The sequence below is a fragment of the Pelobates fuscus genome, chromosome 13 (assembly GCF_036172605.1).
Source record: "Pelobates fuscus isolate aPelFus1 chromosome 13, aPelFus1.pri, whole genome shotgun sequence".
NCBI classification, from domain to species: domain Eukaryota; kingdom Metazoa; phylum Chordata; class Amphibia; order Anura; family Pelobatidae; genus Pelobates; species Pelobates fuscus.
In genome coordinates, this window is record NC_086329.1 from 102,570,673 (window position 1) to 102,642,761 (window position 72,089).

At 41.8% G+C, this 72,089-nt stretch overlaps 2 protein-coding genes across 2 annotated transcripts in view; both read right to left on the minus strand.

Moving 5' to 3' along the window:
* Positions 1–21,068: 21,068 nt before the first annotated feature.
* LOC134583517 (SLAM family member 5-like) lies at positions 21,069–51,962 on the minus strand. Its single transcript, XM_063440453.1, has 6 exons — positions 51,911–51,962; positions 50,391–50,714; positions 26,093–26,416; positions 24,159–24,410; positions 23,205–23,326; positions 21,069–21,160 (listed from the first exon to the last, which is right to left on the minus strand). Exons 1-6 carry the CDS (start codon positions 51,957–51,959, stop codon positions 21,152–21,154), a joined length of 1,080 nt encoding a protein of 359 aa, XP_063296523.1. The 5' UTR covers positions 51,960–51,962; the 3' UTR covers positions 21,069–21,151.
* A 9,994-nt stretch (positions 51,963–61,956) lies between these two features.
* Positions 61,957–72,089, minus strand: part of LOC134582670 (SLAM family member 5-like) — a 16,495-nt gene continuing 6,362 nt past the window's right edge. Inside the window, exons 4-5 of the mRNA XM_063439322.1 lie at positions 70,872–71,011; positions 61,957–62,124 (exon numbers count right to left, since the gene is read on the minus strand). Coding sequence (XP_063295392.1) covers positions 61,957–62,124; positions 70,872–71,011 — 308 coding nt within the window. The remainder of the gene's footprint in view (positions 62,125–70,871; positions 71,012–72,089) is intronic.

Here is a 72,089-nt window from a genome sequence, read left to right on the forward strand (position 1 = left end):
TGTGTGATACAACTCCTGGTCGTTAATCTATGATATGCTGGGAGCCACTTGGAGTTGGGGGGGGCGGTTGGTTGGTATAATAGTATAATATAGCAAGCTTCCCGGGTCAGACCTTGTGTCTGTATTGGAAGCCCATGAGCAAACGAACAAAACTGAAACATGTTATAAAACAAAACAAAGATATAGTTAATTTTTTGTCCATATTATACTGGAGGTGCGCGAGGTTGTCTTCTCTGAAGCGCCCCCTGATCTGGGATAAACGGGATGACGTTGGCTGGGTCCCATGAAGTTGTAGATGGAGAGGGTGTAGTAAGGCCCAGTTTAGCAAGTACAGTGTCCATCTCTGCGATATCAGTCACTCGGTGTTCAGTGTCCTGGTGTTTTATCATGAGCGCATGGGCCGGTCCCCAGCGGTATGTCACCCCCTTGGCCGCCAGTGAAGTCGTCAGTGGGCGAAGGGATTTCCGCCATTGCAGGGTAGTGCGGGATAGGTCTGAATAAAATGCTATGTCCATGTCCTCAAATCTATAGGGATTCTTCCCTTTGATGGCACTCATAAGTGCTGCTTTGTCTTGCCAGTTTTGTAGCTTGACCAAGAGGTCCCCAGTAGTGGTGCCAGTAAGCTGCGGTGGTGTGGGTAGGCGAAACATGCCATCTAGCTGAATCCCCTTTGCTTGTCTATGTGGCAGCAACGATGCAAAAAGCCTGCGGAGGAGATGGGGCCACTTTGCAGAAGTCACCGTGTCAGGTATACCTCTGATTTTGATATGTTTCCATCTGCGTTTATCCTCCATGGCAGCCAGTTGGTGGGACAGTGCAGTGTGGGCTGTGGTGAGTTCCCTCATCTGTGTCTGGAGGTCTGTCACCTGGGTTGCCTGTACTTGGGTAAGTTGCTCCACGGAGGTTAAGCGGGCTGTAAACTCCCTGACATCATCCCTCACTTGGGAGATCTCCGTTGAGAGTGACTGGCGTAGGCCTGTTAGGAGAGTAGTGAGTATCTCCGTGGTCACCGGGTGACCCGTTGTTGGCTGTAGTTGCCTTGCCGGCACTTGAGATCCCAGAGTCTCCATGCAGTGCAGGTGGAAGTCGTTTGAGCTGTCTGAGTCTTCCTCGGTGTCGGCCGCCATCTTGGGCCCTGTTGCGCCATGTGGTCTCCTGAATAGATCGCCTATATCGGCGGATTGCCGTGGCCGATCCGAGCGTAGTTTTTTGGTTTTTTTCCCCATCGGTGTTGGGGTGTATTGGCGCTGTTACCGTGCAGTGGTTAGCCGGTTTTTATCCGTTTTCGCTGAGTTTTTGCTGTCGATCGACGGAGCGATGTAGGCATGCGACCGCTCGGGTTGAGTGCTGGCTCCGCCCCCCCCAAAAGGCATATTTTGAACCTTAGCGTGGGATCATTTTTCCGCTAGCTTGTACCAGGTGTAGTGGTAATGAGCGTTATTAAATGTATTTTTTTTTACTTTTTAAAACTTTTTTTTTTTTTATTTATTTTTTTTTAATTCTTTATTTTTGAGTGCAGGGTGAATGTTACATACATGCCGGTATTGTCACTTTAGTAGTAATCGGCCACTAAAGGTTAACAGATCTACGACATTGTTTAAGACTGCACCATTTTTTGTTGTTGGTATTCAAGCTTGACACATTATTAAGATAAAACATTATTAAGAAAAAATGCAAACATAAACACATGAGCCTCTGCCCAATAGAACTGCATTAAAGGTAAAGAGCAAGGTAATGAAAGTTACATGCTTGTATATCTATAGCCATTGCGTCTGCCGTAGAGCCTGTCGCTAAAGTATAAGAAATACTAATAAAATTAACAAAATATTAATAAAATTGCGCACTTTAAATGGTATAAGTCGAATGTTAAGAGGGTTATTGACAGCATTTCAAAATTACACTGTGTTATGCGGCTTGTTGGGCGACCTGTTGTTCAATGCTTAAATGTGGAGTTAAGTTACAGCTATCCCATAGTCGGAACGGGGAGGCTTAATGTCTACCTCCTTGCACATCGTGTGATTGCGCATAGGAGAGTTCTGAATACTAATTATGGTTTTAAGAGTAATATTTTACGCGGATGCGCACACATCATACCTGATATAACTGCTGAACTTCATTGGTAACTACATGCTGTGTTATCATCTCTAAAACAATATAGATCCTAAGCGTTCTAACATGAACATAAAGCTTGGTGAAAACACTCAATACGTAATACAATACTAATGCGATGGACCAGTGTGCTTAGGTAGGTCACTAATGTTGTGGTCTCTGGTTCGTCAGAGCTGTCGTGTTGTTAGTGATGTCCCTGTCACCCTGGGACAGGGGGGGGGGGGGTGGCGTGACATGGAGTCATCCTTCTCTCGGTAGGTACGGTGACCTATGCTAGTGCGGGGGGTCTTCTATTAATGGTGTCTGGGCCTTCACTCTCGTCATGGTAGGGTGTCTGTGGCCTCTAATGTCAGGGGAGCTGTACCTATCCGTACGGGATGGGATGAGAAATCCGTGTCCCAAAAGGTTGCAATATTAGTCCCAAGTTCAGTTCATGTTGAGCCTGTGGTTGAAGGCGTTCCAATTGGGCGTTGGGGTATAAATGCTGGAGCTTCTGCGTTGCCCCAGTGTGGGGGGTAGGTGGGATTCGTTAAGGGCTTTGGTGCGGTAAGTGAGTCCAGGGGGAGTTCCAGCAGACTCAGGGTTCTCTCGGCCTCCTGCATGTTGCGTATGCTGTGTGTGGTGTCGCCCTTAGTAACTTGCAGGGTATGGTTTGGGCCCCAGCGGTACCTGATGTGCTTCGATCTCAGGAGGGAGGTAAACTGTTGTAAAGTTTTCCTCCAGGCCATGGTAGTTCCCGAGAGGTCTGGATAGAATGTAAGGTGCATTCCTTCGAAGGTGTAAGTCGGATGGTCTCTGACTGCTGTGAGAACTGCAGCTCTATCCTTCAGGGTCTGGAACTGTGTGATGACATCTCTTGTGGCTGAAGACGGGGCCTTAGGGGGCTTGGGGATGCGGAATATGCCGTCTATAGCTACCGCTTTGGTTAGTTTCGGGGTGAGTAACGTTGTTAATAGCCTTCTAATTAGGTGAGGCAGCTCGGCGTCTGGCGTGTTTTCCGTTATGCCCCTGATCTTTAGGTGTTTCATGCGGCGTTTGTCTTCCAGTGAGGCGAGTTTCAGCTCATGGATCTGATGTTGCTTCTTGAGCTCTTGTACCTCTTGTTGCAGCTCCATGATTTGGCCTTTCTGGGTGTCTGTGGTTACTTCCATCGCTCCCAATTGGCCATTTAGGCCCTGCAGGGTTTCTCTGATTGAGGCTACATCGGCCGCGATTTTCTGGTGGTGGTCTGCCATTAATTCCCGTATAGCTTCCATGCTTACCGGTGTAGGGGAGGTAGCAGGTAGCTTTTGCTGCGTCCGGGCTGGCAGTGATTGTGGCTGGGCTTGAGTGGTGTCCCCCTCCGCTTCATCCGACGATTCTTCGTAGAAGTCGGAGCAGCCGCCGTGGAGGGATTCCATTCTAGAGTTTGAGGCTTCTGCGGCCTGCCGCCAAAGTTCGCCGATATGCATGCTTTGCCTCGGTTTTTCAGGCTTCAGCTTTTTAGTTTTCCGCCCCATGAGGTATTGGCGAGTATTTGGCTCCGTGTGTAGCTTCCACAGAAAAAGGCCTCTAGGCCCTGGAGCGTCGACGCGTAGTAGGCCGCAGTCCGGCGCCGTGGCTTATTGTGTTTCGCCGGGTATAAAAGCGGTATCAGTCGGTATGGTGTCACTCAGGTAGGTCCCCTGGGGTGTTTTTATGTTTGGATGGGGCTTTGTTGGGGGGATATTTGGTGGATTCAGGCTGTATTTGGAGGAGCTCTCATGAATGGCGTCCGTTCTAGTCGGTTGGCAAGCCCCGCCTCAACTTTTTTTACTTTTTAAAACTATTTTTTAAACTTTTGTTTTGCTTATTAATTTTTTTTAAGTTTCCTAAACTTTCGTAAAACTTTTTTTTACAGATTTAACATTTTTCTAAGCTTTTTTTTTACGTTAACCCCTAACTAGTAGTAAGCAGCACTAACAGTAAATTCCCCATTTTCCCATAACTCCCACCCACCCCAGCTAGCAAAATATTTAATTATACAATATTTAAATTAGTTAATTAAATAAATTTAACCCCTGAGGGTTAAAAATAAATAAAAGTTAATCGTCAAGGGTTAAAAAAAAAATTAGATCACAGTATAATACTGTGATCTGTATTTTGATTACTGTAGGCAGTGATCGACTGGCAGGGAAGGGGTTAATTTTTATTTGGACTGGGTAAAGGGTTTATTTTTTTAATTTTATACTTAAACGTTATTAAAACTTTTTTTGAACTTAATTTTTTAACTTTTTAAAGCTTATTTTTAAACTTTTTTTAATGTTAACCCCTAGTTAGCCTAATACTAAATCCCCCAATTCCCCACTAACTTCCACCCTCCCCAGCTAGCTAAATTTATAATTTTAAAATATTTAAATTAATTAATAAAATAAATTGAACCCCTGAGGGTTAAAAAAAAAAGAATTAACCCTCAGGGGTTAAAAAAAAAAATCAGATCATAGTAAAATGTAATCCCTGCCAATTGATCACTGCAGTCAGTGATCAATTGGCAGGGAAGGGGTTAATTTTTTATTAAAATGGGTAAAGGGGGGGTAAAGGGGGGTGGGATTTTAAATAAACTTTATTTTTTTTCCAGCAGGGGGCAGGATCAACACTGATCCGTCTCCCTGCACTTCACACTGAACCCGGAAGTGCAGGGAGGCGGAGGTGAGTATATAGAGCACATGTGCCCGCTCTGGCATGCTGTCAGAGCGGGCACATGTATTGGGGCAGTCGGATCCGGTGCTCCCGGTCTGCCTCTAATACAGAGGCAGACCGGAGCAGCATTAACCCCACGATCGCCGCGATTGCGGCGATCTGGGGTTAATTTTAACAGGTGACGGACGAGGTCCGTCACTCGTCATTAACGCATTCCCCTGAGTGACGGACCTCGTCCGTCACCCGTCGTTAAGGGGTTAAATGACATGTATGACTTTGAGACAGCAGTCTGATTTAAAAGCTGTAGGCTGAAAAGTAACTATGCTTTTTTTTTCATGTTACCTGCTATATAGACACAAAATTAATATATATTTGTGCTCAAAAGCTTGAATACCCTGGCAGAAATTGTAAAATGTTGGCATTAATTTTGAAAATATGACTGATCGTGCATAAAAATGTATTGTATTATAGGATAGTGATCATATGAAGCCATTTATTATCACAGTTGTTTGGGTCCTTTTAAAATCCTAATGATAACAGAAATCACTCAAATGTCCCTGATCAAAAGTTTACATACCCTTGAATGTTTGACCTTGATACAGACACACAAGGTGACACACAGGTTAAAATGGTGATTAAAGGCTATTTTCCCACAACTGTGGCTTTCTAAATTGCAATTAGTGTCTGTATATAAATAATCAATGAGTTTGTTAGCTCTCATGTGGATGCACTGAGCAGGGTAGATGCTTAGCCATGGGGAGCAGAAAAGAACTGTCAAAAGACCTGCGTAACAAGGTAATGGAACTTTATAAAGATGGAAAGCCTTGAAAATGCCAGTCAGTATTGTTCAATCACTTATTAAGAAGTGGAAAATTTGTAGATCTCTTGATACCAAGCTAAGGTCAAGTAGACCAAGAAAGATTTCAGCCACAACTGCCAGAAGAATTGTTTGGGATACAAATAAAAACCCACAGGTAACTTCAGGAGAAATACAGGTAGCTCTGGAAAAAGTTGGTGTGGTTGTTTCAAAGAGCACAATATGATGATACTTGAACAAAATGAGTTGCATGGTCGAGTTGCCAGAAAGAAGTCTTTACTGCGCCAATGCCACAAAAAAGCCTGGTTACAATATGCCCGGCAGCACCTTGACATGCCTCACAGCTTCTGGCACACTGTAATTTGGAGTGACGAGACCAAAAAAGAGCTTTATGGCCACCACAATAAGCACTATGTTTGGAGAGGGGTCAATAAGGCCTATAGTGAAAAGAATACCATCCCCACCGTGAAGCATGGTGGTGGCTCACTGATGTTTATGGGGGGTGAGCTCTAAAAGCATGGAGAATCTTGTGAAAATTGATGGCAAGATGAATGCAGCATGTTATCAGAATATACTGGCAGACAATTTATTGCAAGAAGGATGCACATGGGACACTCTTGAACTTTTCAGCATGACAATAACCCTAAGCACAAGGCCAAGTTGACCCTCCAGTGGTTACAGCAGAAAAAGGTGAAGGTTCTGGAGTGGCCATCACAGTCTCCTGACCTTTATATCATTAAACCAGTCTGGGGTGATCTCAAACGTGCAATTCATGCAAGATGACCACATTGTATTGTGTTTGGCTTCACCACAATCTTTTTCATACCTGGTTATAAACTCACAGAGAGACTTCCACTTCCAGACCAGAACAGACGCCATGCTGATGAGACCCACAAGGTCGAAACTGCAGTCTATGGCTAGCAATGATTAAAAAAAAAGCTGTGTCCATTACTAAAGGTATCTGCAGAAATAGAAAATTAATTTTGAAACATGGTGCCTTTCTATACTCATTTTCATGTACAGCTGGGAACTGTGTTATTTGTGGAAACGTGATTTTGTTTTCAAGTTTCTATGCCCAAGAAGAACCCATCAAAGATCTGTTTGAGAAATCCAGGTAATGCAGAACAGTATTTTTTTTTTTGTATAGCACAGTTTCATCAGTTTGTTGACTACTCGCTCGTTTGGAGATTTCCATAATACAAGCTCTAGTTATTTTTCACAGTTTAATATTGTCGGATAAACTTTTCAAAAAAGTGTGTGTTTTTCAGTAAACTTTTAAACTGATTTAATATTAGACATATTTTACTTATGTAATATTCTAATATGTTTTCATATATTGGCATATTTGTGTATGAATTCTATTTATTTTGATAAAAAAAATCATTGAAAAAGTTTCTTCAAAAAATATTAAATACTTTGAAATGTCTGTCTAACAATATTAAATTGAGGCCAAAGTATAAGCTTAAGTATGTATTGGATATAAAACATTCATGTTGTTATGGACCCAGGGATTCATATATCCATCAGATCTCCTATAAGATCAGAGTTGTAGCAAAGGGGTGGGGGCCGCAGCAGATGCATAGATAGAAACCACTAGACCCTGGTGCAAAAAAATCCCTTTGCCCCCCCATATGTGTCTCATCTCCCCAAGCCCATCCATGTGTCTCTTTCTCCCCTCAGCTCCTCCTTGTGTCTCATTTCCCCACAGCCCCTCCATGTGTCTCCTTCTCTCCCTCAGGCCCTCCATGTGTCTCATTCCCCCAAGCTCCTCCGTGTGTCTCATTCCCCCCATGTATCTCGTTCCTACCTAGCCCCTCCATGTATCTCCTTTTCTCCCTCAGGCCCTCCATGTGTTTTATTCCCCCCAGCTCCTCCATGTGTCTCATTCCCCCTGTGTATCTCATTCCTACCTAGCCCCTCCATGTGTCTCACTCCCCCCAGTCCCTCCATGTGTTTAATTCTCCCCCAGTCACTAAATGTGTCTCATTCACGCCCAGCCCCTCTGTGTGTTTCATTATTCCCCCAGCTCATCCATGTGTTTCAATCCCCATCCCAGCCCCTCCATGTGTCTCACCCCCCCAAGCCCCTCCATGTGCCTCATTCACCCCAGGATCTCCATGTGTCTTAATCCCCTAGCCCCTCCATGTGTTTCATTTCCCCCCAGTCCCTCCATGTGTCTCATTCCACTGTGACCCCTGTGACCATGGTAGTTCTGCCACTGGGCAGAAAAGGGCAGCTATCAGTGAGCACTGGGTCTGAGGGTGGCCAGCCGGGCACATTGGATTAGAACTGTTAGGGAGCTTTGCAGAGTCTGCATCGTTACGGTTCTTGACAATGCAGCTCACTTTATATTTATTCAGGCATGGGTGGAGGCCAGTGTCTGTGTGTGTCAGTTTATGTGTGTGTGGGTTTTTTTTTTTTTGCTTTGGTACATTACTTGCCAAATTTTTCTCAGGTGTATCATTTATTAGGATCTATTTTGTTCTTGTCATGCAAGTTGATGAGAGCCCAATCGTGTTATAGAGTATGTTTTAGATTTTTACTAACTGATTACATATTTTATTGCTACTGTAGCGGAATAAAGGGCCTAACTACACTTTTATTCCATTTGTTCAGTTGTCCATACCTCCCTTGTTCATTTACTGAACCAACTTTGTGTGGTTCTCTTGTTCGCAAATCATGTTTGGGCTTGATTAGAAGATTGTGCTTGTCCCATTCTAAATATAATACAAATGAGGCTTAATTATTAATCTGTTTTATTATTTATTTTTTTATTTTATTTTTTTTTCTCCCTGAGAATTCTAAGCACAGGAAATGAAAAACACAGTAGTGAATCGCTATATAGGCACTAATCTAATCTCTACTTGTCACAGTAAGAAAAATCCATAGATATGTTTGAGGAATAAAAGAATGAAGGTAAAGAAATATAGATTTAGAAGGATTAATTGAATTTAAAAAATACATTTATTTATTTATTTTTTCTTCTCCTCTTGGGAGGCCTTAACACAGGAATTGAAAAACACAATGGAAAATTAATATATAGGCACTAATGTAATTGATAAAAAATAAAAAGATCAAGTGTGCTTGTTATAACACACAAGGATGAGGGAGTCGGCCTTTTGGTGTGTCGCTCAAACTGGATAAAAATAGGGATTCCCCAAAAACCTATCCAAGGATAAAATGGGGGGTAACACCCAGAGTATGGTGTATATGTTCAAGGAGCTGACAAACCAAATGTCTTAAGTATTGAAGCAGTCAATAAAATCAGACTGTAAATATGGAGATGGTAAAACTGGAGATGATAAAAAAAAGCAATGATAAATAATAAAGTCACTATAATACAACAATATAAAACTGTATTCCAGTGTAACCGGTCTGTGTGGTGTGTATACCTTTAAATCTGCTATAGGCAGAATGAATGGAATATACACCAAGTTATATCCTTTTAAGTAAAATATATAAACCTTGCAAAGCAGGAGAAAAACAGTATTTAGAAAGAACTGATTTCTACAATGCAATACATACTAAGTATCGCTAAAAAAACACTTGAATAAAAGTGAAAACTGGATAGAAATAAAAGCCAGTTTATTAACAACATGAAAATATAAAAAAGTATATAAAAATATATAAAATACAAATCAGGAACATATTACAAGTCTATTACCAGCACAGTGGATGTCAGTGGTGGGAGTAAGCCTCAAGGATTGTCTCAGATGGATGCAGATGCTGTGTGGCACTTTCCTCCCTCAAGCTGCCGTCTGCCGGTGGGGATAGCGTGCGTTTCAGACCGGCAGCTGGAGGGAGGAAAGTGCCACACAACATCTGAATTAGTTAAACAAAATGGTTTGATGGATTATTGGAGGATATTCCATGTAAAAGAAAGAGATTTTTCATGCTTCTCTAAAACTTTTTGTTCATACTCCCGAATTGATTTAATTTTGGGGGATAGAAATTTAGTGAAACAGGTTAAAAAAATCTTTATAACAACCACAACGTGGTCCAATCATAACCCAATTATATTAGAATTAAAAGAACAGTTTGAGAGACCCAGAACAGAATGGAGAATGAAGGATTGGATAATGAGAAAGGAAAACAACCTTAATTATATTAAAGAGATGACAGATCTTTTTTTTCCTAGAGAACAGAAAGAATGGGTCTACCCAGCAATGACCTGGTGCGCATTTAAATCGGTAATAAGGGGCCACCTTATAAGCCTAACCATAACAGCCAAAGAATTTAAGCTGAATGAGAAAAGGGCTAACTTGGCGGAGCTGTATATAAAACTGGATGACTTACTTTATCAAAATAAAAGAAACCCCTCGAATAGTATTACCAATACAATAATAGAAGTAGAAAAATTAATAAATTACCAACTGATGGCAAAAGCTAATAAGGACTTAATAGGCATGAAATAAAAATGGTATTACATGGGAAACAGAGCAGAAGAACCGATGTCAAATAGACTAAAGAAAGAAAAAGTTAAAAAGGTTATTACTAAATCGTACACAATGGGGAAACCTTATTAAACCCAGAAAAAATAGGAGAAGCCTTTAAAAAATAGTATCATGATTTATACAACATTTCGAGTTAAATAAATAAATTAGACATCAGAGAGTTCTAAAAAGTTATTAAAATCCCGAAAATCACAGATCTACAACTACAAGAAGTAAATAAAGTATTCAAGGAGGATGAATTGATCTTCTGTATTAATAAACTTAAAAAAAATACATCACCAGGAGCTGACGGGTTTGATAACCTCTTCTATAAATTATTGAAAAACAATATCAAAACAGATTTGATCGAAGTTTTTAACTCTTTTGGAACAACTGAAAAGATTCCAGCAGAATTACTGCAAGCAAATATAGTCCCAATTCCTAAGTAAGAAAAAGGCACAGAAAAAATTAAAAACTACCACCCAATTTCCCTTTTAAATACCGATATAAAGCTCTATTCGGCTATGATAGCAGAACGTTTGAAAATAATTATACCAGACATGATAGATAGGTACCAGGCGGGGTTTGTCCCGGGTAGATCATCTACCCATAATATAAGAAGACTGATCGATGTTTTAAATCATGCGGGAAGAACGGGGGCTCCCATGTTGGCCCTGTCTTTAGATGCTGAAAAATCATTTGACAGGGTCAACTGGGAGTTCATGAGGCAAACCCTTCAGGCATTTGTATTAGAGGGAAGACTTTACCAGAATATCTCTGCTCTTTATACAGTACCTTTGTACTGTAGAGTTGTAGGAAATGGCTTCGGATCTGAATGGTTCTCATTGCTAAACAGAACAAGACAAGGGTGTCCCTTGTCTCCGGTACTCTATATCATGGCATTAGAACCTTTGGCTTTAGCCATAAGACAAGAGCAGAGGATAGTAGGTTTTGATTTTAATAGAGAAAATACAAAAATAAATTTATACGCTGATGACGTTATTTTAACAATACAAAAACCCCTACAATCTATAATACAACTTATGGAAATCATTGGAAGATTTTCCCAGGTATCTGGATATAAAATAAATATAGAAAAATCAACTATCTTGGCTGCAAATGTAAATAAAGAAGAAAAAAATGAGATTATGAAGAAATTTGACTTCGCATGGGTCGAAAAATCATTTAATTATTTAGGAATTAATATCTGTGCTGACCCACTGAAAATAGAAAAGATCAATTTTCTCCATTGCTTATTGAAATGAATAAACTCCTAAAGGGTTGGAAGAATCTAGAATTCTCGTGGTGGGGCCGTATAAATATTATTAAGTCTTACATCTTACCAAAATGGCTATATTTGTTTAGAATGATCCCCGATAGTTGGCTGTTATTAATACAACAGGCCTGGTCTAAGTTCATATGGCAAGCAAAAAAACAAGAATGGCAAGAAAACTCCTCTCGATTAATCAATCTAAGGGAGGGTAGGATTCCCAGTCATACAACAATACTATAAAGCGAGTATCCTTTTTCCATAGTATCATTTCACAATTGGCTGGGGCTAAACTAGAAAGGTGGTATGCGGTGGAAAAGGAACTTGCAGATGGTAGGGATCTAGGAACACTTTTCTGGTTTACTCAAGAAGGAGAAACAAATAAGAGCCAACCAAGTTCTAATAGTGTGGTAATAGAGTCCATTAGAGGAATGTGGACTAAGATAAAAAAAAAGTGCAGGATTTAAAAATCACATTATTAACACCCTGCCGATCTCAATACTAGAAAATAATATGCAAGACCTAAGACTAAATAATTGGAGAAGAGCAGGTATACAAACTCTAGAAGATATAACAACAGGACCCAGGGTTAATTCGTTTGAACAAATATGTATTAATTTCGGTCTCCCGGAAACTGAGAAATGTAACTATATGAGGATTAAAAGCTATTTGAATAAAACTCTAAATAAAGAGAAATGGGAATTCAATAATAAATTAGCAAACTTAAGGAAAGGACATGAAAAACCTATTAAATAAATGTAACTCTGTATTGAGACAACTAGAGGGTGACTTGACGTTTCCGGTGATAAAAAATTGGGAGAAAGATCTAAAAATAAAAAAAATTGATGGACAGGACTGGAATAGAGCATGTCTGACAGTTGATAGGCGCATTAAATGCCTAAATTTAGTGGAGCTACATTTTAAGATTATTAACAGACTCTATTGTGTTCCTAGCCGTCTAAACAAAATAGACCAGAGTAAAACAGATATATGCTGGAGATGCGAAGGGGGAGTGGGAGATTGTGTACATATTTGGTGGAGTTGCCCTCCACTTAAGGAATTTTGGAAAGTGTTCTTGTCCAAAATTGAAATGGTAACCGGATCTAACTTCCCCTTTGTCCCTGGAAATGCTTATATTAGATTTAAATATTTATCAGTATAATGTAGATTTGCAACACTTTTTGACCCATGCATTAATAGCAGCAAAGATTTCTATTGCTAGAAGGTGGAGAAAAGGAAGAGGGAGAAAGGAAGGGAAAAAGGAAAGAGAAAGAAAAAAAGGAGGGGGAAAGGTGAGGAGAAAAAAAAAGGAAGGAAAAAAAGAAAAAGAAGAAAAGAATGTTATCTCATATATCAGTATTATGAATAGCAATGCAGAGAGACTGGGGAAGAGGGTTTCATCATCGTGTGTGAATGTTGTGTTTGTCTGCTCTATGTCATAGTTTTTGTTTTTTTTGTTAATGAGTAATATTAATGTTTAATATAAATTAAAGTCATATAAATAGGAAAAAGAGGGGAGAGAAAACATTGATGATGACTAATATACCAATGCCTGTGATGCAGTAAGCTTGAAAGAATATAAGAGGCTGGCAACGTCTGAAATGAAGAGAAAAAATAAATACTTTTTTTTTTATTAATCTGTGGGTAAGTATTAATGTCTCATTTGTATATGATACTAAAACACAAGGGTTTTTCTTGAAAACTAATGACCATTCATTTAAAGGAACTCCTTATCTAAGAGGGAATCAACACATATGGCAAATGAGTAGTGATTGTGTAAGGGCTAAAATTTTGGTTTGATTTGGAAATTCGGGTAAGTAAAAAAATGTGTACTTCGGCAATTCGGACCAAACAGACCAATGGCATTCAGTTTGGCACTTTGGCAATTCAGAACTAACCCTAACCCCAACCCTAACCCTACACCTAACCCTAACCACTTGTTTTGACACTTTTCAGAAATCTAAAGCACTTTGGAACTTCGGCAATTCGGTTCGGTTCAGCACTTCGGAAATTTGTCACTTCAGCAATTCGAACTTCCGACATTCGTAAGCATCCAAATCTCTGAATTGCACGAAATTCAACCAAATGTTTACAAATGAGAGAGTTAATTTATACTGAGGCCAGACTTCCAGGCCACTTGTGTGTGACTTCTCACAATTTGCAGAGTGGCTCTGCTGGGGACCCAGCTTCAGAGAGGAATTTGGGTTGTGAACCTTCTGACCTCCAATGCAATCAAATTGACCCTTTTTGAAATTGACAATACCACCTCTCTCAGGCAGTCAGCTCATATATGCACTACACAAATTGCATTAAATGGGAATATTCTATAGTGCAAAAATTAATTATGTACCCTTGCCGTGACACCTACCCCAAATAAGAGATGCAATGGTAGAAGGCTCTCATGCCTCTACCATGCATATCAACACTTGTTCTTTTTTTGCCTTCACACGATACACTCATCTTCTTCATAACACTGTTTATGTACGAATGGGGTAGCCCCCATGTGTTCGCACACCTCCCCTAAAAAAGCTTGCGTCTAGTCTCTAAGCCATATCCTCAACAAACATGCCTGATTTGCCTTTTTCTATTGCCCAGTGTTCTCTGGTCACATCCCTTGGGCCCCACATCCCCACACCCACTGTGCTCATGTAGTAACTCTAAGGGAAAGAAACCAATGAAGGGATCTTAGATATATTTTGGTCAAGTGTGAGCTCAGATCCAAGCTATTCTGGGATATTACTTTTGTGGGGTTCCGAAGTTATTAAAATTTATTTTTGGGGTGTTTTAGAATATTGTATATTTTTCTGTAGAGGATGCTGGGAGGAAAAGCCTTGTATTATTGTATGGGAGACCCCATGCAGGGGTCTGTGCATAAAAGCCATGTGTGGCCAAAATAAAATCCGTTGACTCCCAGAACTATGTGTCGCCTAGTTGCTGGAGGGTGGGGGGGGGGGGGGGAAATGTCTTGGATTATTATACTGCTTATTTCAGCTACAAGGAAGGAATAGTGGAGATACCTATGCTCGGTATTGGAGCTCCGCTACAGCCACTGTTACTACACTGTATCTAATATATTACTACTATGTGAATATAGGAGCAATTCAGCTATAATATCTATATTACAGTAGGTTTTACCTAATGTGATTTATTTCCTTTTTGATTTTTTTAGACCATTGCATGCATTTTTTTGCCCATCGACTCTTTATATATTTTATTATGGATTCCAACAATTAGTCTCTCTCTCTGGGTTGCTGCCTATTTATTTTTATTAATTTGATTAATAATTACCCACAAATTTAGGGTTTTTTTTGTAGTAGGGCACTCTTGACACCCTAGCTATTCCCGTTGTGGATCATTCTTTTATTTCTCATTTCTCTGTATACTCATTGTCTCCATAATTCTCTACACAGAAATCTTTTTTAATCTTCTTTCACTACTTTTTTCCTTAATTTTACAGTATTTTTTTCCATTATTCCACGACAGTCTCTTTTTTATTATTTATCCAGTTGTCTTCTCCTATAGTTTAACAGATTTTTCATCACTCTGCAGTCTCATTCTCCTTTCACGAGCATGTTTACCTTTCTTTGTCCCTCACCTGGAGAACCTTTGTCTCTACACTATGTTTCATCATCTCATATTTTGTTCTGTCCAATTTTGCACCGAAAAATCTAAATTTCATTTCCCTCTTCTCCCTGTTCTCTCACGTCCCACTTGATAATGGGCCCCAGTCACTTATTTTGTACCCTGGTCTTGGCCCCCTGTCTAACTATGATATAATTGATTTCCCTAAACATTTCAGAAAGTTTCACCCAATCTATAAAGCCCTGTTCACTGCAGACAGATATCAAATTAGATCTTCTAATCTCTAAATGAGTCCATTGCCTTCACAATAAGTCATCTTGTTCTCATAATGTTTCATTACGGTATTACATGTTAACAAAAAGAAGGCAGAACAACCAACCTCTGTACTAATAGATGAGCTCAGAGAGGCCAGTGTACTAAAGGAAAATTTGTCGTATTACTGAAGTATAGGCCTGGATCTGCAGTACCACCATCCACATGTCAATATAGCCATAAAAACATGCTTGTCCAGGATGGACAGTTGTATGGTATTGAATTGAATGGGAAAGTCAACATGGCATAAAAATTATCCAGGTCTATTTGAATAAGATAGGGACAACAAAAGATGGAGTCAAGCGCAGGATGACATGACATGTGTTCACGCACATCGCCGCCAGATGTGAGATCACAGACAAAGCTGTGCTTGACCTGCAACGACGGGCTGACCATAATGATCAACGTTTTGCAGCGAAGGAAGACATGAGGTGCAGAAACAATTTGAAGGTCAGAGGCATCAGTGAGGACATCTTGCAGCAGAATTGCCTCATCTACTGAGGTGACTCTTGGTTGCCATCCTACCACAGAGGCAAAGGTAGGCGATACGGCTGTATGGGTTCTTCCGTGTGCCCAAATCATCCAAGGCCCCAAGGCTTAATGATGGGAGAAGAGTCTTTTATTCAGGGCCACACATGGCCTTTTATGCAAAAGCCCCAAAATGGAGTTTCCTATACAAGAATGCAGGGAAATCCCTACCATGATACTCGGTGTCTGAGAGATAATTATCAGAATAGACATTGATAATTACATTATCTCTCAGCGACAGAAAAATCTAACAATTCGTAACCACCCAAAAAGTACCCCTAAAATACATGGAAACCCCACAAATCATATCCTCGGATAGCTGGAATCTGGTTGAACAAAATATTAAAAAATCACCCAGATCAGGTAGTTTTAGATCACCATCGCGGGGAAGTTTTGATCGGTATGCCACGAGTTTGAAGCCCAAAATAGTTCCAGGAAACTTTCGGCAAGAGCCGGTCTCTGTTCGTGGTTTTTTTTACGAAAACCACATAAGTTATATGAAACTGGATCAGTGAAGAATGCTCCTCTTGTTCGGTAGTACGTATCTTCCGAATGTTGTTCGTGTAGGTGTAGAGGAACTTGAACGGGCAGTAGGACCATGGTGACCTGTGTTCACGGGAGTGCCTGGCCGAAATTAGTTCCAGGCACTCAAACTCTTTGATTCTTCACTGAGACATTTTACAGTTGTCTTCTAATCTACTAAATCAAACTTCAACCTTACAAAAAAAATCAGAAGGATATTGAGAATATCTCCCATAGCCCATGTGTTTTGTATATATTTTCTTTTTATTCCTTGTAGGAATTTTTTCTCCAAGATTTTTTTTTCTTACCCTTTTTGGAAAAGTTTATTTTTTGTTATTTTTATTTTTTGTCCATCCAATATAATTATATTTCTATTTCTTTTTTTTTTTATATTCTTTATTTTTGTAGTGCGCAGGTTAACAAACGGGCCCGTGGTGCCACAATAGCAATCCAGGGTTCAACATACATATACATGTACAAAGTGGCATAGAGAGATTCTGCACCTTTTTTTATTTGTATGAGTGTGAGTCGTGTGACTGTCGCTCTAAGAGATTATGCTTGCCCCACAGGGCGTGAGTTGGGTGTCTATGATGTCTAACAGACCTATTGTGTTCTAAGTGCCAGTCTTGACCGCAGGTTGCGTATCGCGGGTAAAGCCTATGTACCTATGCTCATGTTGCATGTCAAAGCCATGGTATCTGAGTGTGAGCCCTTTTGAGCTTCGGTGTGCGGTGAGTTTGGTCTGTCATTGGCACTAGAGGTGCAGCGCCTGGTGTGGTCAGCTGGAGGGTCAGTCGAGAACAAGTTGGGGGTCATATAACCTGACTATGGGAGTGAGTGTGCGCTGCTGGGTTGCTGAAACTAGAAAAACATCAACAAGGCTAATATAGTTTGTCAAGGAGGGGTAACTTAGGGTAGTTGCATATAAGTTTAAATAACATGGCAGTACTGAGAGTTCAAGTAGCCCCTTCTGGTCGTCGGGCCGCAGGGGACTGACGTGGGACGAACACGGTCACCTTCGCCGGATCCCAGTGTTACTTTGCGGTGCCTCCTCTGTGAGGTTCGCCTGACGGCAGTGATTCAATCGGTAGCCCCAGTGTGCGCATTACGGCCGTTGCTTCGGCGAGGTCGCGGACTGTATGTTGCGTTTCTTCATGGGAGATCAGCAGGGTTCTCGCGTGCCGCCAGCGGTATTGTACGCCGTTCAGCCGGAGAATGGTGGTGCAGGGTCTAAGGGTTCTCCGCCACGCCAAGGTACCCCCAGACAAATCTGGATAGAAGGTAAGCTGCATTCCTTCGAAGGTGTAGGGGTCTTTGTTCTTGAGGGCTACGAGCATTGCTGCTTTGTCCCTTTCGCTGCGTAAGCGGACTATTAAGTCTCTTGGGGCCGTTGTTGGAGCCTGGGGTGCCTTCGGGATGCGGAAGCAGTCTTCCACGAACAGGGATTTAGCCTGTCTCGGGGGTAGTAGCGTCGCTGCGAGGCGTCTCAGCATATGAGGCAACTCCTCAGATTGTACGGTTTCCGGGACCCCTCTAATTTTCAAGTTGCTTTTGCGTCTGGCATCCTCCATCGTGTCAAATCTGGCTTCATATAAGTCATTTTGCCTTTTGAGCCCCAGTATGGTTTGTTGCATGGCGGTTATTTGCTGTGTATGTGCACCTGCAGTAGTTTCCACCGCACCCAGCCGGCCTGTCAGGCCCCGGAGGTCCGCACGCAGGTTCGCCATATCTGCCAGTATGGTTTGTTGCAAGCCTGCCAGTAGGTCCTTTAGCACCGCTGTTGTCACCGGATCCTTGTCTGGGCTGAGCGGTGTTACGGCTGGCGGTGGTCTCGCCGGCGCCATGTCCACCTCTTCGTCCAGCGATAGTTCGTCGGACAGGTCTGAATAGGCCCCGGAGTAGTCGGCCATATTGGGCCTGCTGGCCTGGTGAGCCTGTCTGAGTAGTACGCCAATATCCTGGCTAAGATGAGGCTTGTCGGCTTTTATTTTTTTATTTTTCCGACCCATGATGTGGTGTGGATCTCACTCCCGCCTCTTCAGTTTTCTCGATCGGGTTTTGCTTCGGTAAAATATCGAAACCTCTAGCCGTGTCCCGGAGCTCGGATACCATGCGGCCATTCAGTTCAGTTGCTTAGCCACGCCCCCTATATTTCTATTTCTTAAATGCTTTTACAAATCCCATGTTTGTACTTTGCTAATTAATTAGCATAATACTGATTCCATATATAATGCGTTTCACATATATATTATACTATGGTTCTATGTTATGATATATTGGCTGATAATATTTGAAATGTTTTTGCTCTGATTTCAGATTTTTATGTTTTTTTTCTTGTGCGCTGTGCTTTAGTCACTCTCTTTATTCATATGTCATTTGATGTGGGTTTTCTTTTCTATGACATTTTGAAATGGAGTTAAAATTGATGTTATTTAATGTGAGGGGCCTGAACACCCCCCATAAAAGGAGATTGCTGTTTAAAGAGATCAAACCCCATACATTGGATATAGTATGCATTCATGAAATGCATTTCAAAGCTGATAAGATACCAAATTTAATGTGTAAGATTTTCCACTTCAGTACCATTCGCTATATAGAACTAAATCTAGGGGAGTATCAGTTGGTCCCCCCCTCCCCTTATTGTTATTTAGAGCCCCCACCCACCGCTCAGGCCTGGGGGCCGGGGGTGAGGACAGTAGGTCCCCCCCACACATTCTTGTTTAGGGCACCACCCGGCGCTCAGGGGTGGGGGCTAGGGGTGGAGGACAGTAATTCCCCCCCCCCACATTCTTATTTAAGGCCCCCTCCCGATGCGCAGGGGTGGGGGCCAAGGGGAAGGACAGTAGGTCCCCCTCCACATTCTTACTTATGGCCCAGACCTGCCACTCAAGGGTGAGGGCCGGGGGGGAGGACAGTAGGTCCCCCCCACATTCTTATTTATGGCCACCATCCCTTTGTCCCCTGTTCCCGCCACTTAGTGTCCCCTCCCAGGGCCCTCCCCTTTCTACAGGTCTCTTGACGGAAACAGAACTTCAGTCCCTTTGTCCACTGTTCCCGCCACCCATCCTTAGGGTTTCACACCTGGGGTCTTAACTTCATGAGCCTCTGTACCTGGGAGCCTCAGCGTCTCCTTGTCTCCCAGTCACAGAGAGCCCGCCAAACTGCCATTGTCCTCAAAGGGTGTCCCCACCAATCTCAGGGACCCCCAGAACGCTAACTGCCACAAACAGCCTCCGTTTGCGGGGTCACTGGGTGAAACTAGGCAAGGAAAGCATCTCCTTTCGGGACATGAATGCTCCCCCTGGCAGTCGCTTATCCATATGAATGGCAGCCACCCAGAGAAGCACTCATTAATTACTTTCCTTGTGGTTTCAAACTGATGTTGCAAGTAGCCAACGTTCTAATTGATTGGTGTGAACACTCCAAGGGCACTGGGGAGGTCCTCGTTCTGGAACCGAACGAGGTGGGAAGCAATCCACAGTGTTCGTATAACGAACAGGCCACCGCCCAGGGGAGGCACGCGCTGAGGCTTCCCTTGCGGTTTGTGGTTTTGACTCCTCATTATGAGGTGCGAACGTTCTAAACCAACATGCTAAATGAGTTGTCCTGGTTCGGGAGGGGAGTTCCTTACCTTCATGTAGGCCCTCCCGAACGGGGAGCAGGCACATTCTTACGAAACACATGGGGGAATACACAGATAATAAAACAGCAATTCACGAACAGGCAGCGGTCCCGCCACAGTGTCCCTGTAGTGGGTAACTCAGTGGGAGTAGGAAGGAAGGGAGTCTAAGCAGAGTACATTTGTACACATTTTTTTTGGAATGAATTAATCTACTTGGTACTGTCGAATGTATGCAGGAGTTTTATGGGATATGCTCAGTGCTCCCACTGAAAACAATGGGCATGCAATACACAGCCTCCTCCCTATCCCTGGAGAAGCTGCTGATTTAAAGCAAAGTAAAGTTAGAGTTTAGAGTATTTACAGTAGTTTTATATTTCAATAGTTTTTGATTGAACGTTTTGCAAAGGTGTACAGAAGAAGGTTCATTAGCCCAACTATGCGTTATAGAGAATGCAGAGTATCTACAGAACTTCAAAGCACACAGTACAGGAACATAAGTGATGTAGTTATTGTTCGGATCAAGTATGATTCAGGTGTTTCCTGCGACATGTAGATATACTGGAATGTAAAACACATTTCAAGGTAAATAGACAAACAAACTGACATCATGGTATTCTGACAAATGTGTGCTTATGGCGACATGGGAACCAAAAAGTTTTGAAAGGATGGGGAGAATTCAGTTCCCTGGGAAGAAAGTGTGACCATAAAGTCTTAGCTGAAGACCCAGTCCATCAAGTCTTAGCTGAAGACCCAGAAATAAAAGCTGAACGTTGTCCATGAAGGTCAAAGCTAGCCACTGTGCCCCAATATATTTTATTTAAATTCTTGCGTTTGTTAATGTTTTATCCAGTAACACACTTAAAAGGGAATAATGGAAGCTGGGGTACAGCCACAAAGATTATTTAATGGATTTAAAATTCCAACATACAACTATCTGCTCTAGAGGAGACTTAAAGGAACACTCCACGCGCCATAATCACTGCAGCTCACTTTAGTGGTTATGGGGCTTAAAGTGTTCCTCTAACCTTCTTCTTTTCAATACATCAGAATAACATTTATTTTAATCATGGGATGTGTAGCTAGTATAAAGTATAAATTACAGTAATTCTGTGAATAAATGACTTTTTAAGTCATTTTTTTTTTCTTTTGTTTGTTGTCTATTGGGATTCTTCACAGAGTTTATAAGTAAATAGAACTTTGTTTCCTTTACATATGTTTTTTTTTCTAGTTTCTTCTCAATGATGTCACAGGGTAGGACATGGCAGTAGTGTAGGAAGCAGCTTACTCTCCAGATTAAATCATGTCCCCTACAAAAAAAAAACAAAAAACAATGTGACACATTGTTTTCTAAAATACAAATATGAAGAAAGATGGTAAAAACACTCAAGAATAGCTTAACTAAATGAATACAAACTGATAAAACTTTAATTCTTGAAAAGATTCACGAGGACACTGGATATACTGTCAGCTGTGGAAGAATACACAATATAATACTATAAACACTAACATAAACATAGAACATTTATAGGAAAATGACCCAACTAGGAGACTGAATGCATAAATATAGGAGATACAAACTGATTAGTGCATGCAGTTAGCCAGACAGCCACTAGAGGGCATCTATTGCTTTCCTGAAAACTTGAATGTTACACGTTATTTTAATTTTATAAAATTAGCATTAACAATACAATTATTTAAGTTTATGCCAAAAATATAAATAAATGACTTGCTTACACATGATATAAGGTTATTAATTAAATCCTTATTTAAATCACAGCAGGCAATGTTTCTGCACAGGCAAGGTAAAAAATGCTGTGTCTCGATAAGTCTCTTCTGGATGTATTTGTATTTATGATATTTCTTTGATATTTTTTTAATTACTTTTGTTTGGAATAAAATTGCTCTTTGTAGTATATACACAGTGTTTTATATTGATTTCTGTAAGATGAGGACTTTCCAGCATTATACATCGTATATACTCGAGTATAAGTCGACCCGAATATAAGCCGAGGCCCCTAATTTTACCCCAAAAAACTGGGAAAACGTATTGACTCGAGTATAAGACTAGGGTGGGAAATGCACTAGCTACTGGTAAATTTCTAAATAAAATTAGATCCTAAAAAAATTATACTAATTGAATATTTATTTTCACTGTGTGTATATAATGAATGCAGTGTGTGTGTATGAGTGCAGTGTGTGTGTATGAGTGCAGCGTGTGTATAAGTGCAGCGTGTGCATGAGTGCAGCGTGTGCATGAGTGCAGCGTGTGTATGAATGCAGCGTGTGTGACCCCGCGGCTCTTGCAAGACTTACACTGGGAGCTGACCGAGGTGCTGAATGTCTGTAAATTGCCATAATACAGACATTAACTAGAGTATATGCCGAGTTGGGGTTTTTCAGCACAAAAAATGTGCTGAAAAACTCGGCTTATACTCAAGTATATACGGTAATTGAAGGTAATGACTGAGGTTTGAGGGAATCATACATCGCATAGTATGAGCCAACTTTATAGCCTCAAAAAGATGTGAGTTACCCATTATGTGGAAATTTTACATTATATATAAATGCATATTACACTATGAGAATTTTTCTTTCTGATTTTATCTCTATAGGATAAAGTTATAATTTAAAGAAATGTACAATATATTGGATGAGAACTATAACCACTGTGTCAGCTTTTACTTTGATATTCAAGGTTTTTATATGATGCAAAGTGTAAAGGTGACATCACTGAAGTTAAGTTATTTGAGATTTTCCGTAATAAATTATTACATTTTGTTTCTCGTAACTCCACCCCCTCATTTTAATTAGGCTATTGGTAGCTGGTTAGTTAGGGGTTACTGATATTAGTGTTTGCTGATCTTACAGCTATAATATTACATAATACTCTCTAAGACAGAGATCTCAAACGCTGCCTTCCCCAGACGTTGATGGCCTACAACTCCCAGAATTCTTTGAATACAATGGATTGCCAAAAAATTATGGGAATTTTAGTTTAACAACATGTTCGGAGGGAAGAGTTTGAGACGTTTGGTCTAAGAATTTCTCTTCTAGATCAAATCAACTGTCAGTGTAAGAGTCTGTTTACCTATGAATAATTTTATTAGGATGAATAGAGAGAAAGACCATCCGTTCTATTCAGCCTCTTTGAAAAGATGTGACATCCATTTAGATCCTGTTTGTCGTGTAACGAGTGATTTCAAACAGAATTCTGAATTAAGTGGATATGACTTACAATGATCACAGCACTCTGATTGGAGTACATGGATTTATATCACATTCTGCCTTTTAACTGAAAAGCTACACCTATCCAGAACACTTTAAGCATGGGAATACAGAGACAATACATACTTGTTTTCTGGTTAGGAGTAAATTGATGCAGAGGAAAAGTCCAACAATCAGAACTGCAAAACCCTTAGCAATAAAAACTCCATAAAGGAGAGAATTCCCGCGGGTAGACATCGTCTGTAGAGCTGAAACAAGAGTTTGAAGAATGTTATGTAGTCACATCATACGCAGTATTTATAGTAACTGTAAACATTCCATCTGAGCATGCTCAGTGCGCACCCAAAATATCTAGATATTTCCCATTGGTATTTCCATTCAGTAAGTGATCTGGATGCCTAGAATTTCATTTTACTGCAACAATGACATGTATCATTCAGCATAGTAACTGATTTTCAGTAGATCGATTTATCCCAATGGGTGCATTACCCAACCATCTAAGGATTGAGGGGACTAGCCACAAGTTCCAGTTAAGAAATGGAGAATTTCCTCTGATTAATCTAATATTCCATTACACATATAATGTATTAAAGAAACTATAGTGTCAGGAATACAAACATTACAAACTTGTTTTCCTGACACTATAGTGCCAGTGTGGCAGTTTAGATCCCCTCTGTCAGAGCAGTGAAAAAGGTGTTTAAACTCACCTTTTCTCGCCGTGGGTGGTCATGCCTGGCTCTGCTTCTGGCTGAGATCATCAGTCTTGATGATCTCAACCAATCCAACTCTTTCATACAGGAAAGCAGTGGGAGGTTATTGCACATGTCCAGCAAAACTCACTCACTATCTCCTGCAAGCCTATCAAGCCTATCAAGCTCTAGCGGTTCGGGTGTCTATAGTGTCTCTGTGAATATACTGTCCTCCTTAGCCCAGGAACCCAGCTATAGCTGTAGAGCACTCTGATATTGAAGAGATAGGTCTCAACGTTTGATAAAGCTTGCGATTTAGATGAATATTACATGAGTATTATCATGAGTGATACACATACTAAATAGGAGGGTAATTATTAAACACTTTTACCTTCCTGGCAGTAGCTCATTGGGATCACAGTTCTGGAGACGGTACTGACTGGGTTCTGTGCAGTACACGTGAAGATGTTATTTATATCTGTTACATGCAGTAATCCATTAATCACATTTATTTCAGTGCTGTCTGACCTGCTCCAGGTAATATTCACACCAGATCCATTTACCGTACAAAATAAAATGACTCCACAGGTTCCATTTCTGGTAACAGTGGGGAGAATCTCAATATCTTCAGACAGCAATTTTCCTGGAACAGATACATAGAATGTTGATATAATAATATTACGTGTTGTCAGTTAATCAGTCCACATTTAATGCTTTTCAATCTGTTTTGTTTTGGCTAACACCGGACAATTAAAGGGGCAGATGGGGCATCCGGCAGCATTTGTTACACTAAAAACAAAAAAATCTACTATTAATGGTAAAAACAAGTGATGTTATTTTCTGGGGAGGTGGTGTTTACCGCTCAAATTTTCATAAAAAGTTAATATAATGCTTGAGATAATTGTTGTAAAGAAATCTGTTTCATATTATAGTTCTGCTGTTTCCCTTCTCTCTGACTGATGACTGTCTAGTGCTGGGCTGCCCAAGAGGTAGATCCCCAGATGATAAAGCTTCCATGATTCTTTTGCCGTTCTAAAGGATTTCTTCAGGTATGCAAAGCATCTTGGGAGATGTTGTTCTGCCACATCTGGGGATCTATCTTTTAGGCACCCCTGGTCTAGAGAGTCTGTTAAGAGTAAATGGGCATGTGAAGATTTGAGGGCATTTGTGTAAATATCTCAAGTCTAACTATAGACCTCAGCTCTTCCACCTACAGTGATTTCCGACACCATCCATTAATAGACTTGGGCACAGGTGAGAAATTTGGTTAATCTACATTTTGCAAAAAAATTAAGCCAGAGCAAATTTTTAGGGATGAATCAACCCTGGAAACATGAATATACAGATGCTCTGTACACATAGAAGGGAACAGCACATTATGTGACAGTCTGCACGCAGTGAGATATTTTATTTAATGAAAATATTTATTAAAATAACCCATTTCCTCACACATACTGAAACACAGCTAAACATACATTAAGACACTAATGTAATAAATGTTCTAGATTTATTTACAGAGATACATTATAATGATAGTCTTATAACAAGTTATATCAAACTATTACATTAATGCAGTCAGGGACCTAGATGGGAATACATTGGATCATTGGGACCATTTTCCAGATTTCTTGCTGGACTATCAGTCCCATCATCATCATTATTATTATTATTATTATTATTATTATTATTATTATTATTATTATTATTATTGTTATTGGTATTTATATAGTGCCAACTAGTTCCGCAGCACTTTACAATATTCTGAAAGCGGATCACCTAAACACTCGAATTATGTGCTTTGTCGTTTAAATAATAGCTTTCCTTTCTCTTCTGATCACTTTGCCGACAGGTAATAAAGTTTTATGGTTATTTAAGTTTAGATGCCAGATACAATCTCTGAGACTCTGGCGCTACAATAATAAAACAGTTTTGGTGGGTAAAACCAGGGCACGCACTGCCTGCATTAACGCAAAGGATTCCATCTGCCAGGGTGATGCCAGGCATGGAATCACTCGTAATGGCAAAACATTAACAATGTCAAACACATGATACCAGCTGTCACTGTGTTTACCCACTATAAATAATGGTAATGAAGGCTAAAGGAACGCTGCAAACCATAAGGAACGCTGCAAACCAACTGATAAATGGTTTAGTGAAGTACCGGTAACAGCTTTATTTTACAGGAAAGGGGCGGCCAGTGATCTAAAAATACTTTACAACACTCCGCGTTTTATATAAATTTATTTATTGATAAAGCTGGTGTGTTCCTTTAATCTCACATTTACTTTGTGTAAACTCTATACATTTATAAATACGGACACTTACTGAACACTCGGAGATCGTACTGTTGTTCACACTGTTTGTTTCCTGGGTCTGTGAGTATATTCGCTATGTAATCTCCATGGTCTTCTCTGGTTAGTTTAGTAAAGCGCAAAGACCCATCAGCCGTTCCATACAGTCTGCCTTCATACCGGTTATCTCGAATTTGTATATCTCCACCTGGTTTTGTTGTCGCAAAATGGGTCCCACCATTAACATTCACCCAACTGACATCTTTAATCCTAGTCTGCTTCAAAGGTAGAATGACATCTCCTCCCACTGCGCCAATAACTGTCCTTTTATCTCCACATAGCTCTGCACACAATATACCTAGGGAACAAATTAACAGGATTAATAGCTGCTTGAATTAAATAGTTGAATATCTTACATATCTATCAGTTATATCTGCAAATACTAATCAATCCACACAGAGAAATTAAAGAAGGAAAAATTAAGATTTTTAGGTCTAAGTTTTTGCAATACTAAGAACAGTGTACAGGAATTAAAACATGGGGCTTGTCAATAGGGTCACAACATAAGGATATATTATGTGGTAAGACAATAGTAGTGTATACTTTATCACTATCCATGGTAATATACTCCAACTGGAATTTGTACACAGGTTCTGCAGCATTAGTAACCATTGATTCAGATTGTTGGAACCCTTATCAGCTTATTTAAGTAACATTAAAGATTGAGGAGGGTTTTCCCTGGCTAAATCCTAAACTGCATGGCTGGTAGTGTGGGCTTAGTCTTTATCTCAGCATGAAAATCAGGGAAAGCAGATACATGTATGTTAAAACCAGGCTACATGTCACAAGTGTTTTCTCTGTGTTCAAAATGTTATACCTGATGGACTAGTTTTTTTTAACCTAAATTACTTTGTAACTATGTGAGAATAGGGATGTGGGTTCAAAGCAGTTCTGAGACATTCGTTGGGTCACTTTGTGCATTACTGGTTTATTCTGCGGCTTCTAAGCTCAGTGAAATTATTAGTCAGAGTATTTATTGTTCCACAAATGTGATAAGTTCAGTTGTTAAAGACTCACACTTCCTGCCCAGAGTATTTCTCAGAGCCTCACTATAAATATTCCACTACTGTTAATTAAATAAACTGTGATAATGTCCTGTGACCTAATGGAGAGACACTATGGAACAATATCCAACATTCTGCTTCCATCACTTTGTCACCCAAACGAGTGGCACTCACCTTTATAGGGGACAATAATCTGCTCACACTTCACATCTAATACAACCATCAGCAGTGTTACAGTGATATTGTTTCTTTCAAAATTTAAGCCAAAAGGGCTGAGTTTTAAGACAATCGTTTTTCAGGCTGTCATTGATCTACCTGTTATAATGGTATAAATATTGCAATGCATCTCTGTTTAATAAATATGAGATTAATAGCTGTAATATCATACAGAATGTGAACTTACTTTTTGGAAGGAAGATGAATATTAAGATCCAGATGTGAATACGGATCATTTCTTCTCTCTCGTTGAGCTGTCAGTCTATAAAGGGAGCAGAACTCTGTCCCTTCCTGTTTCTATATAAGAACGTCCCCTTTACAAACACAAATACAGTGACTGTGTAGGAAATTGGAAAATTAAAATAAACCTTTTGAATATAATATGTCCACTGCTTCCACCCATTCACTACTAAATCCTTTTTGTTTTTTATAATTCTTTATTTAGCATTGACATAGTGAACTGACATGCTCAAGTATTTAACAATGTAGTTAGGAACAATGTTAGTATGAACCATTGGTGGGTATTTTTAACATCATATTTAAATAACATCACTGTCACCTCTTGGTAATACTTATAGAATCTTAGGATTTCAGATAATCTTGTCTAGCTCTCTGGTTTTCGAAACTCTAGTCAATGTTGTTTTTTCATTTTTTGACAACACAAAGAAAAATAAGTAAAAGAGTACAAATATCTTGCACTTCCGTCTCCCTGCAATCTTTAAATACCTAATGTAAACCTTGGTTTCCTTTTCCCTGTCACGCCCCAGTATCCTTAGACAATAAAGGTGGAAGACCTCCCATTGGGGGGATGGGAGAGAGGGGGGACATTCTTTATGTTCCTAGGGGGCAGCTTTCCCATGGTTCACATATTCTTTGGAAGGTCTTTTGGGTACCCCTCACCCTGGCCGTTAGATCGTCCATTAGGTGTACTTCTTTGATTCTGTTGATTACCCCTGCTACTGAGGGAGTACTCTGCTTGAGCCAATCTGATGCCACTGCTCTCCTTGCTGCTAGGGTGATTTTGTGTATGAGTTTTTGCTCACTCCTAGTCCACCCGTCTATGGATCTGCTTAGTAAGTACAGCCATAGGTCCGGGGCCCTGGAGAAAACTTGGTCATTATGTCCCTTATTTGTGTCCAGAATCTGCTAATTATAGGGCATTCCCACCAAATATGTATATACCGTATATACTCGAGTATAAGACGAGTTTTTCAGCACATTTTTTTATACTCGAGTCAATAGTCTGTATTATGGCAACTTACATTGCCATAATACAGACAAGGACCGGGGGCTGGCAGGAAGCTGTTACTTACCTTTCCTGCAGCTCCTGTCAGCTCCCTTCTCTCTCCTCTGGTCCGTGCAGCTCCCAGGTCAGCTCCCTGTGCAAGTCTTGCGAGAGCCGCGGGGTCAGAGCATTGCCACGGGTTACCGTGGCAACGCTCCGCGCGGCCGCAAGACTTGCAGAGGGAGCTGACCTGGGAGCTGCACGGACTGGAGGAGAGAGAAGGGAGCTGACAGGAGCTGCAGGAAAGGTAAGTAACAGCTTCCTGCCAGCCCCCGGTCCTTGTCTGTATTATGGCAATGTAAGTTGCCATAATACAGACTATTGACTCGAGTATAAAAAAATGTGCTGAAAAACTCGTCTTATACTCGAGTATGTGCTGAAAAACTCGTCTTATACTCGAGTACACACACTGTAAATAAATATTCAATGAATATAATTTTTTTAGGATCTAATTTTATTTAGAAATTTACCAGTAGCTGCTGCATTTCCCACCCTAGTCTTATACTCGAGTCAATACGTTTTCCCAGTTTTTTGGGGGTAAAATTAGGGGCCTCGGCTTATATTCGGGTCGGCTTATACTCGAGTTTATACGGTATGTCCTTTTCATCCCTCAGCCCCTCCAGCACAAATCGGTAGGAGTCTTCCTCATGTGATACAATTTAACAGGAGTGGTATACCAGCAGAGCATTGTTTTTACTGATTGCTCCTGTAATGTGACACAGACGGAAGAGGTATTATTAGCTTCCCATATGTGACAGAACCGTCTCTCTTTGGATTATGTTTCTCCTCCCTCCATTCGTCTGTTTATTCGGTTATTTCTTTGCCCGTACAGTCCCCCTGTTTCCCCGTATTGTTTCCTGAAAGACTACCGAATATGAGACCACCGGGAAGCTGGCATGTGTAGTCAATTGGTGGATGCCACTACACATAGCCTCCACATGGTGGTGGTGTTATGGAAGCTCCCCCAGACAGCCAGCGGTGCTCTGCCCAGCCTCAGTACACCAAAAGCGGACACTTTTTTACTCCCAAGCACCGCTGAACTACCAGCCTACGGGTCTTCAGCTCCGTTCGTGAACCGAACAGCGGATCATTCGGGACTTTATGTCTTATATTGTATTACATGTGAGAGTACCCAGATAGCATGCCATGGAGCCTGTTCGTGGAATTAAAGACTTTAGATCCATGGCAATTAAACTGTATTCATGTGGTCTGAGCGCCATTCACCTAATAATGTGCCCTCAGACCTGAGCTATCTGGGGGTATGTTATACGTCGTATTTATTGTGACATTTGTGACACTGTATATTTTAACAGTACCGTATTTTTCGCTCCATAAGACGCACTTTTTTCCCCTAAAAAGTGAGGGGAAATGTCTGTGCATCTTATGGAGCGAATATGAAGCTTTACTTACCTGTCTTGTAGCGTTTCTCAGCAGCACAGGGCGCACCGCGGTACTGGAACTTGAAATTTCATGTTCCGGTTTCCGGCTGGACTGAAAGGAAGTGCGCACTCAGCTCAGTGTGCGCACTTCCTTTCAGTCCCGCCGGAAACCGGAACTTGAAATTAAAGTTCCAGTACCGCGGTGCGCCCTGTGCTGCCGAGAAACGCTACAAGACAGGTAAGTAATTATGGGACAAGGGGAGGGGGACAGTATGGGAGAGGAGAATATGGGAGAGAAGAGAAGACTATGGGGAGGGGAGGGGAGGGAGGATGAAGACTATGGGGAGGGGAGATGAAGACTATGGGGAGGGGAGGGGAGATGAAGACTATGGGGAGGGGAGGGGAGATGAAGACTATGGGGAGGGGAGGGGAGATGAAGACTATGGGGAGGGGAGGGAGGATGAAGACTATGGGGAGGGGAGGGGGGATGAAGACTATGGGGAGGGGAGGGGGGATGAAGACTATGGGGAGGGGAGGGGGATGAAGACTATGGGGAGGGGAGGGGGGATGAAGACTATGGGGAGGGGAGGGGGGATGAAGACTATGGGGAGGGGAGATGGGATGAAGACTATGGGGAGGGGAGGGGGGATGAAGACTATGGGGAGGGGAGGGGGGATGAAGACTATGGGGAGGGGAGGGGGGATGAAGACTATGAGGAGGGGGGGATGAAGACTATGGGGAGAGGAGGGGGGATGAAGAATATGGGGAGGGGGTGGATGAAGACTATGGGGAGGGGGTGGATGAAGACTATGGGGAGGGGGGATGAAGACTATGGGGAGAGGGATGGATGAAGACTATGGGGAGGGGGATGGATGAAGACTATGGGGAGGGGGGTGAAGACTATGGGGAGCGGGGGATGAAGACTATGGGAGGGGGGGAGAAGACTATGGGAGGGGGGAGACGACTATGGGATGGGGGACACTATGGGTCAGGGGAGAAAAAAATATTCTGAACAAACTGTACCATAGTAAGAAACACTATGGGACAGTTTGTTCAGAATATATTGTTTTCTGGGTTTCTTCCTCTAAAAACTAGGTGCGTCTTATGGTGAGGTGCGTCTTATGGAGCGAAAAATATGGTAATTTCTATTCTGGTGTCCCCACGTGTATAATGGCGATTTGACTTTGTCCTGGGAGATAATTGAATTACTTCTCAATTATCTCCAGGGCAGAGAGGAGGAAGCCAGGGCGCATTGTGGGGATGTATTGTGACTGTGTGTCCTGATTCGATACCTGTCTGTCCTTTGTTACAGTCTCCCATTTGGTCCCCTAGGGGAGTGTCCACCAAGTGGGAGACCTGCATAAAAACGGGCAGGTAGCCCTCATTAAAGCCAGTTCTTGTTTTACCCTTAATACGTAGCTTGGTCTTGTGATTGGGGGGATATACTATACACGGATAGAGACTGACTGCTGGGAATGTAAGCCACTTGGATGCTGTGTCTGTTCGTCTGTTAGCAGCGATTCGTGAGATTACCGTTCGGGAGTTTGGAGTATTATAAGTATGCTGTTCGGGAATTAGGAGCATTCCCCTGGTTCCAATTCGGGAGTTTGGGGCTCTAAAGTAGTTGTGCCTGTATCCCTGAAAGGAGAAGCTCTACTAAGCGGCGGTTTCACTCCTTTATGCCGGGAGTGTCTTAACAACTACATTCACTAAACACACTCTGCACACACACTACATTCACTAAACACACTCTGCACTACACACACACTGCATTCACTAAACACACACACTACATTCACTATACACACATTGCACTCACTACAAACACACTACATGCACTAAACACACTGCACTCACTACAATCACACTACATTCACTAAACACACTCTGCATTACACACACACACACACTACATTCACTACACACACACTACATTCACTAAACACAATCTGCACTACACACACACTTTGTATATTTTAAAGTATTATACTGTCTTTGTGTCCCCCACGTGTATAATGGCGATTTGCCTCTGTCCTGTGAGATGATTGGATTACTTCTCAATTATCCCCAGGATAGAGGGAGGGAAATGAGGATGCATTGTGGGGATGTTTTACTTCTGTGTGTCTGAATTTGATACATGTCTGTCTGTGTTACAGTCTCCCATCTGGTCCCCTAGGGGAGTGTCCACCAGGTGGGAGACCTGCATAAATACTGGGCAGGTAGCCCTGAATAAACCAGACCACTGCTTGACTCTCAACACGGAGCTTTGTCTCGTTCTTGGGGGGATTTAATGTATGCTGAGAGAGACTGATTGCTAGGATTGTAAGCCGCTTGGGTGCTTTTCCTATTCGTCTGCTAGCAGCTATTCGTGAGGTTCCAGTTCGGGAGTTTGGAGTGCTATTTTGTATGCAGTTCGGGAGTTTGGAGCATTCCCTTGTATTCCGTTCGGGAGTTTGGTGTTCTGCAGTAGCTGTGCCTGTATCTCTGGAAGGGGAAGACCTACTAAACGGCGGTTTCACTCCTTTATGTCAGGAGGGCCGTTACACACTACATTCACTAAACACACTCTGCACTACACACACACTACATTCACTAAACACACTCTGCACTACACAAACACACACTGCATTCACTATACACGCTCTGCACTACGCAAACACACACTACATTCACTATACACGCGCTGCACTGTGCACACACACTACATTCACTAAACACACTCTGCACTATGCACACACATACTACATTCACTATACACACTCTACACTATGCACACACACACTACATTAAATAAACACACTCTGCATTACACACACACACACACTCCATTCACTAAACACACTCTGCCTTACACACATACACTACATTCACTAAACACACCCTGCCTTACACACACACACACACACTACATTCACAAAACACAGTCTGCACTACACACACTCACACTACATTCACTAAACACACTCTGCATTACACACACACTACATTCACTAAACACACTATGCACTACACACACACTACATTCACTAAAACACTCTGCCTTACACACACACACACACACTACATTCACAAAACACAGTCTGCACTAAACACACTCTGCCTTACACACACACTACATTCACTAAACACACTCTGGCTTACACACACGCACACACACTACATTCACTAAACACTCTCTTCACTACACACAGTACATTCACTAAACACACTCTGCCTTACACACACACACACACTACATTCACTAAACACTCTCTTCACTACACACATTACATTCACTAAACACACTCAGCACTACACACACGCACACTACATTCACTAAACACACTTTGCATTACACACTCACACTACATTCACTAAACACACTCTGCCTTACACACACACACACACTACATTCACTAAACACTCTCTTCACTACACACAGTACATTCACTAAACACACTCTGCCTTACACACACACTACATTCACTAAACACACTCTGCACCAGACAAACACACACACTACAATCACTAAATACACTCTGCACTAAACACACACACACAAACTACATTCACTAAACACACTCTGCACCGGACACACACACACTGCATCCTTACAAGCATACACTCTGCACTAAACACACACACACACTAAATTCACTAAACACACTCTGCATTACACACACACACACACTACATTCACTAAACACACTCTGCATTACACACACACTCTGCACTACACACACACACACACTATATTCACTAAACACACTTTGCATTACACACACACACTACATTAACTAAACACACTCTGCATTACACACACACACACTGCATCTGTAACGGCACCCCAGACATAAAAGGGTTAAACCGGCGTTTAGTAGATCTTCACTTCCAGAGACACAGGCACAGCTACTGTAGACACCAATACACCAAACCAGAGAAGCATATGAATGCTCTCAAACATACGAATGCTGTAAACAGCCGAATAGGAAAAAACCATACGAATAGATTTACACTCCTAGCAGTCGAACTGGAACAGCATACAATAAATCCCCCCAAGAACGAGACAAGGCTCCGTTTTGAGGGTCAAGCAGGAACAGACAGAGCTGTGGGTTTATTGTTCTTATATACACATTAGTACCACCCACAGGGTTTTGGAAAACAACCAATAAACACGTCCAATACACTCAGACACTCCCACACAAAATCATCCCCTCTGCCTGTGATACAATTACCTTACACAATGGGTAATTTAATTATCACAGGCAGAGAAATACAGTTTTTCCACATTATTCATAACCTTAAAAGTATGCATCACATAAAACTTACATTTTCAAAACCAGCATTCTCCAAATACAAACATATGTCAAATTCATACAAATTGGTCCAGTGGTTCAAAAGATAGATCGTAGTCCTTTGTGACCAAATGAAGCATGGCTTTTCTGCCCAAAACCAGTTCCACAGAGTCTTCTATCCTGGAGATAATTGGGAAGTAATCCAATTATCTCCAAGGACAGAGGCAAAACTCCATTGAACACATGGCAGCAAAAGACAATAAAATACATACAAATATATAACTGTGCAGCCATTGCATAAAACTGGTACATTCAACATATCCCCAGATAGCTCAGATCTGAGCGCACATTATTACTGAATGGCGCTCAGATCACACACATACAGTTCAATTGCCATGGAGCCAAAGTCTTTCCCATAGTCTTTCATTATACGAATGGGCTCCATGGCATAGCTATCTGGGGTATCACCGCTCAAACAGGGCAAGCACCGAATGACCCGGCTTTCGTGTCTTTGCAGGGGAAAATCAAGCGTTTCAACATGGGGCCATAGTCTAAAGGCAGCAGGCGGGCAACCAGGGGTCTCCAATGCACAGTGGCGAGATTGGTCTCGTCACAGCATCCTTACAAGCACACACTCTGCACTATACACACACACACTACTTTCACTAAACACACTCTGCATTACACACAGCACTCTCACATACATCATACACAGCACCCACACACACAAATCACCCACAGCACCCACACACACACACAAATCACCCACAGCACCCTCACACACATCACACACAGCACCCTCAAACACAGCACCCTCACACTCATCACACACAGCACCCACACACACAAATCACACACAGCACCCACACACACAAATCACACACAGCACACCTCACACACAGCATCCATCACACACACATACTGCACCCCTCACATAAACACTACACCCCTCACACACACCCACTGCACCCTTCACATACACACAGAACCCCCACCAACACACCGAACCACACACATACACAATACTTCCAAACATATTTATATACAGTCAGGTCCATAACTATTGGGACATTGACACAATTCTAATCTTTTTGGCTCTGTACACCACCACAATGGATTTGAAATTAAATGAACAAGATGTGCTTTAACTGCAGACATTCAGCTTTAATTTGAGGGTATTTACATCCAAGCCAGATGAACGGTGTAGGAATTACAACAGTTTGTATATGTGCCTCCCACTTTTCAAGGGACCAAAAGTAATGGGACAATTGGCTGCTCAGCTGTTCCATGGCCAGGTGTGTGTTATTCCCTCATTATCCCATTTAGAAGGAGCAGATACAAGGTCCAGAGTTCATTCCAAGTGTGCTATTTGCATTTGGAATCTGTTGCTGTCAACTCTCAATATGAGATCCAAAGAGCTGTCACTATCAGTGAAGCAAGCCATCATTAGGCTGAAAAAACAAAACAAACCCATCAGAGAGGCAGCAAAAACATTAGGTGTGGCCAAATCAACTGTTTGGAACATCCTTAAAAAGAAAGAACGCACCGGTGAGCTCAGCAACACCAAAAGACCCGGAAGACCACGGAAAACAACTGTGGTGGATGACCGAAGAATTCTTTCCCTGGTGAAGAAAACACCCTTCACAACAGTTGGCCAGATCAAGAATACTCTCCAGGAGGTAGGTGTATGTGTGTCAAAGTCAACAATCAAGAAAGAATGCAAAACACATTTCAAGGTAAATAGACTGAAGAACTTACATCATGGTTTTCTAACAGACATGTTAGACAACAAGGCAACAAGGGAACCAAAAAGGCCTGAAAGGACGGGGAGAATTCAGTTCCCTGGGGGGACGGTGTGACTATAATCTGTCCGTCAAGTCTTTACTGAAGGCCAAGAAATAAAAGCCGAAAATTGTCCATGAAGGCCGAAGCTAGACACTGTGCCCAAATATTTGTATTTCAATTATTGCGTTTGTTAATCTTTTATCTAGAAACGCTCTTAAAACGAAATAATGGAAACTGGGGTACAGTTACAGAGATCATTTATTGGATTCAGAAAACTCCAACATACACCTATCTGCTCTCGAGAAGAGCGAACGTAACACTCCAAGCACCATAACCACTGAAGCGTGCTGTACAGGCTCAGGGTGATCCTTTAAACTTTTCACTTTTTCATTTAAAAAATATAATGCTAACATTTATTTTAAATGGGATATATAGCTAGTATAAAGTATGAATTGCAGTATTTCTGTGAATAGATTGCTTTTTTTAGATTATTTTTGTTTTCATTTGTCTGTTGTTTATTGGGATCCTTCACAGAGACTATAAATAAATAGAATTTAATTTTCTTTATATATTGTGCTTTATTTCCTTTTTTCTAGTTTCTTCTTGATGATGTCACAGGGTCAGACACGGCAGTAGTGAAGGAAGCAGCTTACCATCCAGATTGAATCATGCGCCCTACAAAAACACAAATATTGTGACACTAAAAGATGATACAAACACTCACAAATAGATTAATAAATGGAAACAAACTGATAAAACTTTCATTCTTAAAAAGCTTCTTGAGGACACTGGATGTACTGGAAAATGTGTTAGAATATACAATATAATACTATAAACACTAACATAAACAATTACACGTTATAGGAAAATGACCCATCTAGCAGCCTCAATACATAAATATACAAGATAAAAACTGATCAGTGCATGCAGCTAGTCAGACAGCCACTAGAGGGCACCCCTTGCTTTAATAGAAAACACATACATGTGTCATTTTAATATTATAAAAAGAGCAATACAATTATTTATGTGTATGTCAAAAATATCAATAAATTACTTGCTTACACGTGATATAGTGTTATTTCTCTCATTGTAAAATCCTGACTTAAATCACAGCAGGCGGTGTTTCTGCACACGCAAGGTAAAAGGTGCCGTACTTTGTGGAATATTTCTCCTTGTGATGGTTGTGTCGCACATTACAGACATAAACAATGTGAGACAGAAAAACATCACAGACAAATCATTAATGGCTGCTAATAGCCTGAAATAGCAGCAGCCAAACACCCCCTATAGTAAATACAAATGTTTTGGGGCCCCCAGATCCCCAAGGTAGGGGAACCACAACTGGTCCCATTATAAAGGAACACTCCAACACCATAACCACTACAGCTCACAGTAAAGATTAAGGTGTCAGAAATGCCCTGCGCCCCGTTCCCTTCCCCCCATTCCAAGAAGACATTTTAGAATGATTTGACTTCTTACCCGGGATCCGCTTTAACCCACTACTTGACACCATTTTGTACTGATATATTTCAATTTCATGGGGAATTTCACAGACCATATGTCTCTATAATGAGACTGGCTCCCAGTGCAATCAGACCGGCCTGGGGGCCATTCACTGAATGCTGAGCCAGCCTAGTAATAGGCCAGCAACATCTTTACTACGTGATGTTACATGTTTAATATGATTGTTGTTATCCTGCACAATCTCACAATGTTTTATTCCAGGGGAATAAATCACGGAGCTTTGTATTGAAATAGAGTTGGGATTTCCATATAGTTTCCTCTATACATTTATATAGGTGTGTAAGTGTTTGTGTATATATTGTTTGTATATTGTATTTGTGTAATATTGTATCCTATTGTAACAATGCAATGCTTTGTGGACCCAGGACATACTTGAAAATGAGATGAATCTCAATGTATCCATCCTGTTAAAATATTTTATAAATAAATAAATCTCCCAGAATTCTTTGAATAAAACTGATTGCCAGAGAACCAGAGAATCTCTTCTAGATCAAATCAACTGGCAGTGTAAGAGTGTCGATTTACTTATTGCATTTATTTATATTTACTAAAATTTTATTGGGATGAATTGAGAAAGACCAACCGCTCTGTTCTGCCTGTTTTGGATAGACGTAAAATATTAATTTAGTTCATGTTTGTTGTTTGTTGTGTAACCAGTGATTTTAAACAGAATTATGAATTAAGTCGACATTACTTACAATTAACTAAAAAGATAGAATAACCAAGAACACTTTAGACATGGAAATACAGAGATAATACATACTTGTTTTCTGGTTAGGAGTAAATTGATGCAGAGGAAAAGTCCAACAATCAGAACTGCAAAACCCTTAGCAATAAAAACTCCATAAAGGAGAGAATTCCCGCTGGTAGACATCGTCTGTAGAGCTGAAACAAGAGTTTGAAGAATGTTGTGTAGTCACATCATATGCAGGATCTATAGTAACTGTAAACATTCCATCTGAGCATGCTCAGTGCGCACCCAAAATATCTAGATATTTCTAATTGGTATTTTCCTTCAGTAAGTGATCTGGATGCCTAGAATTTCATTTTACTGCAACAACAACATGCATCATTCAGAATAGCAACTGATTTTTATTTAAACAATTTGTCACAATGAGCATCTTACCCAACCCTCTAATAGCCCCGTGTGGAGGAAATCAGGTCAATAATAAATATATTGAGTGCACTAGCCGTATGTTCTCATCACTAATATGTGTAAAAATGTCTTAATCTAACATTACGTTATCCATTACACGTATTATATATTAATTGTAACATTCTAATTAGCTCAGGAACCTAGCTATTGCTGTAATGTACTCTGATATAGAAGCAACATATCTCACAGATTGACAAAGTTTGCAAACCAAAGATAATGTCACATGTTTGAAACACACGTGTATAAAGAATATGGTGAGTAGTGATGTACCGAACGGTTCGCTGGCGAATAGTTCCTGGCAAACATAGCGTGTTCGCATTCGCCACGGCGGGCAAACAGATGCGCGGTTCGATCCGCCCCCTATTCATCATCATTGAGTAAACTTTGACCCTGTACCTCACAGTCAGCAGACACATTCCAGCCAATCAGCAGCAGACCCTCCCTTCCAGACCCTCCCACCTCCTGTACAGCATCCATTTTAGATTCATTATGAAGCTGCATTCTTAGTAAGAGGAGGGACAGTGTAGCTGCTGCTGATTTGATAGGGAAATGGATAGCTAGGCTAGTGTATTCAGTGTCCACTACAGTCCTGAAGGACTCATCTGATCTCTGCTGTAAGGACAGCACCCCAAAAAGCCCTTTTTAGGGCTAGAACATCAGTCTTTTTTTTCCTGTGTAATCTAATTGCAGTTGCCTGCCTGCCAGTTGCCACTCATATCTGGTGTCACAACAGCTTGCATTTAAAAAACAAAACATTTTTTTCACTGTAATAGATTGAATAGCAGTTAGTTGTCTGCAAGCGTCTGTCTGTCAGGCCTACAGCGTCTACTCTGCCAACCTCTGCCAGTGCACATTGCCACTCATATCTGGTGTCACAATAGCGTGCATTTAAAAACAAAAAAAGTTTTTGACTGTAATCTAGTAGCAGTCAGTGTCCTTCAAGCGGGTGTCAGGCCTTCAGCGTGTACTCTGCCAATCTCTGCCAGTGCACATTGCCACTCATATCTGGTGTCACAATAGCATGCATTTAAAAACAAAATATTTTTTTTCACTGTTATAGATTGAATAGCAGTTAGTTATCTTCAAGCGGGTGTGTCAGGCCTACAGCGTCTACTCTGCCAACCTCTGCCAGTGCACATTGCCACTCATATCTGGTGTCACAATAGCTTGCCTTTAAAAACAAAAAAAGTTTTTGACTGTAATCTAGTAGCATCAGTGTCCTTCAAGCGGGTGTCAGGCCTTCAGCGTGTACTCTGCCAATCTCTACCACTGCACATTGCCACTCATATCTGGTGTCACAATAGTGTGCATTTAAAAACAAAATATTTTTTTCACTGTTATAGATTGAATAGCAGTTAGTTGTCTTCAAGCGGGTGTGTCAGGCCTACAGCGTCTACTCTGCCAACCTCTGCCAGTGCACATTGCCACTCATATCTGGTGTCACAATAGCGTGCATTTAAAAACAAAATATTTTTTTCACTGTTATAGATTGAATAGCAGTTAGTTGTCTTCAAGCGGGTGTGTCAGGCCTACAGCGTCTACTCTGCCAACCTCTGCCAGTGCACATTGCCACTCATATCTGGTGTCACAATAGCGTGCATTTAAAAACAAAAAAAGTTTTTGACTGTAATCTAATAGCAGTCAGTGTCCTTCAAGCGGGTGTCAGGCCTCCAGCGTGTACTCTGCCAACCTCTGCCAGTGCACATTGCCACTCATAGCTAGTATCACAATAGCGTGCATTTAAAAACAAAATATTTTTTTCACTGTTATAGATTGAATAGCAGTTAGTTGTCTTCAAGTGGGTGTGTCAGGCCTACAGCGTCTACTCTGCCAACCTCTGCCAGTGCACATTGCCACTCATATCTGGTGTCACAATAGCGTGCATTTAAAAACAAAATATTTGTTTCACTGTTATAGATTGAATAGCAGTTAGTTGTCTTCAAGCGGGTGTGTCAGGCCTACAGCGTCTACTCTGCCAACCTCTGCCAGTGCACATTGCCACTCATATCTGGTGTCACAATAGCTTGCATTTAAAAACAAAAAAAAGTTTTTGACTGTAATCTAGTAGCAATCAGGGTCCTTCAAGCGGGTGTCAGGCCTTCAGCGTGTACTCTGCCAATCTCTGCCAGTGCACATTGCCACTCATATCTGGTGTCACAATAGCATGCATTTAAAAACAAAATATTTTTTTCACTGTTATAGATTGAATAGCAGTTAGTTGTCTTCAAGTGGGTGTGTCAGGCCTACAGCGTCTACTCTGCCAACCTCTGCCAGTGCACATTGCCACTCATATCTGGTGTCACAATAGCGTGCATTTAAAAACAAAATATTTGTTTCACTGTTATAGATTGAATAGCAGTTAGTTGTCTTCAAGCGGGTGTGTCAGGCCTACAGCGTCTACTCTGCCAACCTCTGCCAGTGCACATTGCCACTCATATCTGGTGTCACAATAGCTTGCATTTAAAAACAAAAAAAAGTTTTTGACTGTAATCTAGTAGCAGTCAGGGTCCTTCAAGCGGGTGTCAGGCCTTCAGCGTGTACTCTGCCAATCTCTGCCAGTGCACATTGCCACTCATATCTGGTGTCACAATAGCGTGCATTTAAAAACAAAATATTTTTTTCACTGTTATAGATTGAATAGCAGTTAGTTGTCTTCAAGCGGGTGTGTCAGGCCTACAGCGTCTACTCTGCCAACCTCTGCCAGTGCACATTGCCACTCATATCTGGTGTCACAATAGCGTGCATTTAAAAACAAAAAAAAGTTTTTGACTGTAATCTAGTAGCAGTCAGTGTCCTTCAAGCGGGTGTCAGGCCTCCAGCGTGTAATCTGCCAACCTCTGCCAGTGCACATTGCCACTCATATCTGGTGTCACAATAGCGTGCATTTAAAAACCCAAAAACTTTTTTCACTGTTATACATTGAATAGCCGTTAGTTGTCTGCAAGCGTCAGAAAGTCAACCCCTTGCCCGGCGTCTGACAGCTGGCTTGTCTGAACTATTAGCCCGCCAGCTTTTACCATACAAGCTGGTGGAGTCTGAGGCGTTCAAAAAATTTGTAGCTATTGGGACACCGCAATGGAAGGTACCTGGCCGAAATTTCTTTGCACAAAAGGCAATCCCCAACCTGTACTCGATTGTGCAAAAGGAAGTAATGGCATGTCTGGCACACAGTGTTAGGGCAAGGGTCCATCTGACCACTGATACCTGGTCTGCAAAGCATGGTCAGGGCAGGTATATCACCTACACTGCGCATTGGGTAAACCTGCTGACGGCTGCCAAGCATGGAATGTGTGGCTCTGCAGAGGAGTTTGTGACACCGCCACGACTTGCAGGCAGGCCTGCTGCCACCTCCTCTACTCCTCCTACTCCATCCTCTTCCATTACCTCCTCGGCTGAGTCCTCTACTGCTGCTGCATCTTGCTCCACATCAACGGCACCCCCCCAGCTCCCCAGGTACTATTCCACATCCCAGATACGGCAGGTGAACGCACAGGTGGATCAGTGGCTGACTCCTCAGCAACTGGAGATCGGCAAAGTGGTTTGTGACAACGGAAGAAATTTGTTGGCGGCATTGAATTTGGGCAAGTTGACACATGTGTGTAATCTGATCGTACAACACTTTGTGCATAAGTACCCAGACTTACAGGACGTCCTGAAGCAGGCCAGGATCGGCTTGGGGATGTCCAGAGGAGTACTCACAGATCACTGTTCAAGGTCTGTTTGTCTGGATAATCCGTCAGCATTGCCATTTTGCTTCCCAGGGCGATAGTGAATTGTAAAGTCAAAAGGATGTAGCGCCAAACTCCAGGGCAACAGCCTGGCATTGTCTCCTGACACCCTGTTAAGCCACACCAATGGGTTGTGATCTGTGAGTAAGGTAAACGGTTGTCCATACAAGTAAGGTTGCAGCTTTTTGAGGGCCCACACCACCGCCAGGCACTCCTTTTCAATGGCAGTGTATCTACTTCCCTGGGTAAAAGTTTCCGGCTTAGATAACCCCCGGGTTGCTCGCCGCCATCTGCTCCGACTTGGCTCAGTACTGCTCCCAATCCAAACATAGAAGCATCTGTGTGGACGAAAAAGCGTTTAGTTGGATCAGGAGCAGAAAGTACAGGTGATTTAATGAGCGCCGTCTTGAGCTGTTGGAAGGTCTGTTCACACTCTGGGGCCCATACTACTATCTTGGGGAGGTTTTTACGTGTTAGATCCGTGAGAGGTTTAGCTAGGGTGCTGTAATTAACTACGAATTTCCTGTAGTACCCTGCGGTACCCAGGAATGTGAGGACCTGGGTTTTAGTGCGGGGGCTTGGCCACTTGGCGACTGCCTCTATTTTAGTGGGTTCTGGTTTCTGTAGCAGGCTCCCGACTCTGTGCCCTAAGTATTGAACTTCTGCCATTCCTATATGGCACTTACTGGGCTTTAGGGTCAGTCCGGCCTCCCTAATCCGGTCTAGTCCGGCTCCTATGTGGGTCAGGTGTTCGGGCCAGGAGCAGCTAAAAATGACTATATCATCCAAGTAGGCGAAGGCATACTCCTGAAACCCATCCAGTAGCCGATCTACCATCCTCTGAAAGTTAGCCGAGGCATTCTTCATCCCGAATGGCATCACCTTAAACTGATACAGGCCAAACGGGGTGACAAATGCCGACTTGGGGATGGCGTCCTCGGCTAATGGAATTTGCCAGTACCCCTTGCACAGATCTATTGTGGTGAGGTACTGGCCTCTGGCCATTTTGTCTAGGATCTCGTCTATCCGGGGCATAGGGTAGGCGTCTGAAGTTGTTTTATCGTTTAGCCTCCGGTAGTCCACACAGAAACGGGTCGTGCTGTCCCGTTTCGGTACTAGTACTATCGGGACGGCCCAGGGGCTGTCAGAGTGTTCTATCACCCCGAACTGCAGCATTTCCTCAATTTCTTTCCGCATATTTTCTTTAACTGCTTCGGGTATGCGATAGGCGGTTTGGCGAAGGGGGGTCTGGTCTAGGGTTTCAACTTTGTGAGTGGTTAACGGAGTGTACCCAGGTAGGTTGGGAAACGTGGCCCCCTTGTCCCAGTGGTGTATTTAGGTTTTGTGCTGCCCTAGGCAGGATGGTGCTCGGGCACCCTCTCCCCACCCCCACCCCAAGTTAAATTTTTCCCACCCCTTCCTGTGAAGGCCACACTTTGCCTGACAGACGCACACTCTTACATTCACTGACAAACAATGACATACACACTTACTGATTTGACACACTGATAGACATACACTTACTCGGACACACACTCACTGACAGACGCACAGCCTCACTGACAGACCGACAAATACACACATTCACTGACAGACACATACAAATATTCACTGACAGACACACACACACACTCACATTCACTGACACACACATTCACTGAAACACACACACTCACTGACAGACACACATTCACTCAAATTCACTGAAATAGACACACTCACTGCCAGACACACACACTCACTCACTCACTCACATTCAATGAAATACACACACACACATACTTACATTCACTAGCACACACTCACTGACACAAACATTTCCCCACTCTCCCACACACAATTATTATTATTATTATTTTTAAACTTAAATCCACCCAGCCTCCCTACATTTGGGATAGCTGGGTGGATTTCTCACCTGGTGTCTAGTGGGGCTGCTGGGCAGGAAGGTGGCCGGACTTACAGGTGGGTGGGCGGTGATGGAGCACTTTCCCCTGAGTGCTCTGCTCAGCTCCCTCGCGCGCCGCCCGCAGAGTGATGCCGGGAGCCAGAATATGACATCATATTCCGGCTCCCGGCATTACTCCGCGGCGCGCGATGCGCCTTGTTTGCCTCGCGGTACATACACCCCTGCCTTGTCCTGGATTAGTCTTTGGACCTGGGCTCGCTCCTGGGGGTCTAACCGTTCTCCTAACTGTACTTCTCCCAGGTCTCCGCTCTGGCCCTCTTGGTCTAGGAGATCTGGGAGTGGCAAATTATCATAATCTTCAGTGGCAGGTGCACAGATCGCGGTTACCTCTTCCGTGCGCTCGTGGTATGGCTTGAGCATGTTCACATGGAGCATGTGCTTGCCTCCCGTGCCTGTGACCGGACCGATCACAAAGGTGGTATCACAAACCTGCTCTACCACCTTGTATGGGCCCTGCCAGGAAGCCTGCAGCTTGTCCTTGTGAACGGGTCGCCAAATTAACACCTTTTGCCCCACCTTAAAGCTGCAGTCCCTGGCTCCCTTATCGTACCATCTGTGCTTCCTGTGTTGGTCAGCATCTCCAGGCGGTCCCTAAACTCTAGCACATAGGGTACGATGGGGGTGCCGCTAACAGTCTTGTCTCCCTCCCAATGTTCCCTAATTAAATCTAGGGGGTCCCTCACTCTCCTCCCAAATAATAGTTCGAAAGGAGAGAAACCGGTGGATTCCTGAGGTACTTCCCTATAGGCAAACATCAAGTGGGGTAGGAACCTTTCCAAGTCTGAGTGTCTATGAACGTACGGATCATCTGTTTAAGTGTTCCATTAAACCGTTCACAGAGCCCCTTGGACTGGGGGTGATAAGTTCAGTATTTGCTGAACCCCACATATCTTGCAGAGTTGTTGTGCGACTTCGGCGGTAAACTGGGTGCCCCTATCCAAAATAATTTCCTTGTGAAATCCCACCCGGGAAAATATTCACATCAAGGCATCCGCTACCGTCTCTCTGTGCACATTAGTCAAAGCTATTGCTTCTGGGTACCTGGTGGCATAGTCCACCACGGTCACTACATATTTCTTGCCGGAGAGGCTGGGCTTGGATAGGGGTCCTATAATATCTACTGCTACCCTACTGAACGGTTCCTCAATTATGGGAAGAGAACGGAGCCGGGCTTTGTATCAGTCTCCCCTCTTCCCTACCCTCTGGCAGGTATCACAGGTCTGGCAGTATCGCCTTACGTCCTGTGAGATACCTAGCCAGAAGAACTTCTGGGTCAGCCGTGCTTAGTACGGCTGATCCTTAAGTGCCCAGAAAGGGGAATGTCGTGGGCGATGCGTAATAACTCGAGACTATATTTTCTTGGCACTATGAATTGCTTTATGGGTAAGGGAATGGATCCGGACACTATTTTTTCTGCGTGCCGGTACAGCAGCCCCTTGTCCCAGGTGTACCTTTCCCCTTCTAATCCTGCCTGGTCTTTATTAATACGATCTTTGTAGATCTGCAGGGAGGGATCTAGGGCCACTTCAGAACCGAATTCTTGGGGGGATGTCCAGGCAGGGACGTTTTAGCCGCGAGGCAAACAAGGCATTTGCCTTGGGCGGCACTTTCCAGGGGCCGGCAAAAAAAGCCGCCCCCAAATGCCCAGGGCAAATGCCTTGTTAGCCTGGCGGCTACCTGACAAGCTGGCCGGGCGTGTGGGCTGCAGGGGGCTGGCGAGGGAGCACTTCCCCTGAGCTGTCTGCTCATCTCCCTCACGCGCCACAGAGTGAGGCTGGGAGCCGGAATATGACGTCATCTTCCAGCTCCCAGCCTCACTCTGCGGCGCGCAAGGGAGCTGAGCAGAGCGCTCAGAGGAAGTGCTCCCTTGCCAGCCGCCCGCCAGTGCCGCCCTCCCAGCAGCCACTGGACCCCCAGGGAGAAAGAGAACCCCCCTAGCATTCCCAAAGATAAGGAGGCTGGGGGGGATTTAAAAAAAATAAAAAATGTGTTAATTTGAGCATGTGTGTGTGTCTGTTAGTGAGTGTGTGTGTCTGTTAGTGTGTGTCTGTTAGTAAGTGTGTGTGTGTGTGTTAGTGTGTGTCTGTTAGTGAGTATATGTTAGTGTGTGTATCTGTTTGTGTGTGTGTCTGTTGGTGTGTGTGTGTGTGTCTGTTAGTGTGTGTGTCTGACTGTGTGTATAAAAAATAAAGAAATGTGTTAATGTGAGTGTGTGTGTCTGACTGTGTGTGCGTGTGTGTTAGTGTGAGTGTGATTGCCTGTTAGTGTGTGTTTGTCTGTTAGTGAGTGTGAGTGTGTCTGTTAGTGTGTGTGTGTTTCTGTTAGCGAGTGTGTGTTTCTGTTAGCTAATGTATGTGTATCTGTCATGTGAATGTGTTTGTGTATATTTAGAAGGCGGGGCGGGGGGAAAGGTTGGGTGGGGGTGGGGGGCGCCTGAGTTTTGACCTGCCCAGGGCAGCACAAAATCAGGATACACCACTGTGTCCAGGGCGTGACATTGGGCATGGGGGGTACATTGCTTACCTGAGCCTCAGAGTGGTTAGGTGGAGCTGTGGTGCGGACCTGCTGCCGGGTCACAACCGGATACGTCTCTTGTACTGCGGTTTGAGGAACAAAAAGCTGAAGTCAGCTCCCCCAGGTCGTTGCCCAAAATAACGTCAGCGGGTAGGTCCTGCCTGCATCATTCCCACCTCCACGTTTCTGTGCCCCGCTCCACAATTCAAATGTACCTTGGCAGTGGGTACTTTATAAATGGCTCCCCCTGCCACCCGTACAGCAACACAGTCTCCAGTTAGGAGGACCGACCAAGCTCCTTTTTCATCTCCCGGTTCCTAAAATCGATGCCATATACACGTCCCCTGATAGGGGACGTAACAGGGATTAAACTGATAGGAATAGTACTACTTAACACACCTTATAATAACGCAGAGAGAGGCAATGCAGAGAGAGGAGTTTGAAGAAGAGGAGTCAGAGGAGGAAGGTGGCTTTGAGGAGGTGGAAGACCAAACACAGCAGGCGTCCCAGGGGGCTTGTTGTCACCTTTCGGGGACCCTTGGGCTTGTACGTGGCTGGGTGGAGGAAGAGACCTTCAATGACATCAGTGAGGACAAGGAACGGGACATGGCAAGCTTGGTATCCAACCTTGTGCAAATGGGGAGTTTGTGGTTGTGGAAATGGACTGTTTGCGGTTGTTTGCAGGCATAACCCTTACACTACCTGATCGATACAACATCATACAGTCGGTCCCCCCCCCTCATTATTTTTATGGCCCCCACCCACCGCTCTCGGGTGGGGGCGGGGGGGGGGAGGACAGTAGGTCCCCCCATTGTGATTTATGGCCCCCACCCACCCCACAGGGGTGGGGGCTGGGGGGGAGGACAGTAGGTCCCCCCCCCTTATCCTTATTTACTGAATATTCCCCTGTATAACAATGTTTGGCATTTAGTGAATATTCCCTATTCTGCTCTGTGTCAGTGTGTATCAGGGTCCCCGAGGACAGGTGTCAATCCATACCTGCCAAGTGACCCTATGTAGAAGGAACAGTCCCTATTCTGCTCTGTGTCAGTGTGTATCAAGGTCTCTGAGGACAGGTGTCAATCCATATCTGCCAAGTGACCAACCAATCTTATTTATTGTTTTAAAAGTATCTGTCTGCAGTTTAAATCTGTATAATTCTGCACATAGCAAAATCCAAAATTGCACTAAGACAAAAGCAAAAATACATAAAAAAAACAAACATAGAAAATGTACAGATATATAAATTACACTATACAATACACAGACATCAGTCCAAAGTCCTATTGTTATGTGACCATGTCACACTGGTACATGCTGAGCAAAGCCTTGGTAAAAAGTCCAAAGCCAGTGTCCATAAAGTGTCCTCTGCAGAAATCTCCATTACAAATATTACAATGTATATACCTAGCCCACAAACTTCAGACTGCAGATAGAAAACCGACAAGTCACTAAAATGACACAAGACATAATAGCATAGATAAACCAATCACCCTCAGAGTGTTTTTTTTCCTAACTGGACTTTATTGAAACTGCTGCTCCACGACCTTGGCTGGAAATCCAAGACTCCAAATAGTATGCTGTTATAATTCCTGATTTTTAATTAACAGCAAATGTAACTCACAATATGGAAATTATCTCTGTTTTACAAAACGTTTCATATATAGTGCATATTACAATCCAGAAGGCAGTGATGCAATAATAAAAATCTTGTCTGTCTGTTGCATTTGGGGTGATAAACCCTGATGGGGCATGAGTTTTTTAATTAAGTCATATTGCAATTTCTTTGCATTCTTGGAATTAGACTTCAAAATCTACTAGCGAGTGTTGCTTTTATCACTTATCTTATGAAAACAATATCTAGCATTGATCTGGCGTCCTAAAGTCTGAACACCATATTCACTAAATACACTCGATGTGGGTAAGAGGTCATTTATTATGTATTTATAAAATATTATACCAGGAAAGATACAATGAGATTTCTCTCGTTTTCAAGTATGCCCTGGGTCCACAAATTATTGTATTGTTACATTAGGGTACAATAAAATACAAAAACAATATTAATACAAAATTGAACATAGAAGAGGTACGAAATATATAATCAACCATGACAGGTGCATTCTGTTTTGAGGTATGTAGAGAGGGATCTCTGAAAGAACTTTAGGCTTGGGGAAGATTTTAAAGTGTGCGGGAGGTCGTTCCATAATTGCGGCGCTCTGTAGGAGAAGGAAGATCGGGCTGCTTTCGTTTTGTATTGAGGTAGACTAAGTAAAGTGTTGGTACTGGATCGGAGGTTATAGGAAGTGGGAACAGCCGGGGAAAGCATTTTGTTCTGGTAGGGTGGGAGTTTCCCAGAAAAGCTCTTAAACACATGGCTGGAAAGATGAAGGGTGCGTCTGGATTCCAGCGACAGCCAGTTTAGTTCTCTTAGCATGTCACAATGGTGGGTCCTGTGATTACATTGTAGCACAAATCGGCAGAACGAGTTATACAATGTGTTGAGTTTATTAATGTGGGATTGCGATGCAGATGCATATACTACATCCCCATAATCAATGATTGGCATCAGCATATGCTGTACAATGTTTTCCTTTACTGTAGGGCTTAGGCAGGATTTGTTTCTGTACAGGGCACCTAGTTTTGGATAAAGTTTAGATGCAAGTTTTTCTATGTGGAGGCCAAAAGATAGATTGGGGTCTAACATCATACCCAAGTATTTGAAAGAGTGGACTGCGGTCAGTGTGCCATTTGAATTTGTTTTGATGGGTAGGTGGGAATTGTGTAATTTGTGTAATTTAGGTACTGTTCCAAAGATCATTGTAACAGTTTTGTCAGTGTTTAGGAAGAGTTTGTTTTTTGCGATTCACTTTTCTACCTCTGTAAACTGGTCTTGGAGCACAGCCTCAAGCTGCGGTAGATTGGATTAAGCAAACATTATATTAAAACAATATGTTCCATTTCTAACAACGTGTCAGTTTGCATAATCTCTCAAAAAAGACACAGTACACAGTTTAAGAAATACTTTTCATTCTAAAAACGTGTAATATTTGCATATGCCAAAACATTATCATAATAGAATGTTTTTTGACGAGGTCTTTGCGTGACTGTTATAACTTGGATATCTTCTTATTACTTCCAAATTATCTGTTAGGACATAATCCTCCCTCTGTTTCTAAACTGTCACTGTGTTTACCCACTATAAATAATGGTAATGAGGGCTAAAGGAACCCTGCAAACCCCTAAAGCACTTCAGCTGATAAATGGTTTAGTGAAGTACCGGTAACAGCTTTATTTTACAGGAAAGGGGCGGCCAGTAATCTAAAAATACTTTACAACACTCCGCGTTTTATATAAATGTATTTATTGATAAAGCTGGCGTGTTCCTTTAATCTCACTGATACTTTGTGTAAACTCTATACATTGATAAATACGGACACTTACTGAACACTCGGAGATCGTACTGTTGTTCACACTGTTTGTTTCCTGGGTCTGTGCGTATATTCGCTCTGTAATCTCCCTGGTCTTCTCTGGTTAGTTTAGTAAAGCGCAAAGACCCATCAGCCGTTCCATCCAGTCTGCCTTCATACCGGTTATCTCGAACATCTATATCTCCACCTGGTTTTGTTGTAGCAAAATGGGTCCCACCATTAACATTCACCCAACTGACGTCTTTAATCCTAGTCTGCTTCAAAGGTAGAATTACATCTCCCCCCACTGCTCCAATAACTGTCCTTTTATCTCCACATAGCTCTGCACACAATATACCTAGGGAACAATTTAACAGGATTAATAGCTTAAAAGTTGAATATCTCTGCAATATATCAATATATATCTTTAAATTCTAATCAACCCACGTGGAGATATTAAAGAATGAATGACAAAGAAAGTTCTTTGTTGTAGTTTTAGAAATAGTGAGCAAAATGTGTACAGGAGTTAAAACATGGGGCGTGTTGCAATAGGGTGGAAGCAGTGTCACAAAGTACATATGAGGTTAGACTGCAGCTATATATAATTTATCACTACCCATTGTAATATACTCCACCTGGAAATTGTACACAGGTTTGGCAGCATTAGTAACCATTGATTCGGATTACAGAAACCCTTATCAGCTCACAGTGAGTTTGAGTAAAACATTAAAGATTGAAGAGGGTCATCCCTGGCTAAATCCTAAACTGCATGGCTGCTAGCGTGGGCTTAGTCTTTATCCCAGCATGACAATCAGGGAGAGCAGACACATGTATGTAAGTCCAGGTTGCATGTCACAAGTGATTTCTCCGTGCTCTAAAGGTTGAGCTTGATGGACTTTAGTTTTTTTCAACCTCAATTACTATGTAGCTTTTTAACAATAGGGGACGTGGGTTCAAAGCAATTCTGAGACATTAGTTGGATGTTGGTTTAGTCTGTGGCTTCTAATCTTAGTGAAATTATTACTCAGAGTATGTATTGTTCCCCAAATGTGATACGTTCAGTTATTAAAGTCTCAAAGAGTTTTTCTCAGGGTCTTACAGGAAATACCACTAATGTTAATTAAATAAACAGTGATAATGTCCTGTGACCTAAAGGAGAGACATCTATGGAACAATATCCAACATTCTGCTTCCATCACTTTGTCACCTAAACGAGTGGCACTCACCTTTATAGGCGACAATAATCTGCTCACACTTCACATCTAATACAACCATCGGCAGTGTTACAGTGATATTGCATTCTTTCAAAATGTAACCCCTTAAGGACCAAACTTCTGGAATAAAAGGGAATCATGACATGTCACACATGTCATGTGTCCTTAAGGGGTTAAACAAAAATGGCCGAGTATTTAGACAATCTCCACTTAGTCAGGCTGATATTTCTCCACCTGATATATTGATATACCTGATATATAAACTTTTCAATCCAACTGCTAACTCTGTTTAATAAATATGAGATTTTATATCATATACAGTGATACAGTGAGAACTTACTTGTTGGAAGGAAGATGAATATTAAGATCCAGATGTGAATATAGATCATTTTGTCTCTCGTTGAGCTGTCAGTCTATAAATGGAGCAGAGCTCTGTCCCTTCCTGTTTCTATATAAGATCGTCCCCTTTACAAACACCAATACAGTGACTGTGTGACATCTTTGTAGGAAATTAGAGCAACATTAATAATATTATAATACATGTTTGAATCAAACTTGTCTCTCTTCAATAATATAAATATACAGAATTTTGATTAATAATGTGTATAAAGCTGCCCCCACTTTTTGTATGGGCCTGTAAGAGAAGATTGCAGAGAGATTTGAGTGCTAACCTCTCACAGCAGGAGTGTTTATTATTATTATTATTATTATTATTATTGGTATATATGTACATAGAGCCAACTAATCCCGCAGCAATATTACAATATTATTAAACATTTACACGGATATTACAATACGTGAGACATTTACACAGTGACACAGGAACAATAGGTAGATGAGGACCCTGCTCAAACGAACTTACAGTCTAGATCAAGGATAGGTAACCTTCGGCACTCCAGATGTTGTGGACTACATCCCCCATAATGCTCTTACACACATAATGCTGGCAAAGCATCATGGGAGGTGTTGTCCAAAACATCTGCAGTGCCGAAGGTTGCCTATGCCTGGTCTAGATCATGGGTCGTCAACCTGGCCCCTACCGCCCACTAGTGGGCGTTTCAGGATTCCAGGTGGGCGGTAGGGATTTCCTAATTTTGCGGGCGGGCAGGTGCGAGCCCGCGGTACCCCTGCGACCGGGTACCACCATCACCACTTGCGGCCCCGGCCCGCGCGGCAAACCGCCGGGACCGCATATGGAGGGGTCCATCGGGTGGCCCATGCTGTCAGGGCCACCCAATGGATGGATTGTAAGGGGGCCCGGTCAGCGCTGGGCACTTTAACAGCGCGACCGGGCCCCTGTGATTACATCACAGAGCTGGGAGGAAGTGATTCCCTGGCTAACACACAGACCGCGCGGGAGGAAGGTGGAGGAGGGCGTCAGAGTGGGAGAGCAGACACATGTATGTAAGTCCAGGTTGCATGTCACAAGTGATTTCTCCGTGTTCTAAAGGTTGAGCTTGATGGACTTTAGTTTTTTTGAACCTAAATTACTATGTAGCTTTATAACAATAGGGGACGTGGGTTCAGAGCAGTTCTGAGACATTAGTTGGATATTGGTTTAGTCTGTGGCTTCTAATCTTAGTGAAATTATTACTCAGAGTATGTATTGTTCCCCAAATGTGATACGTTCAGTTATTAAAGTCCCAAAGAGTTTTTCTCAGGGTCTTACTGGAAATATCACTAATGTTAATTAAATAAACAGTGATAATGTCCTGTGACCTAAAGGAGAGACATCTATGGAACAATAACCAACATTCTGCTTCCATCACTTTGTCACCCAAACGAGTGGCACTCACCTTTATAGGGGACAATAATCTATGTGTGTATGTGTGTCATATATATGTGTGTCTTGTGTCTGTATGTATGTGTGTATGTGTCTTTGTATGTATGTGTGTGTCTTTGTATGTGTCTTGTGTGTGTGTGTCTGTTTGTATATATGTGTGTATGTATGTGTGTCCTGTCTTTGTATGTATGTGGTGTGTGTATGTGTCTTTGTATGTATGTGTGGCGTATGTATGTGTGTCTTGTGTCTGTCTGTATGTGTGTATGTGTCTTTGTATGTATGTCTTATGTGTGTGTCTGTATGTATGTGTGCCTGCCTCTATGTATGTGTCTTGTGTGTGTCTGTATGTATGTGTGCCTGTCTGTATGTATGTATGTGCCTGTCTGTCTGTCTGTGTGTCTTGTGTGTGTGTGTGTGTCTGTGTGTCTTGTGTGTGTGTGTGTGTGTGTGTCTGTATGTATGTATGTGTGCCTGTCTGTTATAGTGGGCTATAGTAAGTAATAGTAAGTGGGATATCTAGCTCAGCCTTCCTACTGGCAATTGCTATAAGGAAGGTTAAAAAAAAATTAAAAAGGGGAAAAAAAAGGGGGGGAGGGGAATTGAGGAGGGAGAGGAGATGAGCTGACACACAGATGAGAAATCATATTAAGAGAAGTCGTCTGAATATCACCGAAAGAGGAGACCTTTGTTTGTTCCTTACGAAAATCGAACCAGATATCAAATATTTTGTCTCGCAGCATCAACCTCAAGGATCTCATTAATCACTAGTAAAGGTAATTTCAATTTACTTTATTGTCTCTAGTGATTGGAATGTGACTACATGTCTGTATCATTGTGAACCCACTAACCATACTGTGATGTATCTACAGCTCTTTCCACATCCTGAACGGACGGGCTCTGATCTCACCTGATAAGATCACAAAACCACCACATCCATCTGTCAGCATCATGTTGTGGGGATCATTTATTTTTTTATCTGTTTGCTTTATTATTTTATTTCAGTATTATGAAACACTCAGCATGCCTTCGACGACTATACTAGACTGAACATCCCAATTATGTGTCAATATTTAGGATGAAATAATCCCATGCCGTAATACAAAACGTAAGAGATAATCGGTATAGATATAGAAAAAGAGTACAGCCAGGTTGCAAAGTATACAGCAAACGACTGCAGAATAGTCTATACCTTTCATGTCTTGGATTTTATACGGTACAGTGGTGGAACCAGGAGGACGGGGAAGGGGGCACGATAAAATAGTGTAGCTGCCAGAGGTAGAACTACCTCATCAGGGGCCCGGTTGGGTGCTGCAGACCGGACCCCTTTACTGTTGCAGGGAGTGGTGTGAGGTTGTGCCTGTTACTACCTCCCAATTAACATACCACTCGGACTGGAAGGACACAGGAGGCAACTAAGAGAAAGAGAAAGAGCTCTGCAGCTTTAGACTCCTATCAGGATCAGCCAGCCCCAGGAAGTCCCCTCATTGCAACAAAAAGGTATGGAAGCAGGGGGGTGTTTAGCAGTATGCAATGTGTGTGTGTGTGCCAGTGTGTATGTTTAGGCATGTGTCAGTGTGTATCTGTGAGTATGTGTGTGTATATATGTGTGTAAGTGTATATCTGTAACTATGTGTGTGTATCTGTGTGTGTTTCTATGTATGTATCTGTGTGCCAGTGATTGTCAGTGTTTGTCTGTGTGTAGGTATGTGTGTATCTGTGTGTGAATGTCTAGATATTTGTGTGTCTGTATAGATATTTGTATCTCTCTATGTGTATGTGTAGGTATCTGTGAGTGTCAGTGTGTATCTGTGAGTATGCATGTATGTGTATGTTATAATAACTATAAGAGAAAATATAAAATGATACGATAAGATAAGATAAAAATAAGCAGCTAAAACGAAAAAAAACTTTCGCAAGTTTTTCCACCAAACAGTGTTTACGTAAAAAGTGTCAGCGCTTAGTGGATCTGTCCCTAATGAGATATTCTCTGGAATACCACAGTATGTAAAGTCCGAGATCCAATATAGGGTGAATAGTCTAGTGCAGGCATAGGCAACCTTCGGCACTCCAGGTGTTTTGGACTACACCTCCCATGATGCTTTGCGAGCATTATGAGTGTAAGAGCATTATGGGGGATGTAGTCCACAACATCTGGGGTGCGGAAGGTTACATCAGGAACTGATACAGAAGTGTACACATCTAATGCAGTATTGGATCTTTGATACTTTTTGAGTTATTTCATCGTCTAGACCATGGGCCGTCAACCTGGTCCCTACCGCCCACTAGTGGGCGTTTCAGGATTCCAGGTGGGCGGTAGGAATTTCAGCGGCTAAATCCTCTTTTTTTGAGGATTTCTCCTTTTGGGCCGGCGGGCGCGAGTGGCTATGCGGGTGCACGATTTCAGTGACTGGCAGGAGGAAAGCGCTCCCTCCTGCCAGGCCCCCTTCTGGACCCCCGGCATTGCGTGCGGCAGTGGTAAGATCAGCAGCGGCGAGGGAACTCTAACCTCTCTGCTCCCTCGTGCAAGGGTTTCTGATGCCGCGGGAGCCGAAATATGGAGCCGGCTCCCGGCATCAGTAGACAGCCCGCGAGGAAGCAGAGCAGAGAGGTTAGAGCTCCCTCGCCCTCTCGGATTTGAACTCTGCCACCCGCTGAAGTGATGCCCCACTGGACCCCAGATCCACATCAGCTCTCCAGGTAGGGAGGCTGGGTGGACATTTAATAATAATTTGTGTGTATGTGTGTGTGTGTCTATGTGTGTGTGTGTGTCTGTGTGTGTCTGTAAGTGTGTGTGTGTCTGTAAGTGTATGTGTGTGTGTGTGTGTCTGTAAGTATATGTGTGTATGTGGTGTGTGTGTGTGTGTGTCTGTAAGTAAATGTGTGTGTGTCTGTAAGTGTGTGTGTGTGTGTGTCTGTAAGTGTATGTGTAAGTGTGTGTATGTTTGTCTGTGTGTATGTGTTTCTCTGTGAGTGTGTGTGTGTCTGTAAGTGTATGTATTAGTGTTTGTCTGTGAGTGTGTGTGTCTGTAAGTGTATGTGTGAGTGTTTGTCTTTAAGTGTATGTTTGTGTGTTTGTCTGTGAGCAGAGTACTTGTAGAATAGGAGAAAGAAGAAGCAGAGTATTTGTTAAAAGGAGAAAGAAGGCACAGAGTACTTGTAGAATAGGAGAAAGAAGGAGTAGAGTACTCATAAAAAAGGAGAAAGAATGAAAATAAAAAGGAAAAGGAGAGAATTGGTGTTGGCTAATAATAGTAAGTGGGCTACCTAGCTCAGCCTTCCTACTGGGCATTGTTATAAGGAAGGTAAAAAAATAGAAAAAAGGGGAAAAAAATGTGGGGAGGGGAATTGAGGAGGGAGAGGAGGGGAGATGACGCACAGATGAGAAATCATATTATGCACAAACAGAGAAGTCGTCTGAATATCACTGAAAGAGACCTTTGTTTGTTCCTTACGAAAATCGAACCAGATATCAAATATTTAGTCTCGCAGCATCAACCTCAAGGATCTCATTAATCACTAGTAAAGGTAATTTCAATTTACTTTATTGTTTTCTCATTAAACTTTATAAAGTTATAACCTTATAAACCTGCATTAAGTAGAAATAAAAAGATAAATGTACGTACATATTTTTTTTTTTTTTTTTTAAAAAACACCCTCCTTTCTAAAAAAATATTCTGCACTTGCGCAAAACCTGGTGGGCGGTAAGGACATTTTTCCATCAAGAAAGATGCATTAGTGGGCGGTAGGTAGAAAAAGGTTGACTACCACTAGTCTAGACTATTCACCCTATATTGGATCTCGGACTTTACATACTGTGGTATCCCAGAGGATATCTCATTAGGGACAGATCTACTAAGCGCTGACACTTTTTACGTAAACAATGTGTGTATGTGTCTGTAGTGTGTGTATGTGAAGGTATGTGTGCCAGTGTGTGTATGTGTGTGTGTGTGTGTATGTGTGTGTGTAGGTATGTGTGTATCTGTGTGTGTGCCAGTGTGCATGTGTAGGTATGTTTATATCTATGTGCCAGTGTGTTTATATGTGTGTGTCTGTAAGTCTGCCAGTGTGTGTATGTGTGTATCTGTGTAGGTATTTGTATCTGTGTATCTGTGTGTCTGTGTGTGTGCCAGTGTAGGTAAGTGTAGGTATGTGTGTGTATCTGTTTGTGCTTGTGTAGGTATATGATTGTATTAGTGTGTGTGTGCCAGTGTATGTGTCTGTCAAGGTATATGCTTTTTATCTGTGTGTTATTGTGTTTCCATATCCCTGTGTGTGACTGTATATGTGCCAGTGTGTGTATATGTGTGTGTCTGTAAGTGTGCCAGGGGCTCTAGTGTAGGGGGCTCTAGTATCCCCTACACTAGAGCCCCCTATCCTTCCGCTGCAGTCCTTTTCACCCTATCACAGCCTCCACCAGTGATCCTCCCTAAATTTGGTTATGGATCTGCCCTTGATACGGTATCATGGCATTTCTCATCCAGAATATGTACTATGATTGGGATGTTTAGTCTAGTATAGGTGTCCACTAAGGTACACTCAGGGACAGTTTATAGGGGCTATCTATCTCCACATTACCTCTCCCTGGTGTTGTTATTTTCTGCTTCTTCTATCAGGGCTATTCACTAAAGTGAGAATTCAAATGTAAGGCTAAGGTCCCCAAACTGGAAGCATAGATTACTTAGATAATGTTGTTCGGCCACATGCAATGAGGGTATCACTACCGAATTCTCCGAAGTCCTAGCCAACATGTAGCCAAAGCATGGACCAAACGAATTGCACAATGGACAAGCATGTTCATTTTGACTTGTGATTCTGTCCATGGGGCCAAAAAACTAAAACAAATGATTGATGGGAAAAAGATGGTTGATGAATAGGACTTAATGCCCCTTAATGTTGATTTTATTTAACGATTAAATGAGGAGTGGCCAATAGAGAGAAAAAGTACGACCAGTAAAAACAAATATGTTTATATATTACATATTTGATAAATGCATAAGATATAAATATATAAGAATATAGATTTTTTTTACTGCACCTTCTCTTTTTCCCTGTAGGGCTATTTTTTCTCTCTTGGTCTGTAAACCAGATGGCGGTAAAATGCACCACTGAACTGCAGAATATATACATAATATTTATACTATGTCCATATGTTGCAGTACACTGACATTACATTTTCATGCCCTTGTGGTATGTCTGATTATTTTTCCTGAATCTGTTTTCATAAGTGAAATTTGGATAAGCCGAACTGCCATATGGCTTAAATTCAGCCATGCCAAATTATGTTAATTTTTGGAAAACTTGGACAAACTTTTTTTTTTTTAGACCTACTAGCGCTGTGAGTATCAATAAAAAAAATAAATATAAAATAGCTGCTGCTTACTCTGTAGTAGACCCACTACCTGCTAATAAAATAGAATACAAATTTATAAGGTAAGGTGCGCTTTAAATATAGCACACACAAAAAAGCATGGATAATAATAATGCAATGCTTAGTGGGAAAATAGTAAAAAACTTAAAGAGAATATCTAATAAGTAAAAATACGCCACAATCTGTGCATTTACAAAACACAGCACATACAATCCACACATGCGACCGTTCCCATCATTCTAGGGTACCCGGCCGCACTGTCAATCCCTGCAACTGTGGGATGCCATAACTTCAGGGCCGTGGCATGGCAACACCAGCTTGGCCATGCTACATATAGTCAGCATGTACTGGAGGGAAGGGATAGAAGAATGGGGGGTCTAAGGCACTTGGGGGAAGGGGGCCCAGGGCAATTTTTGCACCGGGACAGGTGGTTCCTAGTTTCGCCTCTGAGTCCATATATATTTAATATTAGTGTAATGTCCAAATTCTCTAAATAGCTGGTTATGTCCATAGATAGTTCACACATGAAGCGTTATTAATATTGGTATTTATATAGCGCCAACATGTTCCATAGCGCTTAGTTCTGCCCATATAGTCACTGATCTGAAATGTGCCTTGCGGATAAAAGTTTGAATTTGCAATAGTCATTAAAGAATAAACATTTGATATGTAGGACCTTAAAATAATCACAAATAAGTTATGCTTACCCTTAGGATAACTCCTTATCTAAGAGATTTTGTAATTTTGTAATTTCTCTTTAGTTGGGTCTTTGGTCAAATGGATGTCTGTCTCCCTAGCACCACGTAACCTCATGGACTCTTCTGTGTACTGTTTTTTGTTCGTATAACAATCCCTCCCCTTTATCTGCTGGTTTTATTATCAATCTTATTCAATTCTTCAATCATAGCAAAGCTTCCCTTTCTCTTTTAGTTAGATTGTCTTTACTGTACTTCTTCCTCTTTTTCAAATTCTTAATGTCTTGGGTAACAACATCTGTAAATAGATTCATTTGTGCTGTCCTCAGTTGTTGTGAAAATTATTTTGAGGTAGATATTAGTTCACGGTATTTGATTGACTTTCTAACTGCACTCTGATCATCTATTATAATTTGGTTTATGTACTTCCCTAAAACATTTCTTAAAAACAATATCCTAATAATTTGAGAATATCCCCATAGCAGTTTAAATCGAGCAAACTTTAGTCCTTTATTTGGGATGTAGTTAATTTCACTCTTGTAAAAAGTTATATCTTCATCTTTCATCTTTTTTATTGTACCTTCCTCCTCTGCATCCTAAAAATTCCCCTCTCTTTTCCTTATTTTTTTTTTGTGGGTATATAGTGTGTGGTTGGAACCAAGTAGTGAATGTTTGGTGGCTCTGGTGTAAAACATTACGGCTGTCCTTAAAGTTGGAACGTCCACTCATTACATTCGCTCGGTGGCATTTTTATTCATGTTCGATTATCAGTTTCTTTCTCTAATATTTCAAAACGGTTCCTGGTGTCAATTCATACTTAGTGAGGAACCTTCTGTTCCTCCTTCTCACTTTTGTTTTCCCCTCTATCGATTACTATCTCTTCAGCTTCTTCTGACTATGTGCCAATGATCCTCTCTACTATTTGAATAATCCGCTCTATCTATCCTTGGCATTAGGTAGTCTTGTACCTGTGAATCCATTTGTGTTTGTTTAGTTTCTGTCATCATTTTCCCATCACCAATTGAACTTCTCATGTTTGTTTCTTCTATAGCATGGGTGCCCAAAATGTAGATCCCCAGATTTTGCAGAACTACGACTCCCATGATGCTCTGCATGCTTTTGCCCTTCTTTAGCAAGACAAACATCTTCTATCTAGGGCACATCCCACATTCTTGCACATTCAATATCTGTGTCATCTGGTCAGTTAAATTTGTTTTGCAATTAATATATTTCCCATTTAATTCTCATTTCCTTAGTTAAACATTGTTTCCAAATTATCTTTTATTCACAGTAGAATAATTGAGTGATGATATATAAGAGATATACTAATCTCCTTCTTCCTGATCAGGCTCTAACGGGTTTATCAATAGAGGTAAAATAAACTGAAAATAAGTCTACTAACGGTGTGAGTAACAAAAAAAATGAAAATAGAAAATAGCTTTTGTATGTATGAGATATATAAGGTAAACTGTGCTTAAGATACACTACACATAAAAAGCTAGGATACTAATAACTAAACTCTCAGCAGTCAAACAGTAAAAAAAATTACATAGGAAATCTAATATGTAAAAAATATGCCACAATCTGTACATATATACAACACAGTCCACATATAATATCAGTGGAATGTCCAAATTCTATAAATAACTGGTTATGTCCATAGATGGTTCACACATGAGACGTTTTGCCCGTATACTCACTGTTATGAAACGTACCTTGCAGACGTAAGATCCAATTTGTAACACGCATAAACGAATAAATATTTTGGTGTATAGGAAGGACCTTAAAACATAAGCCTAATAATCACAATAATATGTTATGCTTACACTTAAGAAGCGTAAAGATTGTTGAAACCCACTCCATTGGTATAATCTGATCAATTCTTCTATCAGGTCCTACCTTGGAACAGGTGCATAATGTGTGCTGGTCGGCACAAAATATACAAAACCTGGAAAAGACTGCAATGCAGGGACTTCAATAATAATTTAAATATAAAACTACTATCATATCATACAAAACAAACAATACACACAACGGTACAGAAAGGTGAAATTGGCACTCGGAAAATAGTAAATGCTGCTTCCCCCAGTGTCTAAAACCACTCACAAGACACCGAAACACAGATATTAGTAAACAGCAAAGATAGGGGGCGCAAGTGTGATGTGTGTTATATTTCTAGGTCCATTATATGTGTTTTTAATTGATACTAAAGGATCAAGAATCAATAAGTATCATTGAGTATTCTATTTACCTGTATTATATGTAAAATTGCGCCACCTATCTTTGCTTTTTACTAACTTTTATGTCATCATATTCATTAAAACTTAGACGTTTCAGTTTTCTTCAAAAACATTTATCAGGACAACCAACATAACATGTGCAGAAAATGTAATATATACCCCCAGATTAAATTAAATTAAACTAAAACTGAGTACTTTGTTTCACTTGTACGCCGTTCACAGCTGGCAAAACGTGTGAGTGCTTGCTTTGAGATACTGGCATGTAGAGCCCCCAACTGTGAAAGGCGTACTGTTTCTATTCTAAGGTATTGCCTGGGCAACAGACAAAGTGCAACGCTTGGTGGTTCGAAAGTGATCTCGATCCATTGAACTGCAAAGATCATCATTCAAAAAATGCACACAACCCCAGTGTTCCAGGCAACAAACTCCCCAAGTGAAACAAGTGTATAAAACAGACTGTGCAAACACCTGAAACACAACATAAATCATACAATTACATATTAAAAACAAAATGATATTGCAAATGGCAGGGTAAATGGAACTACTTAAATAAATATACAACAAATGTGTTACTGAATGGTAACCATCTTATTAGATTATAAATGTAAGACAAAAACCAGAGAAAAAGGTGGCGCTGATAATAAGTGAAATATCACAGGTAAACCCAGTGCAGCATATAAAGAAATCACCAAAGTGTATAGTCACGGAATAACACTTACATACAAAAGTTTAAAAATGAAGATATGGTGCTTGCGCACACATTGGATGATATTCTTGCATATTCTTGCATTAATATTCTTGCATTAATTAAGTGTTTCCCAGGTTACCACATCACCTGTTTTTAAGCTATTTAAACAAGATAGGTCTCAAATAAAAAGCCATAATAACCGTTGCACTTAAAAAAAATCAAGCGCAAAAAAATAATAATCCATCTTCACCCATGGAGGGCTCCGCGCAGACTGAGCTCTACAGGGTGGGGGAAGGTTTATAAAGCCTTGCCCCGCCCTGCAGTTAGGCTCAGAGCACTCTGATTGGTGGGTTTAAGCCATCCGATCAGAGTGCTCTGACAGGTAAATGAAAAGACTGACAGGTAAGTCTCTACATTTACCTGTCACAGCACTCTGATTTGTTGGTTTGAAATCCACCAATCAGAAAGCTCTGTGTCATTTTACACAGCGTGGGAAAGTTATTTGGAATTTTCCCACGCTGTGTAATTTGACTCATAACTCTCTGATTGGTGGATTAAGTAATTTAAAATTTTACATAGTGTAACATTCTTCTTCTTCCACTGGGTAAGTAAATTAGTAAATCAATACTGTGCTTCGGAACTTCGGCAATTCGGCACTTCGGCACTTCAGCAACTTCGGCACTTTGGCACTTCAGCACTTCGGAACTTTGGAACTTCGGCACTTCAACACTTCGACACTTCAGAAATTCGGTAATTTCGTAACTTTGGGACCTCGGTAATTCGGCACTTTGGCACTTTGCCCGAAACTCGTCTGAATTCATATTCGGTCCGAAACTAATTGCACATGTCTACAGACTAACATGTTGGGTCCTTAATCTAAGACCGACGGCCTGACAAAGGAGGGGGCCCGGCGGTTTGCCCTGTGACGAAGTGCCCTTCGCCACTTGTGCCTGGAGAGGACTAATTGCCAGCCTCCTGCCTTGTGACTTTGGCCCCTGGGATATATTGCTTGTTAAAAACTCTATTTTAGCAGATTGGATTTTAAAAGACTCTTTCTGCCCCTTTAATTGCATGAGAAAATATGCCTCTTCCCCTCCCCCTTTTTCCTCTCTATTGTTTCTCCAGCAGGGCATTGTCCCAGGGATACTGCCAGACCAGTTTAAACTGGCTGCTTTGTCCCTCCTCAATCTCTCATCAGCCCTTGCTAAACTTTAACCCCATGGCGATATCTGGGGATAGGTTGAATGTGGGGGTTCTGTTCAGTATAATAGGAATTATGTATTTTTATGTATTTTAATTGTTGTTGTAAATGGAGATATTCCCTGTAACTGGAGATAATTAAGTTACCACACCCACTTAAGACAATTATCTCCAGGATAGAGGAGAAGATAGACTGCTGGTTCAGAATATGTAACTTTTATGGAAACTGTATGTATGGTTTGGAATTTATGAAGATTGTATAAAACTGTATATTTTCCTGCCTGTGGTAATTAAGTTAACCCATTGTGGTGTCTGGCGGAGCACTTGAAGCCCTCGGGAAGTGCTAGGAGCATCCAGTAATGGAGGTACCCAGTCGGCGTGCCAGGCGGTCCGTTACATGCCCATAATGCCGCTGGGTACGAGGCCCCTCTAGTCAGTCTGCCCTGATGGAGAACCAGCCTCCAGTCTGCAGCTCCGCCGGGAGTGAGCTGCAGACTGAGGTTGTGACAAACTGCCCTTTGCCACTGGCTTTTTATGCGACAAACTGCCCTTTGCCCATGGCTTTTGGAGAAGCCTGATTGCCAGCCTCCTGCCTTATGACTATGGCCCTGGGGTGTATGGTCCTTTAAAAACATTATTTGGGCATATTGGATTGTAACACACTTTTTCTGCCCCTTTAATTCCATGAGAAATTTTGTCTCTTCCCCTCCCCCTGTTTCCTGTCTATTGTTTCTCCAGCAGGGTGTTGTCCCAGGGACACTGCCAGACCAGTTTAAACTGGCTGCTTTGTCCCTCCTCAATCTCTCATCAGCCCTTGCTAAACTTTAACCCCATGGCGATTTTATTCTGTTCGGTGGATCTGAGCCCTGTTCAGATATATTGAGCGCTCAGATCCAAGCTATCTGGGGATAGGTTGAATGTGGGAGTTCTGTTCAGTATAATAGGAATTATGGAATTATGGAAAAAGGTATTTTAATTGTTGTTGTAAATGGAGATATTCCCTGTACCTGGAGATAATTAATCTCCAAAAAACAAAAACAAACAATTGATGGGAAAAGATGATTGATGAATAGGACACTGCCCCTTAATGTTGATTTCATTTAATGATCAAATGAGAAGTGGCCAATAGAAGGAAAAGGGACGAGCAGTAAAAACATATATATATTTATATTTTATATATTTAATAAATGTATAAGATATAAACATATATGAATATAGATTTTTTTTTACTGCACCTTTTTCCCTGTAGGGTTATTTTTCTCTCTTGGTCTGTAAACCAGATTGTGGTAAAATGCACCTATCAGTGAACTGCAAAATATATACATAATATTTATAATATGTCCATATGTTGCAGTACACTGATTGGCTCCTTTTAATGCCCTTTTGGTGTGTCTGATTAGTTTTCCTGAAATAAATATACAACAAATGTGTTACTAAATGGTAACCATCTTATTAGATTATAAATGTGTCGCCAATGCAAGAAAAAACCTTTAATATTATATTAGAGGGATGAAGCGGATACTGCTCACAAAGACAAATGGATTTAAACACTACAGCATGCCAAAACAAAAACTGGTTTTTCAGTTGTTGAGGATCACCATAAAAAATAAATACCAAAAACTATTTGTTACTGTCTATGAGGCAGAGCGTAAATATTTACAGGACAGTTGGATTCGAATCTATTGTGCGGACTAAGTTAAAAAGCAGGGATTAGAGGTCTCCCTGTACTGAAGTTGAGAAAAAAGAAATGCGAAGAGTTCAAAGAAAAGTGGCACCAGACGCCATCATGATATTGTAAAGAGGGAAACTGCATGATATAGTAAATGTGAGAAAATGTAGCCGAAGATCGATGGGCAGGGGAATAAAATTCAACATTGTTGACTACTTTGATCTACACATACATTTATAATGGATACACTGTGCAATAATGGAAGCTGGGGTACAGCTACAGAGATCATTTAATTGGATTCATAACTCCACCATACACCTATCTGCTCCAGAGGAGATTTAAAGGAACACTCCAAGCACCATAACTACTGCAGATCAATGTAGTGGTTATGGTGTTTGGAGTGTCCCTTTAACCTTTTCACTTTTTCCTTTTAAAAATATCAGAATAACATTTATTTTAATCATGGGATGCAAAGCTACTACAAAGTACAAAGTACAGTAATTCTGTGAATAGATGGCGTTTTTAGCTGATATTTTTTTCATGTGTTTGTTGTGTATTGGGATCCTTCACAGAGACTATAAATAAATAGAATTTCATTTCCTTTGCATGTGTGTTTTTTTTTTTTTTTTTCTATTTTCTTTTTTATGATGTCAGAAGTAGGACACGGCAATAGTGAAGGAAGTAGCTTACTATCCAGACGGAATCATGGAGCCTGCAAAAAATAAAATAAATAAAAATGTTGTGAAGCATTCTAAAACACAAATATGCTAAACGATGATAAAAACACTCACAAATAGATTAACTAAATGGAAACAAACTGATAAAACCTTAATTCTTGAACAGCTTCATGAGGACACCGGATACACTGGAAGTTGTGTAAAATCTACAGTATAATATAAACACTAACATAAACATAGGAAAAGTATAGGAAAATATGCCATCTAGAAGCCTCATTGCAAAAAATATAGAAGATAAAAATTTATACGTTACTGAAGTTAGCCAGACAGCCACTAGAGGGCATCCATTGCTTTAATAGAAAACTAAAATGTTACACAATGTTATTTTAATATTATAAAAATAGGAATACAATTATTTATGTATATGTCAAAAATATCAATAAATGACTTGCTTACATGTGATATGGTGCTGTTTTTCTCATTGTTAAACCCGGCAGGCGGTTTTTCTGCACACGCAAGGTAAAAAATGCTGTGTTTTGTGAATATTTCTCCTCGTGATGGTTGTGCCGCACATTACAGCCATAAACAATGTGAGACAGAAAAACATCACAGACAAATCATTAATGTCTGCTAATAGCCTGAAATAGCAGCAGCCAAACACCCCCGATAGTAAATACAAATTAATATGTTTGGGAGCCGCCCAGGTCCAAACTAGTAGAGAAACGACAACTGGTCCTATTATAAAGAACACTCCGAGCACCATAACCACTACAGCTCACAGTAGAAATTATGGTAACAGGTGTGCCCTGGCGCTCCCCTCCTATTCAAGAAGCCATTTTAGAACTCTTATTCTAATTACCTGGGATCCGCTGTGCCCCACTCCATGCCAGCAATACGGATAATTATGGTTTGAAAACTAAACTTTTGCCATACCTGACATGCTTAAATTACAAGTTTATTCACAAAATTCACAAAAACAAACCCTGGTGCATGGGCCTGGGAGCCAATCGCTCAGGGCCAGATTAAGAGCCCAGTGGGCCTGGTGCTGACAATTATGATGGGCCTATTTACAGAATCTTATCGACCAAAAACACTAAAACAGTCATACCTCCTAAGCATCATGTATCTGATGGAGATGGTGTTGGAGGGAAACTCAAAGGATGCAGCTATACGAAAACACATACCCTATGCTAATCTCTCTCTAAGTTATGTTTTAATCTTTCAAGTAAATCCATATCCCGTAACAGCAGTGTCCAGTGAAGCAGGAAGTCAATGGGCAGGGTAAAAGGGTGTGCCACTGGTGCGAATCACGTGACCAGACCTGCCAAAAGGGGCGAACATGCCCAAAAAGGGGGCATGTCTGTCCAAAGAATTGGAAGGCCAGTCTGGCATGAATGCATGTCAGGCTGACTGCCAATAATGCAGGCTGTCCAACTAAGGGCATACTATGCAGGCAGCACCCTGAGCTTGACATAAATGCATCAAATGATGCACCTGCTCCACGCTTTCTGAGGACTGTCCCCTAGCATTCACATGTCCACTTGTCTTCTTACTAGCAGGCAGAAGTTCCTGGTATATAGTCTGGGACAGAGAAAAGGTGTATGTAGTGAGTGTAGAAGAAAGGGGACATGCCACAGAGTACCTTTCTTTTTTATTTCTAATTTTATTGTCAGCCAGTCCACACAAGTTTTGTTGCCATACATTCCTCTTAAGCTTCCAAACTTAAAGGGACACTATAGTCACCAGAACAACTACAGCTTATTGTATTTGTTCTGGTAAGTAGAATCATTCCCTCCAGGCTTTTTGCAGTAAACACTGTCTTTTCAGAAAAAATAACTCTGATGGCCGCTCCTTAGATGGCTGCTAGAGGTGCTTCCTGGGGCAGTACTGCCTTGTGTGCAGCACAGCCATTCGGTGTCTCCACCCTCTGCATGCAGACTCTGAACTTTCCTCATAGAGATGCATTGAATCAATTTATCTTCACGAGGAGATGCTGATTGGCCAGGGCTGGCTTTGCCCCTGGGGGCTGGCTCTGCCCCTGATCTGCCTAGTTGACAATCTCAGCCAATCCTATGAGGAAGCATTGTAATTTGCTCAGACCTCCACTTCTGATTATGTCAGCAGACAGAGTCAGTTCAGAGGCAGACAGGGACAGAGCCAGCAGCTGCAGACTTGAATACAAGTAAGGTTTTACTATATTTAGGGAGGCAAGAGGGGGACACGGGGGCTAAATGGTGGTTTTAACATGATAAGGTCAGAAATACATGATTGTGTTCCTGACCCTATGGTGTTCCTTTAAGCAAGAGTATGTGAAGAGTAGTTAGGGTTGCCACCTTTCTTGGAAAAAAAATACCAGCCTTATTCATTTGTATAATTAATTAGTTATGCGTGACAAAACATGATGTAAATCACAAGGAGTGACATAAGAGAAAATCACTAGGGACACTGAGACATGGGGACACAGACACTGGGAGACGAGGGGAAACTAGGAGCCATGGGGACACAGACACAAGGGACACTGAGACATGGGGACACAGACACTGGGAGACTAGGGGACACTGGGAGACATGGGGACACTGTGTCCCTAGTGTCTCCGTGTCCCAATATCTCAGTGTCTCCCAATGTTCCTATGTCTCACAATGTCCCCATGTGTCTCAGTGTCCCCATTTCTCCCAGTGTCCCCTAGTGTCTCAGTGTCCCCATGTTTTCCAGTGTCCCCTAGTGTCTCAGTGTCCCCACGTGTCCCATAGTGTCTCAGTCTCCCTATGTCTCCCTGCTGCCTTTCCCCCCATCCCTCACTTACCTGAGCTGTAGAGCTGCTGTGTAGCTGCTCCCCCAAGGATCAGTGAGTAGTAGAGAGAGGCAGGGAGGGATATGCTGTTACTTCCTATCCCTGCCTCTCTCCACACACAGTGACCCCTACTGGCCGGTGGTAGTATTGCAGAGTAATCTCCGTTTATACTGAGAAAAATATCTGCATTTGCATTGCCGGTATTACTGCAATACTGGCACAGCCAGGAAGCCTCAAATACCAGCTGTGCCAGTAAAATACCAGTCAGTGGCAAACCTAAGAGTAGTGTGTATAAAAAAATGTTTTTTTTTTTTTTTTTTTTTTAAATGGGCCTATTCCATGGGCCTAGGCCTGGGCCTGGAGATGCAGCTCCATCATCCCCTATGTTAATCCGGCCCTGCAATCACTAAATGCTAAAACAGCCCAGTAATAGGTCAGCATAAGTCCATATAGTTTCAAATATTCTGTAAAAAGTATGGGTTTCAGTCACTTAGAGAAGATGTCAATATGCTGGGGCACACTAGGCACCATAATTACTACAGAACAGTGTAATGGGTGTGGGCCAAACCAATATTTTGCCAAACTTTTGGAGGCAGTTTGACAAAAAAAATAGGTCTCCCCGAAACCGAGATTGAGCCACACCTTTGAGTGCTCAGGAAGCAATAACTCAGACAGACACCGACCTATGCTGAATCACTGCTTCTATTTATTACGTGTAAGCATACAGCTTTTATAAACTGCCAACTTATGCTTCCAACAGAATGTCAAAACAAGCTTCTAAACCTTACAAGGAGATACACACAAGGAGTAACACTCAGTGGCAGAACTAATGTAGAGAAAGCCCTGGACCACCTCTAGCACAAGGGGGGGGTCAACAAATAGATCCCCATCTGTTGAACTCCCACTAAAGCTAAGCCTGCTGGGGATTTACCATTTGCGAATCCTCGCAGTGTTTGTGTGTTGTTTGAATGTAAGCATGTTGTTGTATAGAGCACGTGTGCACATGCACGGGTGTTTTTGCACGTACTGTTGCTATGAGAATGCAGTGGTGTACTTGTGTGTAGTGTTTATAATTTTATCATTTGAATGCAGGGATGTGTTTGTGTATAATGTTTGTGTTTGAGGGAAGGGTTGTGTTTCTACACAGTGTTGGTGTTTAATTGCTGGGATGTATGCACATATACACATACACTGCTACATACTTGCACAAATATACATACACATTAACACACACACACACACATACACTCACACACACAAACACACTAAAACGTACATATACTGACATATACACACTCTGATATGGAGACAGAAACACTGTCTTACAAAGATCTTGACACACAAATGCACACACTGACACATGCACACAAACTAAGATATACACGCCTTGGCACACAGATAAATACACTGACAGATACACACATTTTGACACAGAGATACACTCAGTGACACATGCACACATCTTTATTTGTTTGCTAAGATAGGTGATTTTAAGTAGTCTTTTTTTTTTTAAGTAGTCTTTTTTTTAAGTAGTCTTTTTTTGTTTTTGTGTGCGCGCTGTTCCTTTATTTGTATTTTGTATTAATTTTGATCTTTATGGCAGCACCACTACTTAGAAATGCATGTTCTGGCTGTGCCCCCAATTCCTATTCTTTCTGTGTAGATTTGGAATGCAGACCAGATTCTTATTGGACTAAGCACTCCACCCATCTATTATAGGTGCCCCTTTGGAGAAAAGTATACATTGATGATTCAAAGATAGGGAATTTGAGAGAGTTAATGCAAAGAAGAAACAACCATCACAAAGACCCCTTCACCCCCTCTCACTGCCACTACACTCCCTACCCACTGTCACTGCCCCTCTACTACCTATCACTGCCCATCTACCTCCTGTCACTGCCCCTCCACCCCCCCCTACGACCTGTCACTGCCCCTCTACCTTGGAATGAATAGAGACAGACCATCGGTTCTGTTCAGCCTGTTTTGGAAAGACATGAATTGTCTATGTGTTTCTTGTTTGTCATGTAACCAGTGATTTTAAACAGAATTATGAAGTAAGTGAATATTACTTACATTGATCTCAGCACTGTGATTGCAGTACATGGGTTTATATCACATACTAGCACTCTAACTGAATAGTTACACCTATCCATAACACATTAATCATGGGAATACAGAGATAATACATACTTGTTTTCTGGTTAGGAGTAAATTGATGCCGAGGAAAAGTCCAACAATAACAACTGCAAAACCCTTGGCAATAAAAACTCCACAGAGGAGAGAATTTTCAGCGGTAGACATCGTTTGTAGATTTAAAACATCTGAAACATCTGTTATTTGAAACGAGAGTTTGAAGAATGTTATGTAGTCACATCATATGCAGTATCTATAGTCACTGCAACATTCCATCTGAGCATGCTCAGTGCGTACCCAAAATATCTAGATATTTCCCATTGGTATTTTCCTTCAGTAAGTGATCTGGATTCCTAGAATTTCATTTTACTGCAACAACGACATGTCAGAATAGCATATAAATTTTATTTTATCAATTTATTCCAATGGAGGTCTTACCCATCCCTCTAATAGCCCAGTGTGGAGAAAATCAGGTCTATAAGAGGACTAGCCATATGTTCCAGGAGACTAGCCATATGTTCCAGTTAACAAATTATGTAAAAATGACCCTGATTAATCTAACATCCGTTACACGTATTTTATATTAAAGGAACACTATAGGGTCAGGAACACAAACGTGTATTCCTGACCCTATAACATAGATGTCAAACGCGCGGCCCATGGGCCGCATGCACCTCACAACTAATATGTTTGTGGCCCTCGGCCCGCGAGGGAGCGCTGAATGTGAGCTCTCCCTGCTCAACTTCCCGCAGTGATGCCGGGAGCTGGAATATGATGTTACTCCGGCTCCCGGCATCACTGCAGCGCACGAGGGAGGTGAGCAGGGAGAGCTGAAAATTAATGCTCCCTCGCTGCCTGTCCACCCCCCTGCCTGCCTGAATGTACACCTGCCCATCAGCCTCACTAGACACCAGGTACGAAATCCACCCTGCTCTCCCAAAGGTAGCAAGGCTGGGTGGATTTAAATTAAAATAATTTAAAAAAAAAGTGTTGGGGGGGATATGTGTGTTTGTGTGTATGGGTGTATGGCTGTCTCTGTGTGTGTAATGCTGTCTGTGTGTGTATGGCTGTCTGTGTGTGTGTATGGATGTCAGTGTGTGTATTGCTGTCTGTGTGTGTGCGTACATGTGTGTATGGCTGTCTGTGTGTGTGTATGACTGTCCATGTGTATGGCTGTCTGTGTGTGAGTAATGCTGTGTGTGTGTGTTTGTCTGTCAGTGAGTGTGTGTGTGTGTGTGTGTGTGTGTGTATGTGTCAGTGTGTGTCTGTGAGGGA

Bases quoted from the DNA above. Each gene is read 5' to 3' on its own strand.
- LOC134583517 (XM_063440453.1), bottom strand. From the start codon at position 51,959: ATGATCTATATTCACATCTGGATCTTAATATTCATCTTCCTTCCAACA. The intron at 26,417-50,390 runs GTAAGTGTCCGT...TTTGTTCCCTAG, and splicing joins GTACGATCTCCGAGTGTTCA to GTATATTGTGTGCAGAGCTA. The intron at 24,411-26,092 runs GTAAGTGTCCGT...TATCTGTTCCAG, and splicing joins GTACGATCTCCGAGTGTTCA to GAAAATTGCTGTCTGAAGAT.